The 72,089-nt window shown below is 34.6% G+C and overlaps 3 protein-coding genes across 7 annotated transcripts in view; 1 reads left to right on the plus strand and 2 right to left on the minus strand.

The window, feature by feature from the left end:
- Positions 1 to 1,506: 1,506 nt before the first annotated feature.
- LOC106869171 (THAP domain-containing protein 5) lies at positions 1,507 to 6,430 on the minus strand. The gene is made up of 2 exons (XM_014914791.3): positions 6,189 to 6,430; positions 1,507 to 2,026 (listed from the first exon to the last, which is right to left on the minus strand). Exons 1-2 carry the CDS (start codon positions 6,299 to 6,301, stop codon positions 1,651 to 1,653), a joined length of 489 nt encoding a protein of 162 aa, XP_014770277.1. The 5' UTR covers positions 6,302 to 6,430; the 3' UTR covers positions 1,507 to 1,650.
- An 8,071-nt stretch (positions 6,431 to 14,501) lies between these two features.
- Positions 14,502 to 58,332, minus strand: LOC106869170 (nucleolar RNA helicase 2). Of its 5 annotated transcripts, none has more exons than XM_014914790.3 (14): positions 58,064 to 58,332; positions 29,362 to 29,488; positions 28,241 to 28,324; positions 26,946 to 26,965; positions 26,062 to 26,133; positions 24,564 to 24,681; positions 23,240 to 23,425; positions 22,336 to 22,484; positions 20,075 to 20,281; positions 19,397 to 19,621; positions 18,531 to 18,604; positions 16,571 to 16,730; positions 15,390 to 15,521; positions 14,502 to 15,193 (listed from the first exon to the last, which is right to left on the minus strand). In XM_014914790.3, the coding sequence occupies exons 2-14, from the start codon at positions 29,471 to 29,473 to the stop codon at positions 14,870 to 14,872; spliced, it is 1,863 nt and encodes a 620-aa protein (XP_014770276.1). In that variant the 5' UTR covers positions 29,474 to 29,488; positions 58,064 to 58,332; the 3' UTR covers positions 14,502 to 14,869. The 5 variants fall into 5 exon arrangements, with proteins under 5 accessions (XP_014770276.1, XP_014770272.1, XP_014770273.1 ...); XM_014914786.3 differs by lacking the exon at positions 58,064 to 58,332 and adding an exon at positions 46,734 to 47,257; XM_014914787.3 differs by lacking the exon at positions 58,064 to 58,332 and adding an exon at positions 38,018 to 38,309.
- Positions 58,333 to 65,870: 7,538 nt separating this feature from the next.
- The window catches only part of LOC106869168 (structural maintenance of chromosomes protein 4), a 44,640-nt gene continuing 38,421 nt past the window's right edge, over positions 65,871 to 72,089 (plus strand). The window contains exons 1-4 of the mRNA XM_014914784.3: positions 65,871 to 65,932; positions 67,809 to 67,951; positions 70,228 to 70,370; positions 71,292 to 71,486. Coding sequence (XP_014770270.2) covers positions 67,810 to 67,951; positions 70,228 to 70,370; positions 71,292 to 71,486 — 480 coding nt within the window. The 5' untranslated portion in view covers positions 65,871 to 65,932; position 67,809. The remainder of the gene's footprint in view (positions 65,933 to 67,808; positions 67,952 to 70,227; positions 70,371 to 71,291; positions 71,487 to 72,089) is intronic.

Here is a 72,089-nt window from a genome sequence, read left to right on the forward strand (position 1 = left end):
ACCTGACTGAGAATGACTGGAGTAAACATCTCAGGAACACCTGCAGCTTGAAAAAAATAAATTAGGTGCTTACATATTTTATGTAGTTAGAAAATTTTAATTAATTAAAATTACATCCTATAGTGAAGAATAAAAATCGTCATCCTAATGACTAATTATGGTTACGAAATGCAACGGCAAGGGAGACAATCACAGATATTTAAAGTAAAAGGATATTTTCTATTAGTCATTGTTTTAAGTTATCGTGCCACTCAATGTTCTATCACTAAAATCCTTTGTACTTCTTGAATCATCTAAGATGTAACAGGAATAGTTAGACTAAACTTTCTAATGGGGATCTAATAAGACCAAAACTTGCCCAGTTTTGTCACTAATCATGTACGGGCGTTGCTGTGTACTAAGAAGCTTGCTTTCCAATCATATCGTTCCAGGTTCAGTCCCATTGTAGCAGACATTGGGCAAGTACCTCCTACTATAGCCTGGGGCTAACAAAAGCCCTATGAGAAAATTTGGTAGACAGAAAGTGAAAGAAGCCCGTCATGTGTATGTGTGTACCTTTGTGTCTGTATTTGGCCCCATCACCACTTGACAACTGGTGTTGGTATGTTAACATCCCTGTGACTTAGTGATTCAGCAAAAAGAGACCACTACAATAAGTACCAGGCTTAAGAAAAATGAGTACTGGGGCCAATTCATTCAACTAAAAATTCTTCAAGGTGGTGCCCCAGCATGGCCACTGTCTAATGACTGAAACAAGTAAAAGATAAACTACTGAAGATCAGACTGCATCGTTAGCTTGCTAGTCAACATTTAGTGTTTCCCTTTAACTCCATGTTAACTCTGATCAAATAAATCTATAATCAAAGGCATTTTAGTCTTATCATCCCACATTTTCCCCCTTTTTTATCTTCTTTTTTAATACAATAGGGAGTAATTTAAAGATTTGGGCGCTACTTCTAGCAAGTTGAACAAAAGAGTGAGGGTTTTATGTTACTCAGAAGAAGCAGCCAAATCTAACTGAAATTACATTCTACTGTCTTATGGTTATAAGTTACTATCATTAGCCCTTTTGTACTTTCTCTCAAGGAGGTTATGAGTAACTAATTTGTAGATAAGTGGCAAGTAGAAAATACTACCAAACTGGTGATGTGCTATAAGTTAATGGCTGAAATGTTTGTAGCAAAATCAGCCCTGAGATAGTCTACCAGAAAGTGATGAGTTCAGATTTAAAAATCAAGTAACATAACACTGAAATAAATGAAAATATGCTGTATTGCAAGTTTATCTGTTGTATATTAGCAATTAAAAAAAAAAGATGCCAAAATCATGATGATGATTGTGCATGTGAATTGTTAGTCTCTATATATTTTCAAAATGTATTTTATGATATATATATATATATATATATATATATATAAATTACAAAGAAGCAGTAAAATAACCAGCCAGGAATATAATTAAAAAAAAAGAAATATATGAAATTAAAATTTTTGTCCTTTATGTTTTAAATCCCACTAAATTAAAGCTTTCTGGAAATGTATGTGGAATCTAGTTACAATAATTGAAAATTATTGTTGATAAAAGTGTTTTTTATTTTTGTTTTGTTTTTTAATCATTTAATATTTTAATATTTCCTATTTAGAAATTGGATTAACTATCTAAGTGTTCTGGATTAGGGTTATCTAATGCATCATCTTGTTTGTTGTTACTTGATATAGAGAGGTTTGTATCAAATGATGAAAGAACAGCGTCTGAATTTGCATCTTGCAAAGCAACTTGGGCCAGAACAACTAATGGGTTCACATGGGGTGATGTCTTCTCTTCTTGGTGCTTCTTACGTTTGCTGTGGTCAAAGTGTCTGTGGTTCTTGTTACTACTATTTGGTTTACGTCGACGTTTCTCTGGACTTGGAGATTCTAGGAAGTTGTTTATGTTCCAGGCAAATCTCAAAGGTCCTGCATTCTTACCAACAGGAAAATGCCAACTACAAACACGACTATTTGTGGTTGGAATAAAGTTTTGTCGTCTGAAATATCCAAATAAAATAAAGCATTTAATTTTTTTTTTATATTTTACTAAGTAATATAAAAATGGCAATATATTTTGAAAAAAAAAATCCATTAAACAAGATGCATAGAGATTTATTTCAAACACTTAGTTCCACAAATGCAAATAAAATAGGTTTATATGTATGTTACATACAGATCAGTTGAAGAGACTAAACAGAATTAAGCAATGCATTTAATTCCAAATGTTTCACTTCACTTAGCAATTGAGTCTCTATCCAATGAACGTGGAGGCGCAATGGCTCAGTGGTTAGGGCAGCGGACTCGCGGTCATAGGATCATGGTTTCGATTCCCATACCGGGCGTTGTGAGTGTTTATTGAGCGAAAACACCCAAAAGCTCCACGAGGCTCCGGCAGGGGATGGTGGTGAACCCTGCTGTACTCTTTCACCACAACTTTCTCTCAGTCTTACTTCCTGTTTCTGTTGTGCCTGTAATTCAAAGGGTCAACCTTGTCACACTGTGTCACGCTGAATATCCTCGAGCAGGCTGTTCCGTTGATCGGATCAACTGGAACCCTCGATGTCGTAAGCGACGGAGTGCCAACAACATCCAGTGAACAGTTATCACCTATTTAGTCAACACCATGAAACAAGAGCTGAGCATAAACCCTTAAGTATACTTTGGCTTATTAAAAAAAATTTATATTTTTACATTATTTTGAAAGCACAATTTTTTAGAAAATTGGAACTAGTTGTGATGAATGTTTGGTTCACATTTACTGTATGTTATCAATGTACATTTAAAAGAAACATTTTTTGAATATTTAACCAAGCAGGCTTTGAGCTAAATACCATGAACTACAGAACTCAATTATGTAAAGTAAACAAATTAACCAGCTTTCATGTTTTCTACTTTTTAAGTATAAAGCTTCATTATAGTTTAATTACTGTAAATAGAAACTAATTGCTTACAACTAGCTTCATGCTTCCCACTTTGCAAGATCTCAAAGTTTCGTTATGTTTCAATTACTGAAAATGGAAACTGCTTGCATACTATCTTCCAACTCATTTCTTTCTTTTTTTTTTCTTACTTTCTATAATTAATCAATGCATTACTATATTTCAGTAAATGTTCACATATGTATTAATAAGGACACATATAAAGACATTCATTAGATGAATAGATATTTGTTCAACATGATTATTGCAAAAATATGGTTTCTTCAGTTTCAAGCAAACTTAAGGGAATTTATTATTTTGCATATTTGGCAAGAGATTTTATCAATGAATATCTGTTGAAACTAAGGAAATTGCATTGTTTTAGTTAATTTAGTCATTTAAAACACATGGATTCTTATATTCATTATTTTAAATTATATTTTTACATTATTATACAGTAATTAAGTATCAAAATCTTTCATTGTACATTTACAATATAGCCACTAATACTCTGTGAAATAGAGTATTTGTAACTAGATGGTACATGTATGATGAAAGAGTTACATAGATGACCATCAAAATTCTTCCTACACTTAGCAGGGGGAAAATTCCAGATGGTTGACACTCTGAGTTGGAAGGTTTAACCAGTCATCATTAGTGCAGGTCTTAAATAGACATAATAGGGGTGATTATGGAGGAAAGATGAATGGAGATGGTATGTAACTAATTAGTTAAGCAAAAGAAAGGAGACAGTATGTCTATGTGCCAGAGGTTGAAGTGCATTTTTGAGCAAATATTTGTCAATCAGGTCTTATTTTGAATGTGTTCTCGAATGTTTATATGAGTAGGAGAAATACCATCTCATCATGGGCCTCACTTGAACCTTGTTGAGAGTCAGCAACTGATTAGAGCTGAAATATTTTCTCATTTTGAAGAGAAAGGTTAGTATCTGGAATTTTTACAGGTTTGTATGTTGGATTGCCAGGAATATCCAGCAGAGATGGTAAGGCCAAGAAATTATGGGTTTTGTTTCGTCCAAGAGCAACGAGGGTGAAGAATATTGCTTTTTGATATAAACGATGATTTTGTCTGTCTTTCAATAGAAAGAGACATGATCCTTTTTTACATCTTTATTGGAAAATACTGGAAGCAATACAAGCTTGGTGTGAATAAGTGAAAAAGATTAAAAAGCATTAAAGAAGAGTAGTTATTTAGGAATTGTTAGAGATTACAATAAGCAAGTTGTTAATGTACAGAATAATAGAAAAATATTAGTTTAAAAGTGAATCTATGTGCTTTTAAATGGACAAAATTATGGCACAAAGAATATTCATTATTAATTAAAAATAATCTCATTTTGAGGCTCTATGTCAAGTGTAGTTTGCAAGCCACTGAGAGTTCTTTGATATTTAATGTGTAGTTCGAGGAAATAGAATATTGGTTAAACTTTTCATACTCAAAGGCTAGGACAGGAATAAATATTATTGTGTGCAACTAAAATTTATAAGAAAATGTTACGTAACAATAAAATGTATCTCTTTCGTCCAGCTTACTTTATCGCATGTAAGTAAATTCAGTGAGCACTCTTGTAAGATCTCCAATCGTTTATTGTGGATTATATGAGGATATCTGGAATGTCATGAAGAAAATTCGGAAATGCTATGGTCTGTTGCTGTTAACTGTTAACCTTAAGTACTGACGGACTAACATGAATATCTGCGTGGAGATCGGATTCACAATTATCCTTGCACTCAGAGACGAGTCCGGTTTTCCAATGAATTAAGATAAGCGAAATAGGCCCCTCATTTTCTCTGATTAAATGAACAAACGTAGAAATTAACCATAAATTCAACAAGTGAGAGTAAATACCACCATTCAGCTTTAAAGACGTGTGTGTATGGGCGCCTGTTTAGTTAATACGTGAGTGTGTGTGTGTGTATTTGTCAAAAATGAAAAGAATTTTTGCAATTCTATATATCTAAACAGTGATGGGAGAATGCAGAACCGAAAAAGCGTTATTTTCATCCTATTGTACTCTGACTTTCATTCCCACCAGATCGATAAAGAGGATACCAGCAATATGCTGGGATTTGTGTAATTATTATTCTCTAATCTTTACAAAAACTCGGCCTTGTGTTTAGTTAAAAGATGTCAATATTATGTAATAAAAATACTGATTTCAAATTTTGACACAAGGCCAGCAAATTTGGGGAGTGGGTAAGATTACATCAATCCTAGTATTCAACTGGTGCTTATTTTATCGACCTCGAAAGGATGAAAGGGAAAAGTCGACCCCGGCGGAATTTGAACTCAAAACGTGAAGGCAGACGATAAAATAATAAAGTATTGAATAATTTACTAATTGAATTTGTCGTTGGGTAATGTAATATATATATATAAATTCCAATTAATATATATGAAGCTGCTAAAATAAAATGAAAGTAAGAGTAAATGAAATGTTAGCAAATTAGGGTTTGCCTAATCAGTTCTAAGTAAGCAGTGGGTAAAGATATGATACTATTTTATCCAGAAACATGTCTAATATTACTTTATAAAGTTTTTAACTATAAAATTGTCAAGATTTTAAGGTAGGATATTTCCAATCGAATAGGCGCCATCTTGCTTGAGAAAGAAATATTAATTCCTCCCAGATATGAAAATAAAGATTAGAATTTAAAATAAAAAAGGAAATTTGAAAAACGCTAAAAGCTACTAACATCTTGGACGTTGAAAACGTTCAATACAAACATCGAGACAACGCCATTTGAAAGAAATTTAAGTTGTCGACTGCACGGTGAAAATGTAAACAGAAATAATTTCCAATCGCATAACATGCTACCACTGACAGTATTGAAAGACAGAGAAAAAGAAAAGAAATGAAACCATCCATTACACACTAGAGCTTAAAATTGAGAAAAAGTAGCTTGGAAGTATTGACTCGTTCGTACATTTACCAAATCAGTACATCAGGATGTTCCAAAATTAATTATGCTTTCAATTTTTATCAGGTCTATAATGGAATCAGTTATCTTCAGATTCAACAACCTCATTCGGAAACACAGTCCCGTTATAATAAAAACAGTTAATCCAAGACGCATCAGATGCGTTATGCACTTCTAAACATGTCAATTAGCGCAATATTTACATATGTTTCAGTATCTACTACTGTTTTCTACCGATTAATGGATGGACCCAAGCGTTCGACTGTGGGCGTTGGAAGTTGACGGAATTTGACACTTACTTGATAGCTTTTAACCATTTGTTTTTGTCCATTTCTGCTGTCGGGAATCGATAGAAAGATAAATCACAGTTTTCACTCCTGTTGTTACATTGTGGAACGCAACATTGAGGCATGTTGCTCTATTTTGGTTTCAAAATCTCGATTTTAATAAACTGTATAAATGGACCCGGAAATACCGGCAACTTCCTAAAAAGTATCGCTCCAATTTTTTATCCGCATGTCATTTTTTTTCATACAGTAATATATCAATATTTTTAAACTGCTATTATTATAATATTTTTATGCATCTTCTTGCAAAAGAAAATTCCGAAAATTTTTTTATTGAATTAAGAGATATATAATAATAAAAACAATAAACGTAAGTTGAACTGAAATTAAAATTAACCAAAACTTAGATCAACAAGTTACCACTTGACTCCTTAACCGACCATCACAGTCAACAACATAAACAAACCATTCACCGAAGACAAAATGCTAACACATTCACAAAATTCTCAACACACATACAATATGAAGTAAAAGGAAGAAAACTGATATACATACAATCAGTAGGTATTACATTTGCCAGGCAGAAAGAAACAACAAAGTATACAAAAGATACGTTGGATCTATAAAGGACTATGCTAGTTTTGCTTGGAGCTCCAATCTGCCTACAATAAACACCAAATAACATTCCACAGATTACCAACACTAAGTAATAAAAACGGGGACTCCCCGACCCCTCTAAAATGCGGAATTCTGGTTTAAGCACCCCATATAACTCCTCGTAACTTTTTTATTTTTTGAAATTTTCAGGAAATCTTTTGCGAATTTGTTCTACACATGGGAATTCATACAATTATGAAAAACAATGTTTAATAAAGAAAATATTTAACCCCTTCCCCCTCATAAATCCTAAAACTTCCATTCTTTTTCGAATTTTTTAAAAATATCATTAAATGTGTATGTGGAGAAAAATATTGAAAAACATCAATACATGTGAGAGTGATAAAGAAACGACGAAGGTATCAGGTGGTTGTGAAATGCACTAAAAAACACAGCCAAATCGCCCTTAAATCATACATTTTTTTTTTTTTTGCATAATCATATGAATTCCCATGTGTAGTTTTCTAAAAATACAAAAATTATGAGGGGTTATATGGGATGCTTACACCAGATTTCCACAAAAATACACCTGGGCATGCTTGGGGTACAGTTTGTTGTTGCAGTAAACTTCGACCTGGTCAAACCTTTACTACATGAAAGGCCACCTTCAAACTCCTGCTGTATTAATGCAGCATCAAACCAAGGAAGCCTCTACATGATTGTTCGACCTGCTAGCAGAGAAATAACATTCTAAATGTCAAACAACGAATGTGATTCTGAGCTTCCTGCACACAAGACTGAATTGTTGTGGCTGGAATGCTTTTCAATATACATCTACTCCACAAAAAATGAGCTGGAACTAAACATCACACAACGTTATGAGCCCCTAAATAGTTTGGATGCAGAGGACAAACATTAAGTGTAGAGGGACACTAATTGTCGTGCTCTGACCAAATCCACCACCAGAAAGTATAGAAAGACTGAACTATAGAAAGAGTGCAATATTTTCGTGGTCTCATTGTGCCCCAGTATGATTCATCATTGTATGTTGCAGTGAGCAGTATTGTCCACAGAACTAACTTGACTGTGGTTAACACAATATATACTGGAAAGCGGACGTTAAACGATGAAGATGATGAATCTGAGTTGTGCAAATGACCTGCCCAGTGGGGTGTCATCATTCAATAGCTTTAACAATGCAAGGAAGCGCATTGTGGCCAGCGGTGTATAATAGCCTGGTCGATACATTATATGTCTTTTACCTTTTATCTATTTCAGTCAGCTGCTAGAATAAGAATAGCCTGGGCAAAGTTTAGAGAGCTCTTACCTCTGCTGGCGACAAAGGGACTCTCACTCAGAGTAAAAGGCAGACTGTATGACACATGTGTATGAACAGCCATGCTACATGGCAGTGAAACATGGGCTGTGACTGCTGAGGACATGCGTAAGCTCGCAAGGAATGAAGCCAGTATGCTCCGCTGGATGTGTAATGTCAATGTACATACCCGTCAGAGTGTAAGTATCTTGAGAGAAAAGCTGAACATAAGAAGCATCAGTTGCGGTGTGCAAGAGAGACGATTGCGCTGGTTTGGACATGTGGTGAGAATGGATGAGGATAGCTGCGTGAAAAAGTGCCACACCCTAACAGTTGAGGGAACCCGTGGAAGACCTGGGCTGAGGTGGTGAGGCAAGACCTTAATACATTGGGCCTCACCGAGGCGATGACTACTGACCGAGACCTTTGGAAATGTGCTGTGCGTGAGAAGACCCGGCAAGCCAAGTGAGATCGTTGGCAGTGCCCCTGGACTGGCTCTTGTGCAGGTGGCACATGAAAGACACCATTTCGAGCGTGGCCGTTTTTGTGCGGGTGACACGTAAAAGCACCCACTACACTCTCTGAGTGGTTGGCGTTAGGAAGGGCATCCAGCTGTAGAAACTCTGCCAAATTAGATTGGAGCCTGGTGTTGCCATCCGGTTTCACCAGTCCTCAGTCAAATCGTCCAATCCATGCTAGCATGGAAAGCGGACGTTAAACGATGATTAGACAGCAACCATACTAGGGCACTGCCTTGAAGGATTGTAGTCAAACAAATAACACATTTCTTTTGAGATTGGTAATTATTCTATCACTCTTGCTGAACTACTAAGCTATGGGGACATAAACACACCAACACTGGCTGTTAAGTGGTGGAACAAACACTCACATATATGGTGGGCTTCTTTCAGTTTCCATTTACCAAATCCACTCGAAAGGCTTTGGTCAGTGCAAAGCTATAATAAAGATACTTGCCCAAGGTGCCGTGCAGTGGAATTGAATCCGGGACCATGTGGTTGGGAAACAAACTTCAAACCACACAGCCATGACTATGTCTAACTAAAAGTTTTGCTTACAGCACCTAGGTTCACCTGTCCAAGGACTAATTTGGTTTGACATTGCTTAACTTCAAGTGATTGGACAAGCACAGGTGCTTTCAACATATGAAATGCTGTAAAACTAACAAATCCAGCAAAACTTCCATGACTATATCTGGTTTCATTGCTATATTCAAAATATTAAAATAAAACGCAATTTTTTTTTCCACATGTGTAATGCTATAATATAGTGTTGTTTGGTTAATGAGCAACTTATAAATATTACACTAATTACTTGATGGTAAATAAAACGTTAGATTTTTCCTAGTCTAAAATCGTGACTATTTTCATTCACCAATGACAACAGCTCTAATTGAGTAACTTCTTTCACTCTTTAGCATCTAAGCCAGACATAATACTCCATTTTGCTCAAACTGATCTGGCTTCTCACACCTATCCTACAATGTCACTCTAAAAACAAACAATGACATCTTTGAAATCTTGAAGTTACAAGATAACGCATGACTAATTCAAAACAATGTGAATAAATAGGCTTTCTGATAATCTTAATGTTAATTTAGTAACATTCATTTCAACAATTCCTAGTAACTGGCAACCAACCACACATGTTCAATCACAATATTTTCTTTTGTGTTCAAGCAACTCAAGAATTTACTCTAAAACATTTAAAAAATTAAATCCAGCAAGCCACTCGTCAGTTCTCATGGTGCAAATAGGAACTTATAATACAGGCACTGGGACACACTCACTTCGGAGGGTGCAGGAGAGATCACCTATATCAACTGAGTGCATAACTAATACTGATATTATTGAAGCTGCGATGACACTGAACAGCAAAGTCAGCTCTGGTGATATTAGAACTCAGTTTCTAAATAGGAAATGCTATGTAGTTATGGTCTCTGTAAAAGACTCAGGTTCATGCTCAATACCAGTGTTGTACTTCAGGAAAGTATCTTCCATATCCTAAGAATCAACAATACTTTGTGAGAATAATTTAGACACATACTCAGTTAAAGTTCATTGTAAATATGTGTGCACATGTAGCAATTTCACAAATAGAGAACAAGAAAATAGGTTGCAAGAATGAAATAAGTTTGAGGTGATTGACCAAACCCTTGTAGGCAGTGTCCCAGGATAGCCACAGTACAATGATTGAAACCAGCAAGGTATTTTGTTTTTGGTTGTTGCTTAGCCTCAATGCAACTGATAAAAAGTATATGAAATGCATATCCATTGACATAATTAACCTTCCACATACAGCATTTCAGTAATGTGCTGCTGAGCAAGTACAACTGGTTTCCACAATCCATTCGGTTGATGAGGTTCACAACACTTAGGTTTAAATGATGAACAATAAGTTAGGGCATGGTAGCACTAGAACATTAGCCTAGTTCAGTGGTTCCCAACCTGTAGTCTGCAAAGGTAGTACTGGGGATCCATGAACTAAATAAAAAATTGCATATATATATATATATATATATATATATATATATATATATCAAAAGGGATCCATGAAAAAACTCGTTTAAATAAGAGGAGTCCTTGTTAGTGAAAAGCTTGGAAACCGCTAACCTAGTTGAATCCGAAGATGAACCCCCCCCCCCCATATGAGTTACTATAAGTGCTTAGCTCACACCACCACCATTGCTTTTTGCATTTAGCTAATATTCCATCTTGTATGAGCATTAGTTGTCCATAAGTTAATTCTTTTCTTGCGTGCATCTTCCATGTCAACAGAGTTAATCATTGAGTCTAACATTTCATCTGCAATCACAGGGTACTCTTCAAATGAATTTATTGCCATCACATGGCTGGTACTTTTTGCAGAGTTAGCAGCAACTTAGGTACTCATGTTATGTGCCAGGTGGATGTATCTTAATTTGATGTATAGATAATACAGCAATCTCATTTGTTCTCTTATAGTAAAAAGTATAACACCTTTTATATTTCAGTATAATAACCTTCCATAAGGTATCTTTGCACCCCTTTTTATTAATTTTTTTTTCTTCATTTATTACACTGATTTGGCCCATGTGATATAAAAATTTATTTTTGCTTGTTATGCAGGTTTATTTCTGTATATGTATGTAACTTGGAATATATTTTTCATATTAACTATCTGTAACAACTGGTTTCTACGCAGGTTTAATAAATTTAAGTTTGAGAATTATTTTTTAAAATTATTGCATTCTCAATATCATTAACTACAAACGTTGACAGGTATTTTGTAAGCTAGTCTTTTCGTGAATGTTATTTTTAACTAGAATAGAAACATAAAAAAAAAATTTAACCCGTTGATTTTCTATAAAATAGCGTCATGTCAATAACAGAAGTCCACTTGCCAGAGGTAGACTGCATAAAGGTTCTCTGTAGACATCTTGAAGGTACAATCATAAGCTAGAAAGAGTCAATGCATTACACCTGCACAAAGTATATCAACAATGGCCTGTAAATTTATAAATAGTTATATGCTCTCACTTAGCAATGTCATCATGTCTTGGGCATTTTAACCTTTAGTATTCAAACTGGCCATACCAGGCCTAAATAGTCTCTTTTGTTCAAACTGACCAGATCAGGCCTCTCACACCTACCACAATGTCATTCTAAAAATAACAATCACATCATCAAAATCTCAAAGCTACAAGATAACGTATAATAAATTCAAAACAATGCAGATAAATAAACATTGCACATGATAGAGTAATCTGAATGGTAGGGGGTTAAACTATTGCAGAGAACATCTCTTTCCTGGCCTGGGGCAAAAAAAAAGCCTATTTCTTGAGAGAAACTCCAATTCTGGTCCTGGCAAAGATGGCTTCAGAGGGGGAATGAAAAACGTGATTTGAGATTAATGACTATTACCTGGAAATTGATACCAAGAAATATTCTTATATAGTGCATTGTTTCATTAGTATTTAATATGCAATTTATATGGATGAAAATTATCTTAAATGAAGATTTAAAATTATAGTGAACCATAAAACTAATTACTTCATCACTAGGAAACCAAGAATTAAATGCTTTGAAATTACATTCATATATGGTGATCAACTCACCTTGCTATAAGTCTACCATGTGACAAAAGAGCCAATATTAAATTTTTTCTTTCCTATTTAAAGCAAGTGTGTTACTGAGTTCATTAACATCTAGCTCTGTAATACATTGATGCATCTTAATTCGGCTGTAGTATTTGAGCACCAAGAGTTTTTAAGGCCTTAGCATCAAGCAGTGTATATGAAATGACTTCACAAGATCTGCATAGCACCTGTTCCAAAGAAAATCATGTCTTGCCTCAGTATCTTTTTTCAACATCTGAGAAGTTACATAATACTGAAGGTTATATGAAATGATTTCACAAGATCTACTGCAAAGCACCTATTCCAAAGAAAGACATGCCATGCCTCAATATCTATTTTTAATACAATACTCGAAAAAGCTTTTTAACAACTGAAATATTTTCACTGGGACAACAGAAGTTAAATTTAACCTCATTAACTATCCCAATGTAATAAAATCATATTTATGCTTAATGATTAATAAAAAAAATCACAGAAAACAAATTTCAAAATGTTGCATCAGGATACATGTTAACCTGTGGTCATTTTGTAAATATTTGGGGAATCAGGAAAAATAACTTTAGAAATTGACATTATATTTGGAGGGGGGGGGGCATAACATCATGCTGAACATGAAAATAGAGTTGTGCTTATAAACACTGAAGTCCAACTAATTTTCTTGACCCAAGCTTTTAGAAAATATTTTATAGATTTATATAAATTGGCATAATTTTTGTAGGAGGAATCACATATAGGGATTCAACTTTCTGAACACTAGTTAGGACCTAAGTTACATAAGAGATTTAACAAAGATATTTATCCTAAGCCACATTTTTTTTTTCTGTAATGTTCATCTAATATACTCGTAAGCTTCATATATAATGTTCCTACAACTGAGATGATCATCATTTAACGTCTGCTTTCCATGCTAGCATGGGTTGGGCGATTTGACTGAGGACTGGCGAACCAGATGGTTGCACCAAGCTCCAATCTGATCTGGCATAGTTTCTACAGCTGGATGCCCTTCCTAACACCAACCACTCAGAGTGTAGTGGGTGCTTTTTACACTTGCCCCAACAGGTCTTCGCAAGGTGAGTTTAGTGTCTAATGAAGGAAGGTTGGCATGGGTGCCAGTCGTCGAATTTGGTTCAATTTCGATTGTGATTTCACTTGCCTCAACAGGTCTTCGCAAGCAGGGTTTTGTGTCCAAAGAAGTAAAGGTATGCATAAGTGGGCTGGCCACACCCATGGTAAAGGCCACGGGTTATGGTCTCACTTTTCTTGCCGGTTCTTCTCATGCACAACATATTTCCAACGGTCTCAGTCACTAGTCATTGCCTCGGTGAGGCCTAATGTTCGAAAGTCGTGCTTCACCACCTTATCCCAGGTCTTCCTGGGTCTACCTCTTCCACAGGTACCCTCAACTGCTACATCAACTCAAATACTCAAATGTTCTATAACACAGAAATGGCTGCGTGGTTAAAAAGATTGCTCCACAACCATGTGGTTTTGGGTTCAATCCCACTTCAGTTGTCTTTTATTACAGCTAGCGCTATAGAAGACTATGGTAGATAAATACTGCATGCACAGACGTGTGTGTACACAGGTTAATGTTGATATTTTATGCATCACTAACTGCTTGAGCAAATGATAATATTGTTGTCGTTCCTTGCTAACATAACTGGGTACTTAGGAAGAACATACTGCTGCAAAATCCTGCTTCAAATAACTCCTTGTGTAAGCCATACTAGCATGAAAAAAGTGGATGTTAGACAAACATGAAAACAAGGCAGGCTATTCTTTAAAAAACAAAACAAAAAAAAAAACTGTTTTCTCTAAGCTTGCTTGTGCAGAACTGATTCACGATAAACAGGAACATGTTCATCAAAAGGACGTTTCAACAAATTTCAGTAACAATTAGCATATTGTGCTGGTCATTCTTTAGTTAAGTTTGTTGTTAAGGGCACTGAATCCATAGTTACCTATAAATATGCCATTTCCAAATCGGTTTACATTTGCAGAAATAGTATACTACATTAGAAGACCTAACTTTCTTGTTAAAGGTTCACTAGAGACACGGATAGATCATGACTATTATCATAAAACTATAACTTATGATACATGCAAACTTTAGTAAAAATATTCCCAATCAATAGACTGAGCTTTAAAAATTTCTGTGAACACTGCGTAATTCTACCTAATGAAATATAGCTGTAGTAGATCATGTTCACAATTTATCAGCACTTCAATGACATAGTCATACAATCAAATCACAGAATAAATGAATAACAAGAAGAAGTTATGCTTAATGTTATATTACAGATTCACCTGAAAGAAGCAAAAAGATTTGTATGCTGTGATGGTGGAAATATTAGTGAAGACTAAAAAAAGAAACATTTTGGTACAGTTTAGCTGACAGCACAGAACTCCACCTTCTCTACAGCCCAGTTTTTGGTCCAATATAACCATGAGGCAGTCAACCTATATGTGTGTGTGTGTGTGTGTGTGCGTGTGTATATATATGTATATGTGTGTGTGTGTGTATATATATATATCAATATATCTATATATATATATATATATATACATACATACACACAATTTTTTATGAAGTCAGTGTGTATATCTTTTGAAAACTTTCATTTTAAAGTTTCTCTTCATGAGTTGTTAGTCAAATCTGAAGCGTTTCTTGGGTGGACCTCCATGATTATCAAATCTACTATTTCTCCAGTCTGGTCTGCGGCCTCTGTTAAACCCACCACCACCACCACCACCACCTCTAGAGTTCCTGTCACGTCCCCAGCCACCTCCATAACCACCGCCACCACCACCACCACCACCTCCATAGCCTCGTCTGCCATTCCTCATTGCGCTGTTGTCTTCTATTAGTTCTGGCAGTTCAGTTGCTTTTTCTAAAGATTCATGTTTTGAATTTAACCATTTCATTTCCAAAAGCCGCACCATATCTGCTGGGACATCTAGGACACCACCCTAAAATACAAAAACAAAGTTGTCAAGGACTTCAAATCTGATCTTTGTATTATCTATACAGAATAAATAATTTAGCCATTATAGAAAAATGAACCAAAATATCTAGCAATTAATATTTACAACAAGCATTACATATCAATAATGAATGCTAAAAATAGTTTTCCAGTGTAACAGGTGAATTCTTACAAATACTCACTTTTTTGTCTTTTGTTAAACGAATTTCTCCAACTTTATAGGACATTTCTGGTACCTGTCGCTCCAAAGCATTTAACAGATAGCCTGGGGAACGAATTTCTGTATTTGTTCGCAAAACAAAAGATACATATCCCTAAAATGTATTAAAAAAAATTGAATTAATAAAAAGACATCTCCAAAATCTGAACAATGGAAACAAATACAAAAGCTATAACGTAATGTATACTATAATGTATAGTAATATACTATCATAGATGATTGTTAGCATGGTTTTCCAATACTATCCTTACTCAAGAAGTTGGATATACACAAAGGTCATAAAGAATTTATGGAATCTCAGGAAAATAGTGATGGCCTGCAACAAGCATTGTCGGATTGTTTTCTCGAATACAGAGAGCTTTGCAGACTCATAAGTTTTCTCCACTCTACATCCTCAGTAACTTGCTTGCTCCCATTTCCTTCTCTATTACTTTTCAGCTAGTTCTCTTTCTTTTACTTTCTCCCACACTCATTTCTATCATTCTTCTTACTCAGTCACATCCTTCCTCAGCATGTAACACACCTACTTTATTTATCTTCATACATTCCACCAAAATCTATTCCTATCATCCCTTATACTTCATTGCTTTGTCCCTCTATCTAAGCAATAAACACTGCTGATCAACAGAACTATTATCATTTTCTACACTTTCTAGCCTTTTCTACTGCTTTGCATTCATTACTCTCCTCATTGGAGTGTCAAGCAATTCTGGCAACACCATCTATGCACATCTTACTAAACCACCGCTGCCAAATCTGATCCTACTCCTCTATTCAATATATCTCCTAAGTAACAATGCTTTCACACCATTTCCAACGTCCAACTCAACACTTCATACATACATTTATAATTAAATATAATTGCCGTATTAGTTAATAACTTTCACATTATTACATTTATAATTAACCCCTTCAGCACATATTGTACATTTAATAAAGTGGACTTCTTGTTATCTAGGTTTTTAAAAAACATTTAGAAAAAGGTGGGCTTCAACCTAAGTCTTTTATCTTCAACCATCATAACTACAAGAAATATCCTGTATATAAAGTGATCTGTTACATTTTACCCAACTGTTAAAACACCCACCATTCCCCCAAAATACAGACATATACACAATACAACAGAATTTAAGGATACTTTACCTCTTTAGCACTTAAAAGTGATCGAGAAATAATTTTTGTGCTTTTAGAAATAACCGCAAGTGCTGCGGCAAGAGCATTCTCAGCTCCTCGTTCCTCAATAAGAATATTGGCAGAGTCTCTAAAGTAATCTAAAGTTTCATCAGGAACGTTATCTAAAGATCTGCAAAAGAGACAGAAAAACAATTAGTACCAATTTGCTTTCTTTCAATTTATTGTGGAGGGGAGGAAGAGGATCAAGTCACATAAGCTTAAAAATGATAAGTAATTACTTTGCTTGACATCATTACCTTCAGATTCAAAGACATATTACTAAAGGCCAAAAGTAAAATAAAATCTTCACTAAAAAGGTTGTGTATGGCTGGGTTCTTGAAACAATTTAATGGACTACACAAGGAATTAAATCAATCCATATTAGGAATTTGACATGGAATACTGACACTCCTAACATCTTGCCTCAAAAGTGAAATATCATAAACTGCACCAGGCTATATTGGAGCAGACATCTTCATGAAATAGGTTATTTCTCAAGATATTGAAATTATTTAATTCAACTATATTATAGAGTAAAAACGATATTTGAAGAGGAAGAAAATTATGCGAACTAGTGCAACAATGCCATATTGTAAAAGATCAGAGTTTTCAGCAACAACACAAAAATTAGAATGAGAATTTCTTCAAATTCCCTTTTCTTTGGGTAAAACTTACTCAAAACACAGGCAAGCAATCATTCAAATTACAAGTTACAGCAATTCCCAGGTAAAACATAGATATAGATTTGTTTTTAACAATAACACAGCTAATTTTTTAAGATCAATACTTTGTTCCCTGTATGTCATCATCATCATCATCATCATCGTTTAACGTCCGCTTTCCATGCTAGCATGGTTTGGACGATTTGACTGAGGACTGGTGAAACCGGATGGCAACACCAGGCTCCAGTCTGATTTGGCAGAGTTTCTACAGCTGGATGCCCTTCCTAACGCCAACCACTCAGAGAGTGTAGTGGGTGCTTTTACGTGTCACCCGCACGAAAAGGTGTCTTTTATGTGCCACCCGCACAAGCCAGTCCAGGGGCACTGGCAACGATCTCGCTCGAAAATCCTACAGGAGCCAGTCAGGCGGTACTGGCAACGGCCACGCTCAAAATGGTGCATCTCATGTGCCACCCGCACAAGAACCAGTCCAGGGGCACTGGCAACGATCTTACTTGGCTTGCCGGGTCTTCTCACGCACAGCACATTTCCAAAGGTCTCGGTCAGTAGTCATCGCCTCGGTGAGGCCCAATGTACGAAGGTCTTGCCTCACCACCTCAGCCCAGGTCTTCCTGGGCCTACCTCTTCCACGGGTTCCCTCAACTGTTAGGGCGTGGCACTTTTTCACGCAGCTATCCTCATCCATTCTCACCACATGTCCATACCAGCGCAATCGTCTCTCTTGCACGCCACAACTGATGCTTCTAATGTTCAGCTTTTCTCTCAAGATACTTACACTCTGACGGGTATTCACATTGACATTACACATCCAACGGAGCATACTGGCTTCATTCCTTGCGAGCTTACGTATGTCCTCAGCAGTTACAACCCATGTTTCACTGCCATGTAGCATGGTTGTTCGTACGCATGCGTCATACAGTCTGCCTTTTACTCTGAGTGAGAGTCCCTTTGTCGCCAGCAGGGGTAAGAGCTCTCTAAACTTTGCCCAGGCTATTCTTATTCTAGCAGCTACACTTTCAGCGCACCCACCCCCACTACTAACTTGGTCGCCCAGATAGCGGAAGCTATCGACTACCTCTAGTTTTTCACCCTATTCTACTGGATTTTTAAAAACTTTTCTACATTTTAAATCTGAAACAGCTGTAAGCTAATGGAGTTGACTGCATATGTCCTGTTCCTTTGTCATTCAATAATTAATATACATATCAAATATAACCCTACAATAAAAAGATATTACACATCATTACCTTGCAGCATCTTTAGCATATGTTTTGATGATATCTACTGTGGTTGGTGGACCAATTCGCTTAAAACTGACACCCTATAAAAAAAAAGGTTTTATTTAATAAAAGCAAAGTTGAAAATGTAACAATAATTACTCCAAATACATCATATACGTGTATATCTATTTTAATCTACTTATTTTTACTGGTTTCAATTACAGGAATGCAACCAGAGAGGGGTTTTAGTTGATCCTACTGACCTCCATATATATCTCAGTCTGGTACATATTTCAGCAAATTGCTATATTAGTCATATAGAAAGGCAATTCAACACACTCTTCTTAACAACCAAATATGCTTCCTGTTGCCAGTTCTTTTTCCCTATATTCCACTGCTCTCCACATGATCTGAGTTGCTAGATATACTCTTTATGGGAGACAATGCACAATGTGAGGATGCATGGAGAAGCACAAACAATATACACACATATAAACAAGCCTCAGTATAGTTTCAGCCAACGACATGCTCAAGGTATAATGCAGTGAGATAAAAGCTGAAACCATGTGGTTACAATTATAAACATGTTAACCATACAGCCATGCGTGTGTGCGTGCACACATACAAAGTCAACATGGTTTCCACCAACAAAATTCCACTCAATGCATAGATTAACCTGAGGTTTCAGTCAAAGGTACTGTGCAGTAGCTTGAAACCCAAGACCAAAATAGTGGTATAGCAAACTTCTTAATTCGTTGATTCTTTTTACTGACTTACCTATGGATCAAATAGTGGTGTTAAATAGATTAAAGGACTATGTCTATCCCATATATGAACTTTAATTTGATAACAATAAGGGAATAAAATGATATGCATAATATAAAATAACTCACAGCTCTTCGTTCAACTTGCATAAGGTCACTTTCTTGGCGCGGTGAATAAAATAAAACACTTATCCCTGAACGGCCAGCACGTCCTGTTCTTCCAGAGCGATGTATATAGGCATCTGTATCTTTTGGTGGACTACACTGCACAACTAAATCAACCTCTGGTATATCTAAGCCTCTTGCAGCAACATCAGTTGTTAGAAGAACTTTGTACTTACTATCGCGGAAGCTCTGAATATTAACACAAGTAGAAGGATAGATTCAGAAAAGGAGAAAAGCTACAAAAATAATACTATAGAATACAGATGAAAAATGCCGAATCACACACACACACATACAAAACTAACTTAATCCATACTATTCCAGTGTATTTAATGTTTATCTTCTGTGCTAGTAGTAATATTTCTGAAATAACTGCAGCTGTCATAAAATCTTTAACATATACACCAATTTCACCAGTGAAACAGTCCCCCCCCCCCCCCAGTACTAATAAGTACAAAATTCATATTGTATCTTAAGACAATTATTTAAAGGAGTATTTAATTTAGGACTGCTATTCAATGAAGAATTTAAACAAATATTGCACAGAAATAAATAAAACTAATTAATGAGCAGTGTTTCATTAAGTTCAATGTAGCCATTAATTATACTTCAAATTTTACGAAGTTTAAATAAATATCTTACCTTAAGGACAAGTTCTCTCTTATCTTGGGGAATGTCACCATGCAACACATGAGCATCTAACTTCATTGAAGCACTAACAGCAAGCTCATCAGCTTGCTTTTTTGTTTGACAGAACACAATGGCACGACCATGATTACCACTGTACACTTGGATTATATCAGCAATAATACTGTTACGGTCTTGAATGCTACATTTGATAGCAAGGTGCTGGAAAGTAAAAATTATACTTTTTTTAAAAACTGCATTTATAATCAATGTTATTTTAATAGCTTTGTGACAAAATCAAATAAGACCCCTGCTTTAGTTTTGAAATGGATTAAAAATTTAACCAACCTTTGTATTAACTGTTATATTTAGTGTTTAAAATACAACACAGCAAAAGAGCCTTATATAATACTGATAGAACTTTTACCCATTGAAATCACTTGCTTTCCTTTGTGCAATAAGATTTTGGTTGATGTTTCTATTTAACCCTTTCGTTACCATATTTCTAACCAAATTACACCCCTTATGTGTTTCAATTAATTTCTAACATAATCATAAATTTAGGCTGGTTTCGTTAAACAACTAACTTTTTTATTTATCAACATATTAATGTGATTTTTGGAAGATAAATTAACGAAAGGTTCTCAACCAATTCTATACCAAAATTTTTGTCACAAAGTGACTTTAATTACAGGTAAATTCAACAAAATATAAAATTATTTAAATTTTTGTTCAAACATCGCTATAGAAAATGGGTTATTAGCTAATATTCAATTGGGTATACAAAAAAATATTATTATAGAAGAGTTGTGCACATTACTGGATTTATTACTGTCTCTTTTGCCAGTATAAAATTAAAATCCAGAGCAGTACCCAGTATTTGATTCACAAATCTTTTCCAAACTTTGATCCCCCATTTTGTGCGCTTTCCTGGCATATACTGTTGAAAACGCACTCGGCCTTTATAGCCCACCATATCCTTATCTATAAACTGTTTTATATGTGCTTTGAACACAGTCAATGAGGGGTCTTATTTTAAATAAGGGATTAAAGTCTGGTTTTCCACGTACTGGTGTACTGCTCATGTCTCTTACATGTAGATATTGAGTCAATTTTAAAAACCGTATCCTCGTCATTATACTCGACATATTCGTCGCCAAAGGGTTCATCACTACTCCAGTAATTTGTTATTCTAGGTAACTTTCTAATGCCCATGATAATATTTATGGCAAAATATGCTTTAATTTCATTCAAGTTTATGGGAAACCTCAAACTATCCTTTTTTACGCTTTGTTTACATTTAGCGTAACGGTTTGTTTCCGCCGTAATCAATTCAAATAGGCACATCGGAAAAAGCAAAAAGAAATAGTCTAAAGCTTTACTCTCCTGGGTAAGACTGTGACTTGGTCCAGTTTCTTCAGAAAAATCACTGAAAGAAGCAGTTTTTAAATTTTCACTCCATTCAGGTACTAATTCATTATCTTTATCGCTATCATCGGAGCTCTCGGATTCACTGCTTTCATTTTCGGAAAATGAAACCTCAGATTCATTATCAAATACCACGTGCTTTTTTTTTTTCGGTTACAGAGTTAGATTTATCAAGGTTTTCAACAGAAAATCCTTCGAATTCTGACTCGCTGCTTGACAGAATAAAATTCGTATCCATTTTTTTGTCAGGATTACAAATTTTGAAAACACAACAGGAACAAATTTGGAAAAAAATCTCCCAAAATTAAAAAAACACGTTGATCGTCGTACAAAACTATAGCTGAACTGTTTACACAAATAATCACGTGTTTTCACGAATGTACTAACGAGATTTGCTCAGATATTCTCATTTAAATATGAATAGGTGATTACAGGCGGCTTGGTCACATGAACCAAAATTTTTTTCGGGCGGCTTTGGGCGGTTTGGTAACGAAAGGGTTAAAAGTGAGCCTTCTTAGTACTGAAAAGTCTAAGACAGCAAAACAAAACTGATTGTTTACTATGTTTTGAAAGTGCTAAAATTTTCTTTGGCCACAAGTAACAGCTGAGTGAAAGCTTATTAATGCTACTAAAAGAAATACCATAGGATTACAAGACTAATGTTGAACACGAATTTGGCAAAAGGTCACAGATTTATGATACCTGTGAGACTTTATAACACCTATGTAAATCTCGAGATCATGGTAAATTAGATGTAATATTAACAGTTAATCTATCCTGAACCGGAACAAATATTTCTTTTAATAGCAGAGCAATTAAAATCTAAAGTTTAGAGCTTCATAACATACCTGTACAGTTGTAGAAGTCTTTATTTGTTGCTGGCCAATCAAGTCAACCTTCTTAACATCTTTTTTCATGTATTTTTGGGCAGTTCTATACACCCAGGGCGGCAGAGTTGCAGAAAAAAGTAACGTCTGTGGCTTATGTCCTTCATCCTCTGTGGATTTACAAAAAATAAATTGCTGAATGTACACTGTTCAATCATAGTAACATTAGCTAAGTCATATATCAAAGAATTTATCTATTAAAAAAATCCACATGATGTGAATAAGGAATTTACCATCCCTTATTCCTATGAATTATAAGAATGTAAGATGAACAGTCATATAATTCTAATTTGGTACATACCATCCCAAGAATACAAAAAGTGAATGTCCATACATGCAAAGTCTAATCACAAAGACACTAACCATAAAGTAGATAAATAAACATTTAGCCACTCTCACTTTCCACAGAATCCACACCATACAAATATGTGGGAATGTGTGCACGCACACACTCTCACACAAAGAATCCACATCATGTCACACAGTCAGATACTCTCACCTTCTCATAAATATAAATATAGAATTAGTAAACTAGGTAGAAAGGGCATATGATAAAGATGTGAATGGCAATGAAAGAACTGATGATTGATTCAATTAATTCGTTAATTGGTAAAATAGTTTAATAATAAAGGAAGCAAAATAGACCCAGTGTGTTTTATTGGCATGAATCACCAAAATACAACAAAATGAGAGAGGGTCCACTGAAAGTTATTTTAATAAGGAAATATGTATTATTTGTATAGAAAAATGTGAACTACATATAACTATGCTTTTACTTTTAGCTAATAGATTTTGTGTACCAAGTGTTACAATAAACTTACTCTTATCATCAAATAGTTAATTTCAAAATTTCCACAGATATTACCTTTGTCATAAGCAACCTTTAAAATTTCATCAACAGATTCAGCAAAGCCCATGTCCAACATCTGGTCAACTTCATCCAAAACTACATGTTTAGCTTTCTGCAAAGACATATTGCCTTTCTGGATGTGATCAAGAATACGGCCTGGTGTGCCAACTAAAATGTCCAAGCCCTTCCACAATGCACGCTCTAAAAGAAATAAAAATCTTGTTGAATACATGAAATGATAGTATAGAAGAAAACAAGAGTCATTGATATAAAGATATAAATATCTGCTAATCTATGTAATGAATTGGTTAATTACACAGCCAAAAAAAATTCTTTTACCACAAGCAACCTTCAGAATGTAAGGAATTGGTGATCACATGAAAATATTTATACAATTATTTAGATATATTACTGAAATAAGTATTACTAATTAATGCTTAATTAAGAGTACTATCGTTAATAATCAATGAGCTTTATAAATTGCTCACAAGATACAAATAAAAGCAGTCCTAACAAAATTAATTTGTAACTGCATACACCAAATCAGTAACAACACAATAAAATTCTATAAATGTACACACAAAAATATTGTATATATTATTGAAGGCATACAGCTTAGTGAAGGCTATGGGTTCAATTCCAGGACCAGATGGCACATTGTGCTTTTGCAAGGCCACTTCATTCATGTTCCAGCCTATTCAGCCAACACTGAGTATCACCAGAGTGCTTGTGTAGGCCAGTCTGCTTTCAAAGTGTCACCTCCTTGATATTCTATTGGGTCAACGGGAGCGGGGGTGTCAATGTTTGCTCACAACTACAGAGCAATAAACAAAAGCATATACACACTACTAAGCCACAGTAGCTTGTAAGTAACAGCCATGGATCTCCTGGCTGCCTTTCTTCGCATTAAACCTTATTTTGCACGATGAGCCACCTAAACACATATATGAGCCACCTAAACACATACATTCCACCTAAGCACCTCCACACATGCATATGTATCTGTATGTATATATAAATGACTTTTGAAATTCACTTTGCAGCTTCATGATTTCTATTGCATGGAAGTGTAGGTCAAGGTGACTAATATTTCGAATGTAACTGCTAGATGGAAAGAATAGGGAAGCCTGCAGGTGAGGTGTGTACCCAAGTACCTTTCTCAGCTTGTCCTCACATTGCCATTAGTCTTTTGTAAATAATAAATCTTGTAACTCAGTGGTTTTGTTGTGTGAAGACCGATAGAAAAAAAAACTGGTGGAGAAAGAGTACAGCCAATGCAAAAACAGATGACAATACATGTGTATGCATGCACCTTACATTATTAACCAACATTACTAACCTTGTGGTTCATATGGTACTCCACCATAAAAGCAAAAGGCAGAAAGCTCTCCACAGACTTTTAGAAAATCTTCATATACCTGTTTAGCTAACTCACGAGTTGGGAGTAAGACTAATACCTAGAAAACACGAAAATTGAAATAAAAAATTAAAAAAATTAAATTCAGATAATTTAGGCAAAACATCATACAAAGAAAATAAATATTCAACACACCTTTCACTATTTAGTGTTTCAATTAAATTCTAAAATAATTGTGAAATTTGTAAGACACAATTTTTTTTTTTTAATCAAAAAATATGGAAGTGATCAATGGAATACAATTTTTGTTGAAATATGACTATATATAATAAACAAATATAGCAATTATTTTATAATAAGCACAGAAAAAAAGAACTGTGCACATTGATTGATCTTCAATGTCATAGAGAACACTTGAAAGGAAATATACTAATGTAAATAGTCAATAAATTTTGAGTAATTTCTGAAGACTTAAAAATTAGGTGTAGTTAATTTCAAAAATATTGTATGAGAAATACTTTCAAATGCTTCATTTTATTTTATTTTTAATCATCATCATTTCCACTACCTGGTTATTTTAACAAAGAGCCTCTCCCCAAGAGTAAAAAGCAGATTCTATGATACCTGTGTGCATACAGCTATGATACATGGCAGTGAAACATGGGCTATAACTACAGAGGGCATCCAAAGGCTTGAAAGAAATGAAACTAGCACACTCCACTGGATGGGTAATGTAAGTATGCATTTACAACTGAGTGTAAACAATTTAAGATAAAAATTAGGTAAGAGGCATCAGTTGTAGTGTGCAAGAGAGAAGACTGCAGTGGTATGATTCATGTAAAGCATATGGATGAGAACAGTTGTTTAAGGAGGTACCAATATCTAATTGTGGAAGGAACCTGTGGAAGAGGCAGTGTCAGGAAGACATGGAATGAAATAATGAGAGGATCTTCAGACGTTGGGCCTCACAGAGGAGATAACAAGAGACCAAGACTTCGGGCAGTTTGTTTGAGAAGATACATCAAACTAAGTAAGACTGTGGCTGTCCATACATGCAGGCATGTCCTATATGTCCTACTCTCAAAAAGGGGCCCTTGTCCTGAGGGCTAGTACATGCTGGTGCCACATAGAAACACCCATGCTGGTACCACACAAAAGCGCTCATGTTGGTAGCACTTAAAAAGCATTCAGTACATTGTGAAGTGGTTGTGTTAGGAAGGGCATCAAGCCGCAAAACACATGCCAGTAGACATTTGATGATGATGGGGGAAACTATCAAAAATTCTTAAAATCTCCAACACAATTGGCAATAGTTTACAGCCTGTTTACCAAATGAAATTCTGTCATCACAAATGTAATAACATGATTCTCATCAATATTTTGATTTAAATACAAACAGAAATCTTAGGTGGTTTTGAAAACGTAAAAATTATGTAGAATTATTACAGAGATACGTCATAAAGCATAATTATTTTCTTACCCTAGGCATTCGACCTTCTTTTGTTTTCTTTTTTTTAATCAGTTTTTCTACCAGTGGCAAAACAAAAGAAAGCTGAAATAAAACAAAGCAGTTAACACCTATGTATAAAGAGATAATTAAGGCACAATTTGTTTAACTGTCCTTAAACAAAATTTTAATATAATGTTGCTGATTATATAAGAGGAACACTTAAAATTTGCTTTCTAGATAGCACCTATATAAATTCCATTAACAATGGTTGAGAAGTTACATTCAAAATATAAATATATCATAATCTTTCCACAAACCACCACTTTTACGTCATTCAAAAAAGCCAAGTTAAAGGACATTTAAATAGTAGTAATACCAATTCCAAAGAACATTTCTCCCATGAACAAGAATGTTTAGTATCAGTTCAGCACTGATAAAGCAAGCTTAGTGCTGAAAAGAATTCCTGTCATGATATGACATCTTTCTTTTCAAGCAATGTACTTTATCATCCAATATGTTCTTCCTCTTTTTTAATAAAGTTGTATCTAAGAATGTCTATAATGGAGAAAGATTCAGTGGAGGATTATTGGGTTCAGACATGGTTGATCCATTAATCTCAATAGATTTGGCTTACCTCCAAAGACCATATAACTAATAAACAATTATTTTCACCTTCAGTCATTCTGTAACACACACCAAAATCATTTTTAAGTCATTCACTTCTATCTAAACTTTAATGTGGATGAAGATAAGTCAAGTAATTTTTTTGAATGAAAAGTGGTTTTCTTGAAATGGTTAGCAACAAATAAAACTTTATAAGTGTAGATGCAAAAGTCAAAATATACCAACAATTTTTATTCATAGTTATGAATGAATGAAAATTACTAAAGAAATCATCAAATGAGCAAACTTACTGTTTTTCCAGTGCCGGTTCCTGAAGACAGAAAAATGTTAAAATAAATTACAAAGAAACAGATGACAAAGAATGTAATAAATAATTTAGTGTTTTTTGTTTAAACTTTCTTCAATTATATTAGTAAATACTAAAATAACCGTGAATTAACATTTTTGTTTTATCAACATACAAATTTTAATCAAAATTCAATTGGAACAAATGACAGAATTGTAATATTGGACATGAAAGAACTGTGCAGGAACTGGATTTTCAATTGAACTCGATGGCATATAAAACAACTCCACATAATTTGACACACACACTTTGTGAGGTTGCCTAGCATATACACTGGCACCTCAGACACCCCTCATTATACAGTTTCATGTGTGCAGCAGACACTACTACTCATGAGTAAGATCCCCAAACAGTTTAAATCATTAAAAACTGAACAAAGCATGTCTACTAAATACTAGATTAGGTATTTCAACGCATCACATGACATCATTTGATTTCTAGAAATAAATCTTTCAAAAATGGTGCCTATTTACTTGAGATGTCCGTGTGTAGCAAAAACATTTATTTGGCCTTATAATCTTCCTTCCTTACCTATAGACAAGTTTTATTGGCATATAAAACAATTATCTTTTGTACAGTATGAAACAAGTGGCTTAAAAAAAAAAAATCACATGTAGGTCAGTAAGCTAGAAACAGAATATATTAATGGGAAAGAGGAAGAATGCTGGATTTTACACAAACATTTTCAAATTCATTATGGCTTCCTTATTCCTTTGTTTATATTTTGCACTCTTTTCAAAAAGGGATAAAGCACTGTAAAAATAAGGTTTAAATAGAAGGACTAGAGAACATTTCCATAACAATGTGAGGTAGTGTGTAATAAGTGTTTACTTAGTGAAATTACATTGCTGTTACAACAGGCATGAGTGCAGACATGGTGCTATGGCATCTTGGACAAGTGTCTGCTAAGAGTAGCCTTGATTCAATCTTAGCCTTATTAGTAGAATTTGGTTGATAAAACTGCGTGGAAGCCCACTGGAGGACCATCCCTGTTCGGGAGGGGGGGGGGACTTTATCAAGTAGTGTAACACCTTCAATTGGTCATTTCAGCCTTCAGTGAAATATATTTTATTCCAACAATTCAAAACCAGGTCTCTGATATGAGGATAGCTCACTTCCACAAGTTTCAAAGGACCTGAAAAAGGTCACAAGTGCTGCACTTCTTTGATTAAGCAATAGACAAAAACAGATTACATTATGAAACCAACATCATAAAGAATTGAAATGAACAGGACTTACGTGCTTGAGCAATAACATCGTGGCCATCATAGACATAATCAAAAGTTTGTGATTGAATTGGAAAAAGATAATCAATACTATTGGCTGCAAAAAATTAAATGACGATAAGATAATGAAACAGTGCTGAAATATGAAAGATTAATTTAAATTATTTAGATAATGCATATCAATGATGGTCTTCAGTATTACACTGACTAAAATAACAGCAACTAAAGTGAAAAGTTGTAAGGATAACAGACCTCACAAGTCTTCATATGGTAAACTATACAGTACAATAATCTTTATAGCCAGTCATTAATGAAATATAAGCCCACACCAATGATTTGAAATAAGTAGAGCCGTTTACAATATTCTGAAAATGGTAGCCGTAAGTGAAGAATGTAATTTAAGGATGAATTTATGGCAAGATGTAGTAATACATATCTGAGTTGCAACAGGAAAGCAATGTAATACAGAGACATAATCCTAGCTGACAGCAAGCATGAGCTTTTGTATCGATGAATCTGCCTTCTGACAATTTCATGTGAATCATGGTTGATTTTGACTAGTTAGCACTTCATATTACTTCACATGTACAATCCAGTGTATATTAGATGCCATACTAGTGGGTTTATCTTCTTCACTCTCATATATTCTGCAATAACTGATTCAACAGAACTTCGGTCCAAATTGCATACTTATTGAATCAGGTTAAGTTCTGATTACACAATTTCAACTACTTATATTTCACATTTATATAGCACTGTGTATAGCTATGTCTTGAAGACAAGAAACTATGAAATGATCAACTGTTGAAAGCTGACTGACTGAGTATATCTTGTAAGTATATGAAATAAATGGAAGGGGAGCAGGAATTAAATACATTGTGTATGCCTGCATACAAAGAGAAAAAAAATCTTAATAATAGAATATATATATATATATATATATAGAATACAATCCATGCATTCTATATACTATACCATCTATATATAGAATACATTCCATATACTATACTAACATAAATTCAACTTACTGATCCATTCAAGTTTTAGGGGAATTGAAATCGTCATATTGACTTTATTAGCACAGAAAATTAGTACAATAAAAGTTTTAGCTGAAGAAAGAACAAAAAACAATACCTTTCAATTTTTGAATAGAGGTGTCAGAAATACGGAAATTACTAAAAGCACCAATTTCCACCTGGGGATCAACTTTGTCATTATCAGATGCACTAGAAGCATTTCCATTCATATTGGTTTTGTTTTCCTGTCAGTAAAAAAAAGAAAGAAAGATAAACTGAAATTTTCTAATGAAGAAACAAGTGTTCAGACAAAATGCTAAATCTGATTGTGTATTTAATATGTTGCAACATTCTCTTGATATGGCTTGGAAAAGGATGAAACTGACCAATTGATTTACTTGAAGATATATAAAAGTATTTTCAGCATATTCTAATCTTACCTAAAATGACAAAAAACTGCAACCCCAAGACTGATCTACTTTGTTAGTCAAAAATACTTGTATGTTCCTAACTTTTTATCATATTTCTATTTAAGTACTGAGTTGGCCAAAAAGTCCATTCAGTTTTTTAAGGGGAAAATAAAACCAGTTTTAAACACAATGTGATTTATTCAGTCAATGATATAATTACTGTTTCATTACAGTATCTTCTGCCATCTTGTGAGCAGATCCATTATTTTCCATCTTTACAGTAAAAAAAACACATCCGGGTGAATTATTACATCCTCTTCATCTGGTCATTCAATGAATTTTGAAGAGATTAAAACAGGTGAAAATCTCAAGATTCAATTTTTAGGGTGTGGCGAAACCTACCGAAGCCCCAGTAACTTCCACCACCACATCTGTGGTGATGAAAGACAGTGGCCTTATAATAAGCAAGTGCTGGAAGCTCCTGGTGGATCACTCCATTTAATTTGTTCAGCTGGTCACAGCACACATCCAAATTGATGATCATGTCCATGAAAAGCTCGTACAAGACATTTTCCCAATCCCAAATTGAAAATACAAACTTCAAGTGAAATCGTGCTCTGAACGTTCCTCTATGATCTGTTTGCATTTCACATTGTTACAGATAACTCTTTTCCATCCCCGACCACCATTCTCTTCAAAAAAAAAAAGGGGGAGGGGGGGGTGCTTTCTTTGATTGAAATCTGCTGGGAGAGAGGTTTATCTCATTCAATTAATGCGAGACCCAAAGACTGAGCCTGCTGACCTAAGTTGATGCAGATGGTTTTCAACATTCAATTTGGATATCCTGGTTGTATAATGGGGATTGATGCTGCTGTTAATCTCAGCTGCAAAGTGCATCTGGAACCGAAAAACTTGATTGAAATCTTGATAACTATTTCTGGCACACACATTCCGTAAGAACATCCTCTCCATATACAGCACATATCATCCTGCAGGTTTCTGCCACTTTCTTACCTTTTTTTAAATAAAATAGCATGAGGTGTTAATAATGTTCAGTTTAGTTTTCCATTTTCAGGGTAATCCCAAGCATACAAAATGCAACCTTTCTCATAGCAGCAAGTTTGCATCAAACTGTGTTTAAGTGTCAAGTAGCTAATGAGTGCACATGCACAAGAGACAGACTGAAGTTAGCTACTTATTAGAGTGCTTGAAGTTTAGTGCCAACAAAAACTGAACTTTTTGGCTAACTCAATACTTTTCAAATAATTTTTAAAAACCAGTGTTTAAATCAACAAAATCATGAAAGGCAGTTTTGATTAAAAACATACCTTTAAACTGAGCTGGTGGGTATTAAAAGGCTAAGATCATTTTACTAAATCCTACCAAATTCTTTATTTTCAAAATGAGTTCAAGCAGTTACAAAAGAGCTAAATGAATCCATCCTATTCCTTAACTCAGAATTGAAACTCAGTATGTAAAAACTAAAACCATGTAAATTTCCGCAATATTCTATTCCAACACAAGATACAGTTAATTAAATGACCTAGTGAAAACTTACAGTTAATTATTTAGTATATCCAAGTACCATTAAAATTTCTTTTAATTACTCCTTACAAGGTAAAATTACTTTTTATTTAAAGGAATAATTTTCTCTAAAAGTATAAACTAAAAAGACATTGTAAATATCAAAAAGTAACGTACTATTTATTATAGAGAAGTTACATATTCTATTGGTTGGATTGTCGTAGGACTGCAGCTATGCTTGGGCACCGCTTTCAAAGGTCTTAGTCAATCATATCGACCCAGTACATATTTTACCGATCTGATTATCGGAAGGGACGTAACTCGACGCACCATTTTACGGCAATATAGACAAACCAATGCAATGATATGGTTTCGAAATTCACGACTACCAAATTTATCAAAGCCTTACTCAAGTCAAAGTTACAGATAACACTTGCACCGGGTGCCGCACAATAGAATCGATTCAGGAACCATGTAGTATGAATATTTCTGAATATTGCATGGTCATGTATGTTATATAATTTAAAAACTTCTCAACTGAAATCAATAAAACCAATGAAACACAGGATTAGACTCAACACCACAATCTTAAAATATATTTTTCTTCTCTTATTTGACTGCGGCCATGCTGGGGCACCGCCTTTAGTCGAACAAATCGACGCCAGGACTTATTCTTTGTAAGCCTAGTACTTATTCTATCGGTCTCTTTTGCCGAACCGCTAATTTACGGGGACGTAAACACACCAACATCGGTTGTCAAGCAATGGTAAGGGGACAAACACAGATACTAAGATATATATATAGGGAGAATTCACAAAAAAAAAAAAAATAGGAAGACAGGTGATGTAGACAACAAACAGATGTATTAGTTTAACGTTCGGGAAGTGAAAAAGTCTTTAACGTTTCGAGCCTACGCTCTTCCACAGAAAGAAACAGGGAGAGAAAATGAAGAATGTATAATATGGCTAGCGATCTATCATGGCGAAAAACAATATATATATATATACACACACACGACGGGCTTTCAGTTTCCGTCTACCAAATCCACTCACAAGGCTTTGGTCGGCCCGAAGCTATAGAAGACACTTGCCCAAGGGGCCATGCAGTGGGACTGAACCCACAACCATGTGGTTGGTAAGCAAGTTACCCCACAGCCACTCCTGCGCCTATATAGTCGGAACTATTTCTAATAACGATTACAATCTAATTTCCAAAATTACAAATATCTTAAATAGCTACTAACACTGATGTCGTAACAGTCGGATATCAAAAGAAAATAATTGTTAGAACATAAACATTGTAATTTTTATTTCATTAGAAAATAATTGTTAGAAGATAATCATTGCAGATTTTACATTACTGTATAATAACAATAATCGAAAATTGATCTATCAACAGAAATTGAGATCGAATTTCCTAAGAAATTGTATTCCAAAATATAAAAGTATTATGCTACGTTATTTTAAATCCAACCAAATTAAAAGAAAAATTAAGGATCATATCTTGGAAACTTGAAATATTATAATAGATTATATTTGGTACTGTGCCATTACTACCATTTGACAAACTACAGCATTATATATCGTTTGCAACAAAGAAACTATTTTTAAAAGTGCATTCTGTAGACATCCACGTGTCTAAGTACAACGAAGGAATCAACTTGATTTAAAATAGATTACAAGAATAGAAGATGTCTTTAATATTGAATAAGTTACTCGAGATAACTACAGGCATGCATTCTAAGAAAAAGAGTGAATAAATGTTATGCACTTCATATTCTGAATATTATAGACTGTGAGAGGAACGGGCGACTTAGTTGCAGTAATGGCGGAAAAGGGATGGACGAACGACAATCGACCAAGATAGCACTGAAATTATTTTTGAAGCAGTAAAAGGGAAAATAGATAAATCTGTGTTGTTCATGCAACGGAACAGGACATGAAAAATAAAAAATTATCTTTAACATGTGCCCATAAGCTAAACGATCATAGATGTACTATTAGGTAATCTTATCAAATTGAAATTCATACAAGTTTCAATTAGTGGACTGAGATGAAAGCACTTTTCTTTTCCTGAAGTTAGAATTATAATATCGCCCCACGCTTTTGCCTGTATATGTGTGGTTTTCTAACGAGATAAAGAGCAGGCGGTTCTTGATGTACTCTTATAAATATAGATATTCATTATAGCTTAACCCCGTCAATGTTCAGTTTCTCTGGTAAGTGTGTGTATGTGTATATATATATATATATATATATATATATATATATACACACACATACAATCACACACAATATGCAACAGAGTAAAAAGTATAATACAATCGATATAAAGTTAACATGAGTAAAAGCAACGTTCATATTGATTAACGAAAAGCTTTCACGTTTTTACTAGCACGACAAACTAGAGCTAAACAAACCATCAGCCATGACCCAGTTAGCAGCACTTCCTAAGTTACAAGTATTCTGTTAGATACTAAAATGCAACCAATAACGGCACGTTCGTAACGAGCTTAAAATAACAATCTTAATAAGCATTAAAAATGCTGAGCTTGAGATGAAAACCCCCAAGTGAAGTTAATTACGAAATAAAATCATACTAGTTTTTCAGACCTCAAATGCTTTTTAGATCAAAATCATATTTTGTTAAACGTTACTGTATTAAAATATAACTGAAATATTTCGTAATTGTACTCGTTTGGCGAGTGAGTTCATCTGACACAGTGTGTTAACGAAATAATTATATTATGGAAGAGCCAGTCATTTTAGCAAATTTAAGAACATAGAAACTTATTTCGAATATTTCTTAATACTAAGTGCCCGAAAATTTCGCCGCACACTTGTGATCAAGTGGTCACTGACCGAATGCTACTAGATACGTACAACACTAAGCTGGAAATAAAGTACAGTTCACCTAAACGTCCAAGCCTAAGTTAATAAGTCAATCAAGAAACAGTAATTACATATATAAACTGGAGGCATATGTCATATTAGGAAGTTCATAATCAACGAACGGAATCGCGTTTAGTTTTCTATACAGATCTGAAAAATAATCTTAAGTTGATGTATAATATTACTTACTTTAAAAGTTGCCATGCTTTATATATCCAATGATACAGTTAAGGTATTATTTAATTATCAAGCAATAAATGTAAATTAATCCATTATTAGATGAACGCAATTGACAAATGGGCGCGAATATATTCAATTTTAATATCTAAGTGTCCGGACAAGGATATAAACAAAATTAGTCTTCCAATCGCATTGAGAATTCACGCGTGCGCCCGAGTGTGACTCGATCGCTATAAAGCAGTGGGGAAATTTTTCACATTGCTAACGTAATAAGTGTGTCAAATATATCTGTGATACCTGTGTGGATGTATACATATGAACAAGTGGTTATCAATTCCGGATATATTCTAATTGCGACAGTGCAAAATCGAAATATGCACAAAGCGAATGGTTACGATCTCAATATAGGGGAATCACTTAAACTGGAAATCGGAAAAGAATGCCATAAATTTGTTTCTGTGCACGTGTCCATATCTTCCATCAAAATACATTTAATCAAGGACAAAATAGACTTGGAATAATAGAAACATCTAAATTGAATTTTTAAATTCAATATTCGTTTATGATTATAATAAATACAATAATGAATTTTTAAACCGGATTATTAACTTAAGAGAGCTCTACAAAGATTTGCATATATGTTAAAAATCTTCGTTATATTTTCATTCTTAGACTTTTTTTTTAGTGATTGAAACCTGGTATCTTTTTCATACAAAATATAAGTGGAATCTATATTTGAATATGGGGTGAGTGAAACACTTGATATAATATTTAAAAGACTAAAACAAAACTGACATTTTTCTTGAGTTTCTCCGAATCATCACTAGATTTCGCAGTCATCCTTGAGTTAACGCTTTTTAATTTTCTCCGGCCTGTGAGAATTCGATTTTATAATATTCAGAAATAGCTGGTAATGCCGAAAATTTCAAATAAATAAACTCGACTAAACACGTCACTGAACTTGGTTCGCGCACCCAAATCAGATAAGCACGTGTGGGAAGCTGACGCCTCAGGAAATATGAAAACGTCACATCCGTTCAACCTGCTTTTCTTCCATGTGACACGTTAGCTATTATATAATTTTAACCACTAATCTAAATTAATTTTACCACGTTCCACTTTGTGGCTCGCATCTAATATTATAAACCATCGTTTTGGCAATCAATGAGCAAGTTATTTTTTCTTCTGTGGTCACTCAACGTACTCTAGACACAGCATCCAAATCTTACTCAAACCATACAAGTCTCATCACATAAAGGACACATCATATTGATATAGTAGTCCTAAACGTACCAATAAAAAAAACGAGGTGGTCACGACTGTAATACCTTAAATCATACATGTCTGCTTAATGATGGGCTAAGCTATCCCTTCAAAGAAAAACTGCTCGAAACGTCACCCCTTTCTCACAGCCTGCTAGAAATACCAGCCAAATATCCTTTAAGTCGCATCTTATCGTCTGAAGAAGGATGGATGTATTGGATAACATAGTTCTGAGGAAAGCCTACTTGGAGAAGAAAAAAAAAACAGACGAACGGCTTCAGAGCCACTGGTCATAGAACCACTCAATCACGGTTGACTTTAGAATGGACAACACACGAAACTATATTACTACCAAGTCGACATCGGCGTGGTTGCTTGACCGGGTTTAGAAATAGCAGCAAAATAGTTTTCAAATTATACGCGACAAGGTAAAAATAACAGGTAGAGTTCTGATCGAAGCACATCATAACATTTTTCGGGGCTAATGCAGTTTCGCACTTCTTGTAAAATGAATTTTTTTGAAAAACTTTTTTCGGATTCCTACGTTTTAGAGATGCAAATCGAAATTAAATACAGACAAAAACATTTAAAGGGAAAGAATTTGCGTTTTACTTTTGTTTGCCTTAAATATCAGTAAATAGTAATTTAATGTAAATTAAATAAACAACATTTTATGAGAAACAAACATTAATATTTAACATTAAGTTTAATAAGGGGCTCAAATTCCACCCCACCCCGATTTTAAATTGTGAATTTTTTCATCCATTTATTTATTTGTCTAACTATTCATCCCTGTCCATTTATTTATAAAATAATTGTCAACTAAATGTGGCGGTCCTATAGAAGACTGTGTTACTAATGTTTTTAGCCACAGGAAGACATTCATATCTATCTCTTTATACACATATCTATATGCTTATTGAATTTAAAAGTTTCAAAACGTGGTTTCTTGCATATCTAAAACATAGGGGGGAAAAATTTCGAAAAAAGTTCAAAATTTTAAATGGGATTGGTGGCGGTGGTGGGGTATTTTTTTGTATATTCGTAATCTCCGACATCTGAAACGTAGGAATCTGAAGAAAAAAAACTTTAAAAAAAAAAAAGCATTTTTCAAGAAGAGGTGCGAAACTGCATTAGACCCCATTTTTCTTTATAAGAATTTTCAGAAATTCTCACGATTATGCAAGGACTCCGCCTAATAATACCGGCATCAATTCGGTATTGTAGCTTCACAGACACTGAAATACTGAAGACAGAAGGGGCGGAGCGCATTTGCACAAAGATCTACTCTTAGATTCCTCAACATTACTGGCATATATCAAATTTAGATTCTATATTTATTAGGTTGATTATCCTTTTCTGAAAATGCATTTTGGAAGGCTAATCTAGGCTTGTATTATTGTAGAATATTTATGTGGAGAGGTAAACATGGCTGTGGTTAAAAAGTCCACTTCGCAACTATGCGATTCCGGGTTCGATTCCAACGACTACTACAGAAACTCCGCGCGCGTTTAGTTGTCGAATATGCGCGTGAATATAGAAACAAGCTACATTGACTGGATTTACAAATAAATCATTTTATACAAGTGACTACTAGGATTAAATGAACTGAGTTGTTATTTACAGTTTATGGTATATTCTACAGAGATAAACAGCACGCTTTTAGAGGTTTCGGAGAAAGTATCCACTTTTATATTTTTGTACTAGTAGTTTCTATGTGATCCCTTCCGTATTATAGCGGAGGTAGCTTTTATGCATACACACACACACACACAAACACGTGTACTTCACACAACTATGTTGGTTAAAACGACCGATTTTTGGTGAGCGTAGTAAATGCCAATATAGATCGTTAAAATAAAAACCTCCATTTTTCTAAAAGTTATGAGGAAACAAAGTTGGGCGAGGGGGCACACTTTTGTAGGTATATTATAATTATTAAAGTTTGACTTATCCACCGATCAATCTACTAAAAAAGCCTCAAGTACAATGATAAACCCCCCAAAATTTCAAGTTCTATTTCGTCGTTGTCGACAAATTATCATAAATATAATTACAAAATTTTACATGAGATTAAGTATAAAGAAATTATCCTTTCAGGTACTTCACGTGAAGCAGTCCATTCTTTATAATTACGACAGAAGTCTTCTTATGGCGGTACATCTCACGTGTAGAAGCAAATTTATAGTGATTATTAAAAATATAACAAGTGTTATTTCGTAAAAGTATACATTTAAAAATCCGATCGGAAAACAAAAGTTTTATATATATATATACAGATATATAGTGGACAATTTTCAAAAAAAATAACTGAATTTACATTAACTCACTCACGCTACTCAAAGAATTGATTGAAAATTCAACAGAAAACCTCATTTGCTTATTGTTTCAGTATATACAACTGAGAGCAGAGTAGATAAAGCTAAGTAAAGTTGTTTATACAAGTGAAAATCCTTCTACAACAAAATCAAAATACAACATCTATGTGAATAAAAATAATACCAACTTTTTTCTTCATCTTTTTTCTTGAATCTCCATTAATTTTCGTAGTCATTCCAAGTACTAACTTTTCGACAATCTTCAATTTTACTGTTTTCTCCTTTGAACTTATGTATATATATATATATATATATTTACACACAAGACAAACAAGTACGGCGAGGTTAAACAAAACACTCAGCTAACAAATATAAATCTGTTATAAATAACAAATATAGTTTGGTAAGTTTTCTTGACCATGGTTCGAGAGAGCACGTGTAAAATTCTAGCTAACCCGGAAATATGAAAACGTCATATCCGTTTACCTCATTATCATTCCGTGTGACAATTAGAAATTCTTTTCCATTTACTTTACTTTATCTTAGATTTATTTCAATCGCTGGAGTGCGGCCATGCTGGGGTACCGCCTTGAAAATTTATTATAGTCGAAGGAATAGATTCTGGGCCTTTTTTTTTCGGCCTGGTACTTGTAAAATTGGTTTTGTAACTGAGCAAAACAAACACATTAACACGAACATAAAAACTATATATATATATATATATATATATATATATATATTTTATACACACACACAATGGGCTTCTTACAGTTTCTGTCTACCAAATCTATTCACAAGACTTTGGTCGGTCCGTGGCTATAGTAGAAGACACTTGCCCAAGGTGCCACGTAGTGGGACTGAACCCAGAACCGTGTGGCAAAGAAGCAAACTCCTTATCATACAATCACACCTGCACTTTCTTACTATTGCTCAAAATTGGTCTGACTCGGACACAAAGGTCCCAGATCTGAAGAGAGGCGAACAATGGAGTGGGTGTGTGACAGACTGTACTTTCAGCATATGATAATTGAAATGGTTTCAATTGCAATTTAGCTTAATTTATGGGGAAACATTGCAAAATATACCTCAAGTCAGCAATATATTAACACTGCTATTATTCTTTTATTGAAGAACTTTTTTCAACTCAATATTTGCATGCTATTATTTATAGATTTGTGTGCTTCGAAATCCACTGTTCCGAAAAAAGAAATATTTCACCTTCTCGAAAGTTTGTAAGATTCTCCATATAGTTACTTGTTCTACTTAGATCAGCCCTATGAGTGAAGGTGTTCCGCTGCGACCACCTACTGTTTTTCTTTTCCTCAAACAGCGAGTTGAAGGAGCTGTAACTTCTATATTCAGCATATTGCGTACAAGTTCCTCTTGTTAGCTCTCGACTACATTTTAAAATTCAAATCCACTGAGGATTCATTCTTTCGAACAATCCGGCAGTTAACGCAATATTTTCCCAACAAACATGTGGTCTTTATGTTCTATAAACTTGTTTTATACATTGAGAATGTATGACTACAGAAAAGAGTGAGAGTATGAACGAAATTTTCACAGTAAAAATCCACTCCGGTTTTTTTTTGGGGGGGGGGGCATTTATTTATAACCCTACATACAGTATTTACTCTTTTACTTGTTTCAGTCATTTGACTGCGGCCATGCTGGAGCACCACCATTAGTCGAGCAAATCGACCCCGGGACTTATTCTTTGTAAGCCTAGTACTTTTTCTATCGGCCTCTTTTGCCGAACCGCTAAGTGACGGGGACATAAACACACCAGCATCGGTTGTCAAGCAATGCTAGGGGGACAAACACACACACACATATATATACGACGGGCTTCTGTCAGTTTCCGTCTACCAAATCCACTCACAAGGCTTTGGTCGGCCCGAGGTTATAGAAGACACTTGCCCAAGATGCCTGGGACTGAACCCGGAACTGTGTGGTTGGTAAGCAAGCTACTTACCACACAGCCAAGAAACTTTTTTTTTTTAACATTTCTTATATCTCTCTCTGGTTATGTTAGGATGATTTCGAAGGAGAATTTCCCTTCTATTTCTCACATCCATACGATTTTAGTTTCATTGTGATATAAGGCCGACAAAACTTTTTATAAGGGTTTTGTAGCGAAGATCGAATTGACTCGTTTTGTAATCCGAAGCTACCAAAAAATCCCCTCTTTGGTTTAACTGCGCACTCAGAATACATACGAAAACAAATACATATACTTTATCCATAACCCTATAACTGTATATGTATTCATAACGCACTTAAAGTAATTACTGTCAGGCTATCTACGTGCCAATTAATAGTACGTGGTCAGACTGCACTTAAGCATATGTTTAAAATTTCCTAAGTAGCCTTCAATTACCATCACTGTCTGTTTGGGACAGAGAAATGAGCAAATCTTGAGCTGTCAAACAATGAAACCAATCCGTTCAACACTCAGCCCATGCAGCCAAAAATGGGTTCGTGTGCCTTATTTCACAGCAAGACTATACAGCTGATGTATGGACATCAGCTATAGACTTAATTGGGTAAGATCTAGGATCCAAAGAAACGGATCTGCGTTAATCCATAAAGATCAGATATTGTTGTGAGGAGTGAAAATCCAACGTTTCAGATACTTGTCCTTAATTTTATTAAAAGCAGCAATTTGCCTGCTTCTTTTGCAATCTCTATAGCTTCTTTTTCAATCACTCTACACACACACACCTATGACAAACACTGATTCAAGCCATAAGAGACGAATTTAAAACTGGATGGCTGTGAGAATTTCGGTATGCTGATGGCCTTGCTGAATCTGAAGATTTAAAAAAAATTCCAGATATGGAAGTAACATCAAGACTCGAAAGATCTCAAAGTAAACTTAGCAAAGACTGAAATTTTAATCTGTACAAAAGAAGAAAGGACCTTGCTACTATCAGGGAAATAGTCATGCTCAATATGTAGAAAAGTAATACATAGAACTCCATATGGTGTACTCTGTATAAATGAAGAGGCATAGTCAGATCACAGGCTGGCAGAGAAGGCACACTGTAAGCAATAAGAGAAGATTAGAACAAATTTCTTGAAATGCTTAAAAGGCTCCTTAACACTTTCAGCCCGGCTGGTACATATTTGTACCAGTCAAAAATTTTACAACCCAAATCTTTAAAATTCCCATTCTATGTGAGGCAGCATAGTTCCACTCCAGTTTTTCTGTTAAGTATGTAGCACCAGACATGTTTGGAGTGTATGACACTATAATGACAGCTCAAAAGGCTCCCATGCATACAAACTCCTCACCATTACCAACTGCTTTTAAGTGTTTATTATTGGTTCTCATGCTTTAGTAAGCTATTTATAACATTTTCTTCACTGTAAACTTATCATAAACACATTGTGCATAGTTTATAAGCATTGGATAGTAATATTCTTGCAACATTGTTGCAATACATATTTCTAAAAGTAAATAATTTTGAGTAGAACACACTTGTACTATTGTGGTTTTGTATAGGTACACACTTGTACCACTGTAGTTTGTTGTATAGCTAAGATTTTACCAGTTGTTTTATAAAAATAGAGAAACTTTTTTCCTGTGAATTAAACACACATCATCATCATCATCATTTAACGTCCGCCTTCCATGCTAGCATGGGTTGGACGATTTGACTGAGGACTGGTGAAACCGGATGGCAACACCAGGCTCCAATCTAATTTGGCAGAGTTTCTACAGCTGGATGCCCTTCCTAACGCCAACCACTCAGAGAGTGTAGAAATATACAGTTTTTCAATCAACCTTCATCTTACTCTCTAATATTTGAAATATTCAATTTTTTTTTTGCAAGATTCACTGCGATATTTTGATATAACCGGTACATACCTGGTACTTCATCTAAATACAATGTTACATACCTGGTAGATTAGAAAACCCAAATGGTACAAATATGTACCAAACTAAAAATAGTGTTTACATAATTGGCACCGTTATAAACTGTCTAATAAGCATCTACACTATATAGTTTTACCCAAATTTTAGAGAAAATACATGCAAATCTTGAGAAAAAATTCTGGATTGAAAGGGTTAAAAGTAATTAAGTTCAGAGTTATTACATCTGATAACAAAAAAATTCTGTTTTAGGGTAAATGGCAGACTGTATGATGTTTGTGTATGAAGTGCAATGCTGTATGGTAGTGGGGTGAGGACTTTGAATGCAGAAAGAAATAATCAAGCTCTACTCAATGTGTAATTGTAGTGTGCTTAAGGAACAGAGCACAAATGGATTTAGAGTAAAGCTGGATATAAGAGAAATCAGATGTACTGTGCAAGAGAGACTGCATCAATATGAGTATATGACACATATAGAAGATGTCAGTTTTATCAAGTAGTAGTTGTTCTAAGTGGAAAAGACCTAAAACAACATGAAATTTTGAAGACTGATCTCAAAAAGCTGAACTTTGCAAAGGAAGTGAAGGATCATAACAATTGTCAATACAGCAGTGCTTGAGAAAACCTATGCAAGTTTTGCAAATAGATGTTAAGGTAATATAAGTTGAGATGATTATTTACATCTGTTGAGACACCATCCACTGTAGCACACTATATAATGAAGGATGGTATCATGTCTTCATTCACCCCCTCAACATTGCCTTTTACATTACCTCCTTTCCATCCTGATGTAATGAGGGATGGTTTCAGTTTTGTCCATATTCATTATCCCCCTCTCATCACCCTTCTCTTTGACTAGCTATCTCATTCTTCTCCATGTCACTCTTTAATAACAACCATCACCTATCTCTATTGCAATTACTCTCTCTCATCACGGCTTTTTGCTATCATTCTCACTCACAGTACATGTTCGCTCTCTCTCTTCTATTACCATGTTGACATAAATTGCTCTTTCTCACTTTCAACAGACATTACTCAGTCTGCTTTCCAACAGGTGACATATAGCAATCACTATGTTTCATTACTCACTTGCTCCCATCACTATGTTCCATCTATCATATCAGTCTCTTTGTTTCACTCCTGCACTCAAATTTGTCTCCTTAGTTATACAGGGCAAAGCAATCTTTCTAACAGTGGTCCTGTTACAACAAAACTCGAGTACACTACAAAGGGCATCCAGCCATATGTAGTAATTATAAATAATGAAGTAGTAGCAAAAGTACAGCTAAAAGATTCTCTAAATTAGGTCTATAGTTTATCATGTATGAGGGAAAAGTTCAATTCTCCCGTGTAAGATTTTATCCTTATTTTTCTACGGTTTTCATTAAGTTGTTTCATAAGGAAACGATTTTATAACTACATAAGCTTCTTTTTTTTCAACAATGTGGTACAGGATGAAAACACCACACAGCTATCACCTGGTGGTAATGTTGTAGCATGTTTCACTAGTAAAAGGCAAATAGTTACCAAAAGCAATAACAGCTGCCATCTAATATAATCTTTACTAGAACTGATACATTTTACATCATTCTCAGATTGGATGAAATTTACATCACTGGCCCAATTTTCAAAACCAGAAAAGGATCTATTTCGGGTTGTGTATGTAACACATGAAGAACCCAAGCAACCATTGTAATTCAATATTCTGAAAGCGGACGTTAAACGATGATGATGATTCTGAGGTATAGATAGCTTTTCAAAAGCCTGAGAGTTGAATATTCTGGAACGATGATGATAACTTGATTCTCCATATGAAATCAGATACCTTAAGAAGTTAATAGAAGTTAGATCATATCTACATTTTTTATGTTTACAGTCAGATTACTATGATCGTTAGCTTTTAAGAAATTGGAAAGACATCATGCTTCTTTTCACCACAAGCTAAACATGAATAGATACCTAACACAAGTAAACAGATAAAAGAACCCAACTGTTTGGAAAGAGCATATTGTCTTTTCTCAGGTAGTATACCAACTTGATGATAGGAGGCCACAAAGATCATTAGTATTTAAGTTTGGATACACCTCTGACCAAATCATCTACACAAGGAACTCGATAAGCATCAAACTCTGTAAAACAGTTGAAAGGTTGACAGATTTATTACAAGCCTTTTCCAACTGGATTTGCCAAGATTGAGATAAGCCTTTTCCTACCTGATAGTTGGATATTCCACAACAGAAATTGCATTCACATTGGTTTAAATTTTGCATGTTGAGCACATCCAATCATACACACATGCACAATGAGGTTCTCTCAGTTTCTATCTACCAAACCCATTAACAAGGATTTCCTTAACCTGAGGCTGTAGAAGACATTGGCCCAAGGTACCATACAATAGGACTGAACCCAATACCACATAGTTGGGGAGCAAATATCTTAACCACACAGCTATGCCTGTGACTCAAAGGCCAAGAATGACTGTTGTAAGATGCTTGCTTCCCAACCACATGGCTCCGGGTTCAGTCCCACTGTGTGGCACCTTGGGCTAGTGACTTTTACTATAACCTCAGGCCAACCAAAGCCTAGTGAGTGGATTTGGTAGATGGAAACTGAAAGAAGCCGTCGTGTAACAGGGTTTTGATTGTCCCAAGGCTATAAGTAGAAGACATTTGGGTCAATATAAAAACCTTCACCCGGGAACAAAAAAAAAAAACAGCCTTGGTGCGGGGGTTAACAAGTGTGTGGAAAACGAATATGGAAAAAAATGCGCGCTGACGACTCTGGGAAGGGGACTTTCGGAAAATTCACAAGATCCGATTTTTTTTTTTTTACGGAATCCCATGTTTTTTTGTTGAGAAGGATCCGATTCCGGAAAAATTTATTTGCCTCAAAGAAGTGGAAAAGAAGAAAATTCGGCACTGTCATGGTATTAGCTGTCAGAAGTGAAAGTAGAACTAAAAACAAGGAACGTTACTGCTGGTTTGAGTTGAAATCTGTTTCTTTGGCTACTAACTGGCCGGAGTTATCTATCTGTCTGCCTATCTCTCTCTCTATTTATCTGTCTGTCTATCTATCTGACTATGTGTCAGCATGTTGGAGGAGTTCTTGACTGGTAGATTTAACACCATCATCTACGTATCCAGCGCTTCGAGCTGAATCCAAAAGTAAAGAAAAAGAAAGAATGATTAAAGATTTTTAATCACCACCTTAACTAATGGGCTACGTTTCGATTTGACTTGAGCTAAAACGAAAGCTTACCAACAAATGAATAGTTTCAGAGATTGGAAAAGCTACCCTAAAGCATCTTTACAAATACACTACAAAAACAAAAAATAAGGCGTCAGTAACACTAAAAAGCACCTAAACATTTTCAGCAATGATAGTCTTGCATAGACAACTCATAGGTGAGCAGAATCACTAATATGTGAATCCACACCAGTGAACAAATAATGAATCCTGTGCCTACAAAATAATTCAGATTCAAACCTTTAACATTTAAACGAACCATATCAGAACCAAATATTCTGTTTTATTTTCAAACAGGCCAGACCCGGCCATACACCTACCCTACAATGTCGTTCTAAAAATAAACAATCACCAAAATCTTGAAGCTACGAGATGATGCATGATTAATTCAAAACAAAGTGAATAAATAAAGCATTATATTTGACAAAGTAATCTAAATGCTCATGGGTTAAAGACCAAAGCAACTGACCCAATCCAATTATATTGCATCTAAAATATCACACAAAGACATCTATAATATCTGCCAAGCAATGTCGAGCTAGTGTGACAAGGTTCTTCAAACCAGTATATCGAGCTCAAATTCACGGCCTGCACACCAGACCATGGTTGGTGGAGAGAACATGTTGAGAGCCTCGCCTTGCAGTGAAATGTACGAGCAATCCAAATCCAATATCACAAATATAACGCAGTATTCACTAGACACCATAAATGTTCCTTCCGATTACCTTCGCCTTTACTTTAGAGGTGTTTTCTACAAGTATTTTCCTACAAACAGAAACTATTAAGAAAATAGTGAACAAAGGAGTGCTACCTAGATAATGCAGGAGTCAATAATAGGTATTCCCTTGTGGGCCTTAGACCGTTAAAATTTTTTTTAAATGTATTCGTAGGACATTGAATGGTTTTGATGCTCAATTTCTAACATATCTTTTTTTGATTCTTCTGCTTCTACAAATTATCTTCATTCAATCCTCGTATCCATATATATTGAGTATAGGTATTTTTAACTTTTTACTATTACACCAGTATTGTGTAACCGGAAAAGGGTACGGAATTGGGAATTGGTGTGAAAAAAAGAAGTTTTCGGACATGAATTATTTCACAGAAAGAAAGAACCACCCCATTCTATGTACTTTCCCTTCTCCAGGAGGTAGTAATTGCCATTCCAAAAGACCGCCGATCAGAATTTGAAGACAGGTCTACTTTTTTTTTTGCTTACAAAGTGAATAATCGAGAAGGTGAGGGAGGGTACAAAGGGATATTTGTTTCATATTCTCTAGCTTTAGGATTAGAAAATGAAAGCAGAAGTCATTAATCTTCATATAAAGAGTTAAAGAGAACTATCGCACTAAGCACTAGATATCAGACGCTGTCTCCAACTCATCTGCAAGAATTTTGTTGGAGCAGAAGCCATGAAAATAACGCCCTCATGTAAAGTTATAATTTTACATGGAGGAAAATGTAAGGTTTCCATTATCAATCACGTAAAAATATGTACTAAAAATATTTTTACTATTAAATAAAAATTGAAGGCAATCAAACGTCACTTCAAGATAACTTGAGTCGGTGCAGTCTTGTCTCTAAATTCAAAGGATTTGCAGAAACCTCGTGGGTACAGAAAAATTGATAGAAGGCGCACACTAGAGTAATACATACTTAAATCCAAATGAATTACTAGTACATTGAATAAAATAGCGGTTTTAAGTTGTTCAATTACATTTTTCGATAACAAAGGAACGTTAAAATATGATATTCATATAAATAAAAATGATACCAACTTTTTTCTTTATTTTCTTTTTTGAATCTTCATTAACCTTCGCAGTCATTCTTTCTCGATAATCCTCAATTTTTTTTTTGTTTTGTTTTTCTCCGTTGATAAGCTGAATTTATATATATTTCAAAGAAGACAAATTGGTATGCTGATGTTTTAAAAGAAACAAAACACTCAGCTAACAAATATATTGCTATATTTTAGCAAATTTTCTTCGGACACCAAGTTCGGAACAGCACGTGTAAGAAGTTAACTATTCCGGAAATGCAGAAACGTCATATCCGCTTCTCACTCTTTCTATCGTTTTGTGTGATGAGTGTGAAAAAAAAAAATTCCTTTGTTTCGTTATATTTATTCTCTTAAATTATTGGTTTCTCTCTTAGAAACGAGGTTACTGATTTTTGGGGAAGCGAAAAATAGAGATTTGTGCGTAGTGGCTTTGCCATAAGTATTTGCAATCTAAGAATTCCATTCTAAAATATACCTTAAGTTTGTATAGTGTGTTTAGTTTAGGTTATTCCGGACAGGCAGACTTATGGGTAAAGGCGGTTCACCCTGTCTTTTAGATGTAACATATGTCAAGAAAGACTACATCATGTTATTTGTTTATTTACTTATTTTATGGTAGGGTGTTTATTTGAAAGAAATTTGGTTGCTGTATCCATTTTGCTTATACTGCACCCTGAGCACTATACAACAATTTCTTTCGTATATACAAAAAACAGACATCTTCGGGATCATCTTTAGATCGAGGTCGTTCATGACTGATCAAACTTATAAGAATTCCAACCATGAGGATTTTGTTTTAATTAGTGGTATCCATGATGACGTTATCTGATGTATCTTACCTTCTTTTTAAGATCTTACGACGTGATTTAGAGGTTTGGCTGATATTCCTACAGCTCGAGTGACATCATGGGGACTCCCTTGTAGGTTGTTTGAATAAATAAATATACAGAGTTGCGTATATTGGCTCAAATCCTTACGTATTTAATTTCACTGGGATATTGTGTCTATGTGAACTTGTCAACAATTTGGGATGAGATCGAACTCATAGGTTTCAAATGCATGTCGTCCTTTCTACATTATGTGGGAATTTCTTGTATCTATTAGCTCTTCCTGCATTTTAGCAGTTCGCTTAAATGTGTGACTTTCTATTGTTTTGCTATCCTCTTTGTTAGAGCACTGCTGGTTGCATAATTTTGGATTCAAGCTGTTTTTCAGCTCACACCAAAGTATGTGAAAAAGGCTTATTGATTTAGACAAAGCTTGCTTTTCAACATGACCATTTGTGTACAGTGGTAGTCAAAATGTTTCTAGACATGTAATATGTGCCAGAATAATGGATGAATCTCTGATGGCAAAAATTTGGAGATGAGCTTTCATAAAGCCTGTGCTGAGCAAAACTGGTGTAGAATTTAAAACAGATTGAATATACAAATGAAATTTCAGTCACAAATTTTCTAGGTGCAGCACATTTGGGTATATTTGCAAGGTTTCAAGAAACATTACTTTGTTCATCAGGATGGAAAGGACATTGGTCATCATATCACGTCAAAGCTGCACTAAAGAAATGTTGCAACAGCAGATGTTTGTTTAGCAATTATCATCATTTTATGTCTGCTTATCATGCTGGCATGAGATGGATAGATTGTCACAGTCTAAGGTGCCTTCCATTGGGAGCTACAGTTCCCAAAGGCTAGTTGCTTATATGTGTCATGTGGCTAATTCTACTGTATGATTATAATGAACAGGAGGAGTCAAAGAACTTTTCCCTAATGAACCTCTAAGTAAATTCTTTGCTGAACTTACTGCTGACTCTCACTCTACAAATTAGGCCTCTATATATGGCTTGTACATCATTCACAAATCATTCGTCTACACCTAGTTTTCTTAGTGACCATCAAGTTACAGAGTATGACATACTGTCAAGGGCCTTCTCCAAGTTAGCCAATACTAGGTATTGCGGATTATTCTTAGCTAAATACTTCTCTCTCAGTTGTCTAACAAGCAAATGGTATCAGTGTTACCTCTTCCAGACATACAGCTGATCTGTATCTCATGTAGGCTAATTCTGTTCTTAACCAATTATGCTCTAACTCTTTCTGCAACCTTCTAGTTTGATAATTTGGTGCTTCTGCTATTGTTGCTCTCTTGTGCATCTCCTTTGCCCTTGTAGTAGTTTACAATGATGCTGCTATATCAGTAATTGGGTATGATACTGTCCTCTATTCAAGTGACTAGCATGGGCTCTACTTCTCCAGATATTTGAAGCATTTCAGATACTATTCCCATTTGACCAGCTGCTTAACCTACCTCCATATCCTTGAATACTCTCTCTCGCTCTCTATTATATTCTTATCGACTTAATTGACTGGTTTGTCTGTTGAGTCAACATGTGGTAGACCTTCTTTTCCCCATGCATTTTCTTCATTCAACAACCTCTCATAATAGCATTTCCTTGTCTCTTTCTTTTCATCAACAATAAAGAAGCATGTTTCTATCATTCAAGATATATTTCTTCCAAATTGCATCTTGCTTCTTGCCATTGTACTAACTTGTATAAATATTTATTATTCTTAGTTGACAGTCAAGCCAACTTTTTCAAATGATTCGACGTAATCTTAGCCTTGAAGTTCAAATAATCCTGGGCTGTTACACTTACACAAACATCATTCTGATAAACTATTTTATTATTGATATACTTCACTAATATCTTTTCTATTGCATTTTGATATATGATACAATTTTTGCAATACAGCATTATGTTTATCTCAATAAACCAATAGGCATGTTAATTCAATCCTGAAAATTATCATCAAATTTTATTTGGTGGTAAGCACTTTTCCAAAAAATTCCATATGATAAATGAAGATCAGATTCATTATTTAGAGTTAGGTATGAATCTAATTAAATCATGCCTACTTTGTAATGGCAACATATGCAGAAATATCTGTTTGATTTACATTCAAGAATGATAAATAACACCAATTTGCTACACCTTAGTCAGTTTTTTCTGTGACCTCAGTTATTTATGGATAAATATAATCTGGTTATGGGTAAACATGAACTGGATTTATAACACTTAAAGTATGATGGATGTACATTTTCTACATAATTTAATACTACACATATAAAATTTAAGTATATCTATTAATTACATCAGACGCACAACAGAGTTGATTAATTTAATTATCAATATTCAGTACAGCAGTTCTAACAATACCATGGCTCAAAGCATAATTTGTTACCACCTTGGGTATAACTTCAAACTAGTGTAAAGCATGTGAACACAAGACATATAGTGTAATCACAGGAAAGCTGCCAAAGAAGGTTGTCTTTGTATATCGCAGATGCACAGGAGTGTTTGGTATTAGGTGTGTAGTAACGCTGTGCGCATGCGTAGTCTCACGCATGTGTGGAATTCAACAACCAAGCGTTCCCGCTTCTATTCTGTCTCTTTCTCGCTGGCCAGCGATTGAGCATGGACGTGTTTAGCTGTCTCTCTCCATCTTTCGAACTTACACTCGACAGCTCGCTTACATCTACATACCAACGTCCCAACAACAATGCTCACACACACAGAAGCTGTAACAACAAACAAGAGCTAAAGATGTATATATTAACCACCTGAATAAATGTTGTTTAAGTTGATAGTCTGGAGTTCAGCGTTCCGTTATATTTCTAATTTTATATAGGAAAGTCAGGTATACATCTAATGATGTATAACCCACTTTCCTATAAAATGGTGACCCCCGACGTGATTCGAACATGCAGCCCGCTGAGCTACAATAACCAACTTTCCTATAAAGTGGTGACCCCGACGAAGAAAAACGCAGCATGGATTCTGGACTACCAACCTATAACTGGTGAACCCGACTAAAGAACAAATGCGGCCATGGAGACTGAACTACCAAGCAACGATGACCACCAACATCTCCAACCATAGTCAACACGACTTTCCAATTGTGTACTCAAGAACTTGGTATAAAACTCTCACGTGTACTGACTTTCTATCTGCTGTGATATCTCACATACATATAGACGGCCTGTCTTTTATCATGTTCTTATATGTCGCATTCACACTCTCACAAACACATACATCTTTTATGCCACACTAAATATCTCTTGTTATTCATTTCATACGGTTGTCTTTTCTATCGTCTCTTCATTACTGGTATTTACGAATTCACTAATGTTATCGAAGTATAACATTATTTGTATATCATCATTGATATATATTTTGTGTTCGACCGTGTGATACGTTTAAATAAAAGGAGTCCTCTGTTTTTCCATTCATCACCATTTCTCCTTTTTGAGTTCGCACGGTCGTTCTCTTTGAGGTTTTCGCTAATGGTCGTACAGAGATTTGTCTGTCGACCGTCTGTAAAAGCGCACCTCTTCAAACACCATCATCACCGAGCGACTTTTTCGCCACCAGCTTTGTTCAACCAAGATTACCACCGCGACGACGACAATTACTACTACCAACTACAAGCATTCCCCCCGACGTCGCCAAGTTTCAACAGGACATCATTACCACTGTCAACATCATTACCACCTACAGTTCCTGCGCTGACGTCTTCACCATCAATGTACTGTCTACCACAATGTCATGCGCCAACAACCCCACCACCAGGGACACACCAATATCAACACACTCGGTTTTATCGACTCTGTTAGAGTGGATGTTTCCACTCACGATCAACAGACCAAATTTCCTTGTGTAACTTTTATAGAATATTCCGTACCAGGTAACCGGTCACAACTAGCATTCCGACGCTCAACTACAGCTCTGCTCATGGACCACAACTTCCTGCGTATGGACATTCTATCTCCTTGTGGGACTCTTGTACGAACTGGATTTTTTCTCTACAGACACTTTTACTATGTTCTGTGTTTTTCTCACACACACACTTGTGCACTCATATATTTTCTTTCCTTTCAGAAACATTGCATGCTTGTATCTCACAAGTGTACATTCATTTCTTTGATTTTTCTTTGTGTGTGTTTGTACCACATCTTGTGGGTGGTTTCGGTGGCCATCCTGCCTCAGGCGTTCCAACAGATTTCATATTATCATGCGTTTCCGCACTGGCAAGGGAGCCCTGTAGTAACGCCGTGCGCATGCGTAGTCTCACGCATGCGTGGAATTCAACAACCAAGCGTTCCCGCTTCTATTCTGTCTCTTTCTTGCTGGCCAGCGATTGAGCATGGGCATGTTTATCTGTCTCTCTCCATCTTTCGAACTTACGCTCGACAGCTCGCTTACATCTACATACCAACGTCCCAACAACAATGCTCACACACACAGAAGCTGTAACAACAAACAAGAGCTAAAGATGTATATATTAACCACCTGAATAAATGTTGTTTAAGTTGATAGTCTGGAGTTCAGCGTTCCGTTATATTTCTAATTTTATATAGGAAAGTCAGGTATACATCTAATGATGTATAACCCACTTTCCTATAGGTGTAACCATGAAATAAAATCTTTTGAATGCTCCTAAGATTCCCTAAAAGTAATCAATAGCTACTCTTGCCGATGTGATCTAATTTGTAGGTGAATGCTTAGAGGGACTAGTAACCAGATCAGGAATGAAGTAGACATGTGATGTATATGGAGAATGACAAATGGGTAAAGAAGTGTCAAATGATCCAAAGAGTAGGAATCTGCGGGAAACAAAGACAAAGGGAGACATGGGAAAAAACTGATATTATCTCAATAGGTCGAATCTAATGAAAGACTAAACAAAGGATTGCAACAAATGAGGAAATTCCATGATAGAAAGACCAACCCAAAACAAAGTAAATTTTGGGGGAAAAAATGTAAAATGATGATGATTAACGGACTGAGAAGATTGGCAATTTGCTGTGCTTGAGAAGCCTTGTCCAGCTAAGTAAAATTGAGGCCATAAAGGCATATCATTGATGACAAACCTCTCCCCCACAACCTATCTTCCTAAAACTTCCCCTGTCCCCCCACCTGAGTCAACCACTTGCTGTATTTCCCACCTCTCTATCTTCTACTCTCCCTTCACACCCTTGCAAACCAACCTGCACATAATGTATTCCTGTTGAATTTCTTCTCCACTACAAATACCCCTAACACCTGCTCCCTCTCTGTGTCCACTCACTGCATTCTCTCCCCTCCAACTCTCAGTCTCCTTTTGCAATCTTACAAAAGTACCTACCCACTCTATTCAATTCTTAGTCCCACTTCAATTACATACATCTCACTGCATCTTGAGTGTACACCCTATCATCAGATTTACCTCCGCTTCTCTCTCTTTCCTCTTTCTCCTCTCCTACTAAAGTAACCATGTATTGCCTTTACTGCAAAACACTTCTTTCTGTCCTTCTATCATACTCTAACTTTTCATCAATAATATTCCCCACCTCAATTGAGGGAATCCCGTCTTGTAAATTAGTTGGTGACCTCACCAATGCTACTGCCATGTAAAAAGCACTCACTAAAGTGGTTGACATTAGGAAGGTCATCAAACCATAGACACCATGCTAAAACAAACAGTCATGCTTGACTCAATTTTCTGACTTCCCAGCTTCTGTCAAACCATCCAAGCCTTGCAAGCATGGAAAATGGACATTAAATGATGATGATGGTGATATATATATATATATATAAATATATATATATATATATATATATATATATATATATATATATATATATATATATATATATGCCTACACTCTCTGAGTGGTTGGCGTTAGGAAGGGCATCCAGCTGTAGAAACTCTGCCAAATCAGACTGGAGCCTGGTGTTGCCATCCGGTTTCACCAGTCCTCAGTCAAATCGTCCAACCCATGCTAGCATGGAAAGCGGACGTTAAACGATGATGATGATGATGATATATATTTGAAAGAATGAGTAGAGATGGCTTCTTTCAGGGAATAATTTTTATTTTAATCTTAATAATAATGTTTACAGCGAGTTACTCTGATATGAGTTCCAAGCTTCTCGTAGCCGTTTTCAAACTGAAAAATGTATGTTTTACTGGTTTCTTAAATAGCAAAAGACTTTTTCTTACAAGTTTACATACAAAATATATATACAAAAAAGGGAAAAAATATAAAAGAATATATATATAAAAATACAAAAGCATGTAAGAAGAAGAAGAGTAAATGATATAAAGAAAAAAGAAAAATAGGTATATAAACAGAAATAAAAAAAAGATAAGAATAATAGTAACTGAGAACAGTGGGGAGGAGAGTTAAGTCCAACAAGAATAAAGAAATGGAATATTTTAGAGTGGTCAATGCTGTTGTATTCTTGCCAAAAGATGATTTGTGTGGTACCTGTTGATTTGCTTTAATCGTACATCATCCATCTATTTGCATTTCTACCTGTCCAGCTAAGTAAAATTGAGGCCATAAAGGCATGTCATTTATGTCTATGCCTCTGTACACAGTCTGTCCATGATAAACCTCTCTCCCACAATCTATCTTCCTAAAACTTCCCCTATCCCGCCATCTGTCTGCTGGTAATTTAATATAATTTAAACTAACTTATCATAATTGTAATTCTGTTACTCATCAGATATACACCCTGACCTTTGACACCCCTCCTCCCACTTCAGTTTTTACAATCTTTCTTCCCTGATTTACGATTTATGATATTTCTTCCCTGATTTCTCTGTTCTCCCTCTGTCTCTTTATTTCTGTCATGGTTCAGAAAGGAGTAATCTTTCTGTCCTTCCTTATTCACGATGTACCCACCCATTCCTTCCCCCATCAACTATACCAGAAATCTCTCCTCTGTACCCTCTCATGGTTCCACCCCCACCACTGGTGCTGGAAGTCTTTCCTCTGTACCAGATGGCTCTCATAGCTCCCCCACCAGTAGTCTCATCCACATTACTGCATGCACCAAAATGAGACAGGATTACTTATTTAGTCAATTAACGAACTCCCTATTTCTTTTCTCTCTACTTATAATGAATTAACCAATTAGCAGCTTTTTATTTATTTCAATTATTTATCCATTTATGTTTGTATCAATAGTGCTTATATTAACAATGCTTGTATTACACTCACTTCCACTAGAAGAAGCAATTTTAACATGAATGAATGGAGTGCGGCTTTTTAGCTAGTTAATGAATAAAAGAAAAAATGAAAATAGACGAGTATTGCTCATTTATGAGTTCTGCTGTGTTAGTGAAGCTCTTTCTGAGCAGAGAAGTATTTGCTTCAGGCCACACACTGATGATTTTAATGATCAAAATTGTTAGAGTGTGAGTCATAAGATGTTGAACTTCTTCCTAGAAATTTTAAACTGTACGTATATCCTTCCTCTCAATTTCTTTTTTAAGTTACTTGAAAGTTCTTCTTGGATAATATGCCTGGCCGTTAGCTCTCACACGTTGATCCATAGGCTGGAGCAAAGAAGTTGTATTCTTGAGGATATATTCTACTCTCGCATTATCAGAAAGCTCATTTGAGTTCACAGGGTAGCTTGTTGCATTTTCTAAAAGGAGCAGTGCTTTGTTGGAAATATTTTGTCTAGCCCTGTTCGTATTTACAGTACTACAAAATTTGTTTGTAAACCATTCTAAATGCTCTTAGCTATCCAAACCTTCTTATTTAAATACCAAATTAGAGGTAAATAAAACTTTGCATATCCATTGAAAGCCTTTGGATTTTTTAAGTGATACACGAGAAGGGCCTTCAATTTAATTTCACTTGTAGGATTTCCTCCCAAAAGAAATTATTGGACAATTTCTTAAAGCTTTAAATCCAGGTACTAATTTTGTCTTCTTGAGAAATAAAGGTTCTAGCAAACATGATCTTCCAAAAGTATAGTTTCATCAATATTGTACATGTAGTATCAAAAGGTTCCCAGGCTGCTTATATTTAATAATAAATAACCTGTTTACCTAAGTTTTAATACCACCTCCTTTGATCTAGTTACCTTGCACATCAATTACTGGTCCCAGCATTCTTGCCACTTTTGGAATGCACAATACCACATTTCTAGGGGTGACGCTTGTGACAGGCCTGCCAGATTGCTCATCGTCTTTCAGGGACATTCTTCCACTTTTGAAGTGTCTGTGCCACGTGAAACATTGTGTATGATCCATTGCCTCATCACCGTAAGCTTGCCAAAGCATGCTCAATGTCTCTATAACAGACTGTCACTGTAAATTGTCATACAAACTTTTGACTGTTTTTTTTTAATAACATCATTCTTATTGGTGCATTATTTCAGGTCTGATGTTTGATTCATACTCTCAAAAGCCATTCTATTTTTAAGCATCTTATTAAATAAGGTCTGAGTAGTTAACAAAGTATCTTTTTGACCACTTTTTTGTCTGTTTTCATACACTGTTCTCACTGTAGACATCACATACTTTAATATTTTGGCAATGTGGCTGACCATTTTCTCCTGCATCAAATCTTTTTAAAATACCAAGTTTAATATGCAGTATGGACGACAGAAACGTTACTAGATTCATCTTTAATGAAAGCCATAAAAACTCCACACTCAACAATCACATTTTCTTGCTCTCTCTCTCTTTCTCTGTCTCACTCTCTCTCTCTCACACACACACATACACACTCACTCTCCATTGTATTGACAAATAACATGTAGCTAGAGACATTGTTTGTATGCTGATACTTCCTTATTGTTGCTAGTTATTTAAAAATTAACAGGTTGGTTGTGATGGTATTGGTTGTATGAGTTTTGGTGATGATAATAATAGTGATAGTGACAGTAGGGGTATTGTTGGTGGTGGCAACAGTCGTTTTGATCTTGTTAATTGTATTGTCTGTATAGTTTTGTCACAGGTCAATCCTTATTGACCTAAGACCAACTATATGTCATTCAACTTTTAAAATACATTAGGGTACTACATCATTTCATATGATTGTTTTATTTTCGTTCATACTATTGTTGCTGTTGTTGGTTGGTTGGTTGGTTGTTAATGTTAATGGCAATGGCTATAATGATTTTGGTGTTGATGTTATGTTGGTTTTGCTGACAAAATCAGCTAAGAGTGGCCAGTGGCATCTATTTCAAAAACAGACAACATACAACATAAATTCTTGATTTGTTAAAATTGTCCCTGCCTCTAGTGGATGTGTCATAATTACCAAATGGTTAATGAGACCAGCTCTATATGAGAGGGGGAGATAGTTTCAACGATCAAAAATTCTCCAAAGTTGACATCCCATCCAGGAAATAGACAAGCTTACTGTTTGGAGATAAGAGAACACATGTTTCTGCCTCAATACCTCAATAGGCATTATTAACATGATGATTGTCTCACTTTCTGTCCAGTAGCCAAGGAACTTCTTAGACTAGGACAAAAAGAGTAGAACACATCTACAGTTTAGGTAATCTGCATAATTTAAGCTAAACTGAGACAAAAGAAATAGCTCAGAGTAGCCAATGGCGTGTATTTGAACAACATAGACAGATAGGTAAGGAGAAAGATAGATAGACAGACGGACAGACAGAGAAACAGAGACAAACAAAAATAGATAGATAAATAGATAGACACAAGGAAATATACTCAAACACGTACACAATTATTCACAGTGAAAATTATATCTCATGCTTCATGTTTATAGTCATGCATACACACACATACACACACACATACAAGCAGGCCTAGTAAGGTTGCTGGTTTAGTCATGGATGACATGACCATGCACCAGGTTTTCCTGGAATACATGTTACTAAAATTAGCTGATGAAGGAAAGCAAGGCAAAACTTCAAAAAGCCAGTCAGCCTTTTCCTTGTAAAAGTTTAATAAACATGTACTCTACAAAAAGCATTGAGTAATCTTTCAGTTTAATGTTAAATATAACTTGACAACATATAACTTGACATAAAAACAAATATACAAATATATATATATATACAAATATATATATATAAATATATATATATATCCCACATTGGTTTTGCAGGAATATAAATAAAACATAAAAAACAGACAGTGTTGGAACTCTTTTAAACAAAATAATGTATTCCTCTATACACAATCATACAACCCCCCCCCCCCTTTTTTTGTATTTATTTTTACTCGCATATATATATTTATATATATACACAAACATATATATACATGTACACATTTATATATATACATATATACATAAATACATACATACAAACATATACAGATATATACACGTGTACACACATATTTATGGATTTGTGTATGTGTGTGTAGGTTGTGGTAGATATAGTTATTATTTGCAAATATCTATATTTAATATATGCCCCAATTTGACAGTGGATATGTGTCTGAGTTTCAGATTCATTATTAGAATTTTTAGAAGAAATTTTGATAAATAATTATTTACCTTGTAATTGTTTCTTCCTACGAACAAATTTGATTTGGTGAAAATACACACAATAAAATACAGAAAAATTTGGTTCGAAATTCAACAAAATTCCTTCATAATTTGATTAGTTTCATTAAGGTGAAAAAAAAAACATGTTAAAATCTGATTTTGTTGGCTATTCATAAATCTAGCCTATAAATCCTATTATGAAACTGACTTTTTTTTTCACTCAACAGAATTGTTTTTATGTAGAAGCTGCTAATAAATCACTGAGTAAGTACGCCAATGTATAACTATATATGCTTTTTTAAACTTTAATAATACAATTTCTGTTGACAAAAATCAACCAATGAGGAGATGGGTAATGAATATAAATGATCCCAAAAATAATGCTTGATCCACCACCAGCTCTCTATGCATCAGTATTAAATATATTTTAATATGTGTTTGCAATATATATATATATATATATATATATATATATAATGTGTGTGTGTATATATATATATATATATATATATATATATATATATATAATGTATGTGTGTGTATATATATATATATATATATATATATATATATATATATATATAATGTACGTGTGTATATATATATATATATATATATATGTACGTGTGTATATATATATATATATATATATATACATATATATATATATATATAATGTGTGTATGTATATATATATATGTATATATATATATATATATATATATATATATATATATATATATATATATGTATATATATATATATATATTGTATGTATATATATATGTATATATTATATATATATATTATGTATATATATATATATATTATGCATATATATATATATATATATATATATATATATATATATATATATATTATGTATATATATTGTAAATATATATGTATATATTATATACATATATATTGTATATGGTATATATATATATATATATATATATATATACACAGACATGTGTATATGCATATATATGTAAGGACATAAAACATTATAAGGAACTTTAATAAGTACAAAATAATAGTAATGTCACCTCTTCTCTCTTTCTATATATATTTACATGTGTTGTAGGTCATACACTCATTTTCTTCCTATTAATGGTGTAGTGGCCCACTCCTCTTGCACATGTGCTTTCTGTCTTTTTTACTTACTCTTTCCCACCCTCCTCCTTTCTTACATGTACATGTACTGTCAATCCCAGTTTAGTCATATGACTTGACTATAGGAAACAAATGTGCTGAACAGATATAAAGTAAATAAAAGAAAATAGTTGTCTAACTAGAGTAACTGGTTGAATAAATAACTATACACAAGTAGAATAGTGAAGCAATGTTGTGGGTGCTATATCATTTGTAATCTTCATGTACAGCCACTGACATCATCTCACTGGAAAATGCCACACCCTATCTCAGATAAAACAACTTGTGAAGTAATTAAGCAGTTTCATTAGCCCAAAATAGAATGGCTTATTTGGTATGCATGTTGTTATGTGCAAGAATTTAACTGTTAAAATAAAATATCTTAAAGATAATTTTTTTTTTTTGGAGAATGCTTTTTCCTTCTTTCTAGCAACAATACTACTCAGTTAGAGGTTTTAGAGGAAGATTAAATTTCTGGTAATTTTTGTCAGTTTGAAGATTTCTTTGAGTAGGTAAAATAAAAGTGGCTCCCTGTTTCAGACCCAAAGGAAGAATTAACCCTTTCACAGTGAAATTAAATTCCACAGCTATTCCAGTAATGATATTGATTATTTAGCATTCAGATTATCCTGTCAAATGTAATGCATATTTATACACATTCTTTTGAGATATCATGCATTATCTCATAGTTTCGAGATTTTGATTATGTGGTTATTTATTTTAAGAATAACATTTCAGATAGGTTTCAGAAGCTGGATCTGACCAGTTTGAACAGAAGAAAGGTAGAGTATATCTTTAAATGCTGAAGGGTTAAATATCTACCAAAAAATAGAATTGGTATTTTCTGCAAGTCACATTGACTCAATAAACTCAACAGAAAATAGTTTCAAACATAATATTCCTGAGTAAAATATAGATTGGTATGTAAAACTACTTTCTGCAGTTAAAAGTAATTTTGAATGGATGCAGTAAGAGGGTTAAAGTTAGTCCTGTGAACAAACTGGACATTCATTGATTGTAAAATGAATTAAGGAAAATAATTCAAATTTGGATAATCAAGTGAAAGGGTTGATATACTGAATGCCACATGCAAAAAATTCTTAATTGAAAAACCTAGTGGCAATTGTTAGAGAGTTTCAGTGAAAGTGAAAGACAATTTCAAGAGATTAAGAATTTCTCGGATTAATAGAAAAAGGAGAGTCTGATCTTTGTAAAGAAGGGGACAGCTGTGGAAATATTGCAGTATATTACAGCTCACCAGCCCAAGCTTGTAATAGCTTAATAATAATAATAATGATGATGATGATGATGATAATAATAATAATAAATGCCCTGATGTAGTGCCAGGTAGTGGCTCTCAAAGTTTCTGATCTTAAATGATTGGAAGTGTTATCATGTACATTGTTTTGTCTTGGTATAAAAGATGGGCTACAGCAAATACTCTGGTCAATACCACAGATTTGATTGACCTTAACCAGTTGAGCAGAATGGACTATAATAATAACTGTTATGATTTAACTTTCCATAGTCTGATATGTTTTGGAATATAAAAATTCCTTCTTCAGACATTGCTGGGAATTGATCAAGTCACTGCTATAATTGATTTTCCAACGGTTACTGAAATTTTTTTTGGAAGCGTCTCTCTACAGTGGTCTTACAAAGCTTCTTCTGGAATTCCTAATGAGAAGTGCTTGTGGGCAGCCATGTATTTATTCATGAACATTTACAAAAATTTATTATTGAATTTCTGTCAATTGAAGTGTACAAATATATGTGTTTGTGAGGCAATATATATGGTTGTGAAAATGTTTATTGTGATTGGTTGGATGACTTGCCACTTAGTAGTATTCAGTTATTTTCATAATTTTGGTCATAGCTGGTTGTGTTGCACTTAATATGAGGTAACTGGCTGTTGTTTCTTCAGCTAAGAGCCCATGAGCCAAAGTGTGATCTTTCCCATTTCTGTGGCTCTGTCAGAAAGTCAGAATGAACTCTCTGTCTACTTATGGAGTTAAGCAGATAATTTAATAAGACAGCAGTTAGAAAGGTCAAACAGAACTTTTAAAAATGGGTTTTGTGTCTTCAATTAGCAGAATACAAGTTTAGTAGATAAAATCATGGCAAGGTTTCCCATTACAAACTTACTCCTCAAAAGTATTGGAAATAGAATATTAGAAAGTCCTAAGCCTCCTTCAATTCATCATTGTCCTACAGGACATCGCATAGGAATTTAAGAGTAGCTGTCCATGTGACCTCCTATATGTTGATGATCTAATTTTTATAACTGAATCTGTAGTATGATTAGAGAAGAAACTTCTGGCATGGAGGCAAAACCTAGAATCAAAAAGTCTCAAGGTCAACTTAGCAAAGAGTAAGGTGTTAGAAAGTAGGGAAGAAGAAAAGACGCCAGTATTATCAGGGAAATGGCCTTGCTCTATATGCAGATAAAGAGTGAGTAGGAATTGTTTGCTGTACCCAGTGTAACCTTTGGATATGTGAGAAGTGGATGAAATCAGAGGTAGGCATTCAGAGAAAGCAAGATATGTATGTGGTAGATGCACTGGAGTAATATGTACTAGGAGTGCACTGAAGTAAACTCTTAACTTCTTATCTGGCTTACCAGGAGTAGCTTTTACTACTCATATGATCTTATTAGCAGTGGAGGTGGTTGTTCATAAAGTATAGTAGCAAGGGTAAGAGCAGGTTGGAAAAGCAATCAGGGAGCTATTACCTCTGCTGGTTACAAATGATTTCTCTCTTAGAGAGACATGGACCTTAAATGCAGAAAATTTGTAAAGACTAAAGAGAAATGAGGCAAGCATGCTCCAATGGATGTGTAATGTCATGTGCATTACACATCCATTACAAGAGTACCGTGTGTGGCTGAGAGAAAAATTGAGTATAAGAGAAATCAAGTGTAGAATGCAAGAGAGAAGACTGTCCTGGTGTGATGTGTATGTAGGATGACTCCGCATAAGGAAGTGATGAGTATTCCAAGTTAGTGGAACCTGTGGAAAAGAAAGACCAAGAAAGACTTGGAATGGTGAAGTGAAGATGCTGTACTTAACAGAAGAGATAACAAATGATTGTACTGATTGGTGATACATTGTACTGTAGAAGACTCAACCATCCATGGTAAAATATACCTTGACACAAGAGTAGTGTTTTATACCCTGCAAAACCTACATTTGCTTCCCTCTCATCATGCATAGTTGACTCTTACTTCTCATCTACCCATTGCTTATGTTTCTTTCATTCATAACTCTCATCACCCTACCATATGTACTGACCACATTATCTTCATCACTCTGACTCTCTTGCCCTTCATGAGGATTGTCAATAAGAGACTGTATCAGACCACCTTCATCTCCCTATCCAATACACTCTAACTTTGCTATTATCTACTGCCCACCATCACTCTCTCTCTCCCCTGGGCCACTTTTGTTGACACTCATCACCTAGTCTTGACTTTATCTCATTACCCACCTTTACCTTTGTCCACCTCTGTTGCTGTTAATCACTACATTCTTAACTCCACTCCAAATAACCCCACCTTTTTCTTCATACCACTTATTCTAGTCATTTTAATATCATTGCTCTCTCTCTCTCTCTTGTCTTCCTCTTCTCAGTAATCTGAGAAAATGTAAATTCCTTAGGCTATTGAGCACTCTTTACACTTACTCTTTCGCCACACTCCTCCCACCCACTCATTTCTTGCTTCTCTGCTGTTGCTGCCAGCAGTAAATTAAGAAATATTGTCAGGAGTGAGTTATATGCAAATCTTAAGCCTCCAAAGCATTCAATAGAAAACCCATTTTGCTTCAGAGAGAGGGAAGGAAAAGATTGTGCAGTCAGTAATTTCCTGCATTTTCTTTATAATAAAAGATTTCAAAAGTCCTTTTGACGTTCTATTATTTCTACTTTAAAATATAGATTTCTTGCATTGAAATTTATTCCACAGATTTGTACGAGGGTATTATAGTTGGTTAAATTACTGGTGTATCAGTATAGCTATGTGGAAATTTCTGCACAGATGAGAATCTTTTTAGTACCAGAGACATCATCATCACTTAAGGTCCTCCTTCCATGCTGGCGTGGATTAGTTGATTTGACAGGAACTGGCAAGTCAGAAGACTGCACCAAGCTCTGCTGTCTGTTTTGACATAGTTTCTATGGCTGGATGCCCTTTCTAACACCAACTACTTAATAGGGTGTACTAGGTGCTTTTTATGTGGCACCAGCAGCAGTGAGGTCACCAAGTAACTTGCAAGACAAAACCCCCTCAGTTATGGGGAGTAGTATTGAGGGACAGAAAAGGTGTCTTGCATGAGAAGATAAACATGGCTATCTCAGATGGAAAGTGAGAGCAGAGAGAAAAATGGTGAATATGTAACCCCCAAGGTACAAGGAGGTGTATATAGTGAAGTGGATCAGGGATTGGAGAGGATGAATGGGTGGGTGAGTTCACAAGGAGGATGGGAGTTAGAGGTGGGGCACTGGTTGATAGAGGGGATATTAGGAGGATATGTTGTGGGGAAGGGATTTAACAGAGACATATTGTGTGCAGGTATGAATGTGAAGGAGAATGGAGAGGAGCAAAGGAAACTGGTGGTGAGCATGGTTGGGTTGTGGGGGAGAGAGGTGGGCATGGACATGGATTTTACTTAGCTTGACGTGTCTTCTCAAGCAGCTCTGTTCATTATAGTTGCTCAAGTCTTGAAAAACCCTATCTTTTTTGTATCTTTAGAATTACATTGTCTAATGTGTTTTCCCTTTTCTTAAGACAATTGGGTGACTTGAGGTAAATTTGGGTGTTATATCTAGAAGTTCAAGTGACCATGTAGAAATTCTCTCATTTGTTTTAATATCTAGTAGTTTGTGATGTGACAGTCCAGTTATGTTGTTTTTTCCATTGTTTCAGTCTGGTCCTGTATAACACTAAATTCTGGTGATAGCTGCAGTTGAGGCAGTGTACAACAGTTTGGTATTAAGAAATGTTATAGAATGAGAAATAAGTGTTTAAAAGGTCTAATCTGTAAGACAGTTTTGATTCTAAAACTTTCCAATAAGCTATTTCTTTTATACTGCTAATGGTCTGCAACCTACACTAAAGAAAAATTCATTATGAAAATTGATATTAAAGTCATAAGAACTGCTTTATTCTGTACTTTATTAAATGTACTTTTAAATGGTCAGTAAGACAGTTTTATTTGAAAAGAAAATGTTGTTATGCTAAACACTACTGATTTCCAACGTTGGTCAAATTAATAAATTGAACTAGTATAACTGCTATTACATTTGATAGACTCAGGATGGAAGAAAGTCTCAATTGACTCAGAATGGAAGAAAGTCTCAGTTGACTCAAACAGGATTTGAATTTAAAATACTGACAAAACTACATGCTAAAAAGCAAAACTTGAACCAGATATTCTGAATGATTTTGATCTTACGATAATTCTCAGAATTTTGGAGCCATCACTTACTTGGCTCTAAATACAATATTCATTTCTAGTGTCCTCTGCTTAATAAAATAATCCAAAAAGTTTTGTTAACAACAGTATAAAAGATAATAACAAAGGAAATTTCCAAGTGATAGCAACAAATCTTCACTCCCTTTAGAATGCTTTATTTATAGCTCACCCCAGTAATTCCAATGCTTCCACTCTCATTATGAAATAACACTAACTTTAAGAATGACTACTGTAATGGGTCTTTTAGCTTAAGTTTGATGGAAGCTGCAACTGCAACTACTTTAATATATGGGAATGGGGGATACTTCATGTAATATACCATGTTAAAATAATACCCTTTACGTTCTGAGTTCAAATCCTGCTGAAGTCAACACTATCTTTCATCTAGATGGGAATGGGTTGATAAAATGAAGTAATACTGTAGGACATTTCTATGCAATAGAGTCGGAAATTAGCTTGAGCAAAACCTTAATCTTTCAGATGAGTATGTTTTAAGCATCACAGATTAGTTAAAAAAAAATTTTTTCTATAAAACAAGAAAAAACCGATTTGCACCTCCTTCCTTTCCGTAATTTTTCAGTTTTAATATTTTGAGATGTTTTTTTCTTTCAGATTCATGTTTTTAAACGTCTGAGATTATGACTGTGTTTTTAATTTTAAAATCTTTCAACAATTTTAATATTTCAAAATTTCCCAAAAGTTTTCGAATCGAAATTGGGATATGAAAAAGTTGCGCACATGTTTGCGCATTTACTGTATTGTACTGCTTTTAAATTTGGTTCCATAATGTATGGATTCAATAAATTAATAACTATAAGGAAAATTTTATACGAAGAAGTAAAATAATGATTTGATGCAGAGGTACAGTCGATTGACGACTACTAAAAAATAAAACGCAAAATATCGAATTGATTTCAACGTAGACCGCGAAGGGAAGTAACTAAATATCGCTATTCTAACATTTGATAAGTACCAATGAATGAAACTATTGACCCTTAAGTCACCCTGTAATTTTTGCAATTTTTTATATTGATATATATGAATATATATATATAAACACTCAATGTTTTGAGTTCTATCTTCTTTGCATCACCAAAAATAGCCTTTTCTATCGGAAGTATACGAAATGCTCAGACGATCTGAGCATGCGTATTTCTGTACTTCACAAAATATTATCCAATCATTGTGCCTGTAGTTCAGTTTAAATGGCGGGATAATCAAGTTGTTGGCACTTTCAGGAATTACCGAGGTATATTTTCCATTTAGTTCTCTTTTATTTACAAAATTTGCATTGATTTAGAACAAATCTTTGTTTCTTTATATATCGTGCCTTTTTAAAATGTTAGTTATGAAATAGATGGATGTTGGATATTTAAGTGTAAAAACTTATGTTTGTATTTAATGATTGTTATTTTTTCTGAAGGCGAGTATTACTCAGTTATAAAAAATTAAAAATAGAAGTATTATTTTTGTTTCTTTGCTTCTAATATTATATCAACTTTTAGTTATGAACGGTTTGATTCCTATAACGGTTTTATCTCTATAACGGTTTTATCTCTATAAACGGTTTGATTCCTTTATAAGAAATCGTGTACTTGGTTACGAACTCTTAATTGTGCAGTTTGCATTATATGCTTAGCGGCATTTCGTCCGTCTTTATATATTTTTATCAAATTCCGTCGCGGTCGACTTTACCTTTCATCCTTTCGGAGTCGATAAAATAAGTACTAGTTGAATACAGGGGTCAATGTACTCGATTTATCCCCTCCCCCGAAATTGCTGGCTTATGCCAAAATTTGAAACTGGGCAACAAAAAGATATTTGTCTGTTACTCAGTCAAATGGTGCTGTGCCAAACTAAATCGAGTACGCTGATTCCGAATCTGATCTCAGAACTGCTGCAGCACATCAGGATTTCGAGTTATGCGCATAATTATATATTAATACTATATTAGAATCAGGAATAGTTAAGTTCAAAGCAAATAATTATTATAATAGTATATTAGTACTGTGTATAGTAACTTTATGTTCGGCGGAGGTAAAGAATACGTACACCACCAGTTTTCGGCGTAACAAAAACCCTAACCACCGGGTGTGCGTATTCTTTACCTTCACCTTTATGTTCAAGGCAAATAGTATTATAATATAATGGTACTTAGTATATTTATGTTAAGGGAATACTTTATTTTTGATATGCTCAGCTCAGAAATGTTTGAGACACTTGCTTATGCGTCGTGCTGGTCTCGCGTTGTCGGAACCAGCAGTAGTCACCCATGTGTGGATTGAACCGGCCTTAATACTTCGTTTCCATCTCAGATATGTACTGGCTGAACCTCTTGCCATGCTCATCACTAAGGGCACCAAGATTCGTTGGAAAAAAAAATCGAGATTAGAATGCAAGAAGTGCATTTTAAGGGACATTCGGCATCCCATTCTTTCATACGCTGTTAGCATGTTGTTTATTAAATTAGCATAGTTTTCAGCCCTATTATTTCCAAGAAAGTTCTGTACAACTAATATGAATGATTCCGATGCCGTCAGCTCAACTGGATTCAGTTTACTTATGAATTTGCGATCAGATATCAATTCTCTGATCTGGGGTCCTATGAAAATGCCTGCTTTTAGTTTTGTGTCACGTTTCTTTGCACCAAATTTTACTTTTAGTTACTGGAAGCCACAACCATCATGTGTCATTGCTTTTACAAAGATTTTCATGAGGCCGAGTTTGATGTGAAGGGGTATACCATTGTATGCTCATTGTACCGCTCATCTCTTTTAGGCCAGTCTTTTACAGTGTAATGATTGCTGTCGCCGCGGTTGTTCCAAACACACACGAAGCACATATTTTTGGTATATCCCAGGTGCAGTCCTAGGAGGAGCGAAATCACCTTTAAATCACCACAAATATTCTACTTATGAACTGAGTAATTAACTCCTTTCAGAATGAGTTTCATCGATTCATTAGTTTCTTCCATACTGACAACAAGATGGAAGTTGAACAGACACATAGACTCTGTCATTGGATTGGAACAGATGAGTTTTGAAGAGACGACATTGTTGTGAGCAATAACACTTTTGTTATGTTTGATTGTTTGAAGATTTTCTTTTCTTTTATTTGTGATTCAGAATGGTATCAAAACGTAGAAAACCTACAGCTGCTTCTGCTTCAAAGGAGCAAGAAGTTGATCAAGAGAATGAAATGGTTAATCAAGATGGAGCTGAATCTGTTCCTTTGATGACTCCTGTGACACACATCTTCAGACCAGAAGGTATGAACTTTTTGTTTCTCATTAATCCTTCTGATACCAACCCACCTGAGACCATCCCTGATTCTACGATAAAAACTTCCTGTTTTAAAGAGTTCTGAATTAAAACCTCCCCTCAAAATTTCATGCCAATTTATGTCCCCAAACAGTTTAATAATGACAAATTATTTTACTAAATTCTTCATTATTTTCAAAATTAATTGAAACAAAGATGGGAATATTTCAAAAGAAATAGAACAGATGGTTTAAACTTTGGGTTACAGTTTTTTTATTTGAATTATTAAGAATATCAGTTTTAATTGAATATGATCAGCTGGTGATCTATTGGTTTTGGTTCCAGTGACTATTTTAAATACTTGTTGAGAAATGATATAATTTTTTACTTCATGTGGCTATATAAAAATATCTAGTAAAATGCCACTTAGAAGAAACTGAGTGACATCAAGTTGATGGAATAAGTTATGAAAGTTACTGAAAGATTAGATTTAGAAACAGAATTAGTCTAAATGAGATGTAGTTCAGGTTTGTGCCAGGCAGGGTGCTACTGATGCTTTCTTTTAAGTGAGACAACTGCAGAAGTAGTCCTTAGCTAGGAGTATACTGCTGTACATAGTATATCTTGTCTTTGCGAAGGGCTTTGACAGAGTACCATTCTCTGAAAGCAATGGTTATTTAGGAAACTTGAATGTTTTTTGTGGGATGTGCAAGCAATGTATAAAGGGGCAGTCAGCAAGGTGAGAGCAAGAAATTTAATGTGTAAGTAAGGGTCCCCTCACTTACACATTAAATATAACATTCAGTATAATCTTCTAGGCTATTAGAAAGAAGTTTGAGACAAGCTGTCCATGTAACTTCTATGTGCTGATGACCTAGTTTTTATTGTGAATCTGTTGTAGAATTAAGACAGGAAATTCTAGGTGTGCAAGCAAAACCTAGACTGGAAAGTTCTCAAAATTTAGTGAAAACTAAAGTGCTGTCATCAGGGAGCGGCCCTGTGCACAAAAAATGTGAAGGTAGAAATTCCACTGTGCCCAGTGTAAACTATGGAGGCAAAAGAGTGATAGATCACAGGCACAGAGAAATAGATTTTGTATATAAGCGATGCACAAAGCACATATAAAAATAAAAACACATGAAATAGATCTTCTCAAATACTTGGACAGCTCCCTGGAAGTAATTGCTGGCTTCTGTTACTTTGGGGGACCTAATTAGCAGTGGAGGGAAAGTTATATTCTGAAAGCATAGTGACAGTAAATACAGGTTAGAAAAAGCTTGTAAAGCTATTCTACTGTTAACTCTTAGAGTGGAGGGCAGACTTATGATTGTGGATAAACTGCAATGCTACATGGTAGCAAGACATGGATCTTTAAATGAAATACCCATTAAATCTTGTCACAAGTATTGTTGTTTCTCTTAAGGAAGGTGTTCTATTTGTACTGAATATTTGAGTTTCTTTTAATCTATGTCTAAATTTTGAACAGGAATACACTATGCATGATAGTGTGAGTTTTAGTTAGGAAAAAGATTTTTTCTAACTAAAGATCTGTACATATAACTTCTGATTTAAATATATTTAATTTGTTCAAAAGTTTAATAAATGAATTCAACCAAGCTAAATTCCTGAGGCATGGAAGGCCAATATATGAAAGCAGAATGGTGTAACTTTATAAAGAAGTATTATTGTATGATTGTAAATCTTTTCTTCTACGTAAATAACTACAAATTTACTTATATTGTATACTGATACATGTGATAAAATTAATATCTTTATGAATAAGTGACCAATAGAATAGGTACCAGGCTTTAATAAAAAGTACTGGGGTTGAGTCATTCAACTAAAAATCGGTCAAGGTGGTGCCCCAGCATGGCTGCAGTTTCATGACTGAAACAAATAAAAGAAAAAGTTCAATATTTTTGGTTTAGATATGAAACTGTGTATTAGGTAAATTCTGAATATTGAAAACAAACTGAGTTAAAATTGAACTGATCTGATAATTTTATTAAGTTTTATACTACTATTAAATGACGTTTTTGTTACAGTCCAGAATATAATTGATTGGAAAATTTACTTTAAAATAAAATCCTTATTTTAAATCATTAACTTATTAGTTTATGTATTAAATTGGTTACATTACTAATTAAATTAGTTATAGAATGTTTTCCGTGTACAGAAATTTGTTTTTATGCAGGAGAAATTTGTAGTTTATTTTTAAATTGTTGTACTTGTGAATTTATACATTTAAATTGGTTTACATTCTATTTTAAATTTGTTTCTTAAGATTTTGGCCCAGTTGAAGTTCCACCAATAATTGAGAGTGTAGCTACCTATTCACAAGATGGACCAAGACTCATAATCAGTCATATAGAAAATTATTTCTTCAAGTCTTATGCTAACACACAAATTATTGGACCATTTCACAAGGTAATTCATATTCAATTTCAGATACAATTGTATTCTACAGATGAAGATTGTTACTGTTATGTAATTATCTTTACTTCATGCAAGCTAATTATTAGAGATGTATGATATCAAACATTAAAATGACTGAGAATACATTGGATTTTAGTGAAAATACAATCCTTGATTAGGTAAATAAGCTGCAGGACTTTAAAGAATTATTACAATAACTCTGATAACTCAAGTAAAGATTTTCTCAAATTTTGTACATGGAACTAGCCTTAGATTACCAGTCTATAAATTTTAAGCAAATTTAACATAATTGAATTAGATTTTGATCATAATTGAGTGGTTTATGAGTTGTTTGGTTGCATACAACTCTGAAATCTAGTCATTATTATCTAATCCTTATACAACAAATAATTATTTGTTATATATTGTATATGATTTAAAACGAGTATTGTACTTGGCTTGTTTGCAGCAGAGGAATCATTTGATTACCTATATTTATTAGATCAGTGATAATATATTTGGAGCTATCCTGTAACCTCAACTAAATGGAACAAGTTGATCATGTAATTGATAAGCAACTTAGTGCTTAAACATTTTAATGCTGAGATTTGTGTTTACATGTATTTTTCATCCCTTCAAAATGTGTTTTATTCTTGACAGTTGTATGCTGAGCCTAATTTTAAATGAAAGTTGTTCATTGCTTAAAAGCAGTCATGGGCAAACTGCAGCCTGCAGGATTTTCTGAATGGCACATCTAATGAAAAAATTAACTTATATTTTAGTAGTGCAGCCTGCCTGATGAATAGCGACTCATGTGACCTGCTTCTTAAAAAAAGGTTGCTCATGCCTGCTTTCAAGTTAAGCTGTCATGTTATTTTTATAGACAACATATTATTTTTTTTTCTGTAAGTTTCTTATTTCTTCTTTTATCAGTGCTTTACTTCCATTGTTGGTCCAAATGGTAGTGGCAAGTCTAATGTTATTGATTCAATGCTGTTTGTCTTTGGTTACCGTGCCAACAAGATCCGTTCAAAGAAAATCAGTGTTTTAATCCACAATAGTCAACAGTACCCAAATGTTGGAAGCTGTACTGTTAGTGTTCATTTCCAGAAAATCATCGATACAGGAGTAAGTGTAATAATTTTTCATATAATTTTATTTTATTTTAAGGTTGGCAACAATTAACTTGTGTTATTTATGGTCCCTAATGTTTTGATTCCCGGACTGGGCGATCCGTTGTGTTCTTGAGCAAAAAACTTCATTTCACGTTGCTCCAGTCCACTCAGCAGGCAAAAAGGAGTAATCCTGTGACGGTCTGGTGTCCCATCAAGATGGGGAATATATATGCCATTGAAACCAGGAGACTGGCCCTCATGAGCCTGGACTGGCTCAAGGAGGAAATATTTATTTTTATTTTAATTTCTCTCACAAAGCTATGGTTGGCCTGGGACTATGTCAGACTCTTATTCAAAGTGCTCTGTTGAACACATGGTTGTAAAGCAAACTTCTTAACCATACAGCCATACCTGTGTTTATATGAAAGGTGATTTTTTGAAATGGTGTGTCTCAAATGCTTTGGACAGAAACTAGATAACATTGTGGGAAAAAGAGAGGAATAGTAAAACTGACAGAATATGGGGACAACAACCTTATATTACAGTGATGCCAAAGAACAGTTGGTCCAGTGAACAGAAGAGTAACAAAGAAGAATCTGGATGATAAAATAAATAT

The sequence above is a fragment of the Octopus bimaculoides genome, chromosome 5 (assembly GCF_046866305.1).
Source record: "Octopus bimaculoides isolate indiv1 chromosome 5, ASM4686630v1, whole genome shotgun sequence".
NCBI lineage: Eukaryota > Metazoa > Mollusca > Cephalopoda > Octopoda > Octopodidae > Octopus > Octopus bimaculoides.

Coding starts and splice junctions, on each gene's coding strand:
- LOC106869171 (XM_014914791.3), bottom strand. CDS start 6,301: ATGCCTCAATGTTGCGTTCCACAATGTAACAACAGGAGTGAAAACTGT. Junction 2,027..6,188: donor AAATGGTTAAAAGCTATCAA/GTAAGTGTCAAA, acceptor TGGATATTTCAG/ACGACAAAACTTTATTCCAA.
- LOC106869170 (XM_014914786.3), bottom strand. CDS start 46,781: ATGACTGCGAAGGTTAATGAAGATTCAAAAAAGAAAATAAAGAAAAAA. Junction 26,134..26,945: donor GAACCGGCACTGGAAAAACA/GTAAGTTTGCTC, acceptor GTTTTATTTCAG/CTTTCTTTTGTTTTGCCACT. Junction 15,194..15,389: donor GTTTAACAAAAGACAAAAAA/GTGAGTATTTGT, acceptor TTTGTATTTTAG/GGTGGTGTCCTAGATGTCCC.